At 47.4% G+C, this 72089-nt stretch overlaps 1 protein-coding gene across 1 annotated transcript; it reads left to right on the top strand.

The window, feature by feature from the left end:
• The first annotated feature begins 28504 nt into the window (after positions 1-28504).
• On the top strand, positions 28505-32485 carry LOC119406496 (uncharacterized). The gene has a single exon (XM_037673237.1). It carries the CDS (start codon positions 28505-28507, stop codon positions 32483-32485), a length of 3981 nt encoding a protein of 1326 aa, XP_037529165.1.
• The last annotated feature ends 39604 nt before the right edge of the window (positions 32486-72089 follow it).

Below are 72089 nucleotides of genomic sequence, written 5' to 3'. Positions count from 1 at the left end.
TGTACACGTCGCTAGTTATGGGAACGCTTCCTTAACTAGCGCAACAAACGTTCGCATTAGGGTTTCTTCGTCTGTTATTCTTAAATGTATTTGAAGAAACGAGCAATGCAACAAGTCTTTAATTTGTATATCGCGATACACCGTTTTATTTTCATTGCTTCTCTTCTAACTGCTAGCGCCATGCTTTCGGTAGCGTCTTCGAAAGAAAACACTAAAAGGAGATCGTTGGTGCCGTGTGTCTGCGCCGCAACGCCTCTTCGTTAAAAGTCTTTCAACACAGTAAAAGACCGCTTACGTAAAAGACTTTTTGCGCGCCCGTGTGACACGGGTATAATATGCGACGCTCTTCTGGCTATCACACCTCGTTCTCTGATTACGTTTTCACCGTTAACTACTACAGCTACCACAAGGGTTTGTTTAACCATTTAACATGAACGTTGGTCGTCGAGATGGAGATGTACCACCAATCATCAAAGTGGGTGCATACACGTCAAACGGTGCCATTAGCTGCCAGACGTCAATATACATTGTGCAAACCCTCTTATATCAATGTACAGTAAACATTCAGTTACTTCTTTAAGGGCACGCTTTACTTTCGTGTTATTCCGATTCCTATGATGTTTCTACTTCATTTAGGAAGATGGAATAATAATAATAGCTGAGGTCTTAAGTACCAAAACCACGATATATGATCATGAGGGACGCCGTAGAGCAGTGCTCCGAAAGTTTCGAGCATTGGTATTCTTTAACGTGCACCTAAATCTAAGTACACCGTCCTCTAGCATTTCGCCTCTATCGAAATGCGACCGCAGCGGCCGGGATTCCATCTCGCGACCTTCGGGTCAGCCGTCGAGCACCATAAGCAATAGACCACCGTGGCGGCTATTTATGACGAAGTGTTATGCCCTCTAGTAAACCTCTATTAGTAGCACCTCAAATATTACTTTGTTGCAAACATAGAAACGACATTTAAATCAAGGCGACGACAATAGGTTTTGAACTACAGAGCGAACCTATTAGCCTCTTAGTAAAGAAAAGCTCACAAAGAAAGTTATAGCCAGTGGCGAGTTCAGAAACTTTTGTTTACGCAGATACCAGGCTTCATTTAAGTGAAATTTTTTGAAAAAGAAAACACAGAAGTACATTTTAGCTTTCAAGGAGCAAGTGATTAAAGGCTGTCTAATGACATAGCTTAATCCCCCCAACTTATCTCCGCCGGGGTCAAGGTCCTTACGTATTAATAAAACACGAGATGATTGAAAAGAAGGGAATGCCCGAGGGCGCGTAATTAACCGAGGGCTCGAGTTCGGGATACATGGTGCTTTGACCTCGGTATCCCGTGAAGCCATACACGAAGCAGCGTGTCCATTGTGGCGAAGGTAGATGGACGAGGAGTTTGTAATCTGGGATTTTACATCAGGTCGAGCCAGGAGAAAAGAAATTCGTGTAATCATTACACGTGCATCACTAAAATTTATAACGATGTTTGGCATAAAAAAGCTCTTGGATTAGAAGGGACAGTGGAAGAAAGGAAGGAAGGAAGACAGAAGACAAAAATATGTCATGCAAGTAGGATGTCACGTCCATATTATACTAAGTATGCCTTCCTAGATGTTTCTTTCTTGTTGTAAATCTAAGCTTAAAGAAAAAAAGAGATTAGCGGTTCACGGGTCGTAAAAGCACGTTCATGCAATAATGCCACTCGCGCATATTCCTTTATTTTAGATGGGATCGGGTTTCGCCCGCAAGAACTGTGACAAGCGCTCGTCGCAGGCCGCGCCACAGTGTTTAGAAAATTCGCGATTGTCTCATACCTATTTTGGGATTACGCGAAGGGTTCATTTAAACGACTCGATCAGGCATGCATAAATGCCCACGCACTTCACAGACGAGCGGATTACCGACGGCCGACGATAGTAATCGTAGCTATCCGTGTACAGCGTGCATTGCTTGTACTTTTGACTTTTCGTTTCCTGGGCACAAGTCCACCCAATAAAGAGTTTTCGTCTTTAAAACCCCCACTGCCGCCTTATTCACCGTCACGACCACGTGACAATATGTCAAAAGGGGGTCAGATTTTCTCATTTCACCAATTTGGTTCATAGCAGTCGGAATGGTTTCATCAGCATTGGGCGCATATACCGGTTCTATTAAAATGATATTGCTCTACACGTAGATCTACACGTGGATGATCAAATTAATTTTCTAAAGTTGTGTGGCTCTCACGCCCAGTGTGCCTTTGTATTCTCCCGTTTTATTTGTCTCGCTGGTGCTCCGGAAATGAAAAACTTGTTAGCCTTCGCGCTTTGCCATTTTTCCTGTCATACTTCAAAGCTCGAAGGTCACGGGTTCGACTCCCGGCCGGGGTGACCGCATTTAGAGTGGGGCGAAATGCAAACAACAGCCGTGTGCATAGATGTAGGTGCACGTTAAGGAACTCCAGGCGGTCAAAATTAATGGGTAACCTTCCAATACCACGTGCCTCACAATTACATTGTAACTTTGGCCGTTAGTAGAACAGCAATTATTATTACTATTTCTAAACCAGTCTTTCTCATCCGTAGTGCTTTTTAGCGCAAACAACGGCACCACAAAAAAGAAGACAGAACACAGCGCTGAGTTCTGCCTTCTTTCTTGTGGTGCCGTTTTTTGCTCTAAAAAAGCACTATGGATTCTCACCAACTAGCCCGCCAACGCATTCTGTTGAACTGTCTTTCTCATCCGGTCGAAAGGACGACCTTTCGTAACCGTAAATTAGCCATATCACTACTAGTCGCGTTTATTCACAACCGCGAAAGTGTGAACATGGCTTTTCACTGTCGTAGTTTCCCGCTCGACACCTTCAGGTCCACTCATACTACAATAAAGAAATGTGCCCCCCCTAATAAAGATCGAGTTCAGTTTGTTTTTCAGCGTACCAGCCTATAATTTATAACGTTAAACACTATGGCATGCATGTTCCTTTCGTATACACAGGCTGGTCTTTAATATTAAAGCACAGCCTGAAGTAGGCCTTGGTGTGGGCTCACCTTTGTGGCAAGCAACGCTAAGCAGGAGGTTAGCGAAAGGTCACTGGGTCCATTTGCCTAACAGTAAGAAGGACAAGGGTGAAAGTCTATGTTGATGCACTATTAATTCATCTGAACTGCTCTTGATTCACTTGAGGTACATAGGCTCACTTTTTATTCGCTTTGTTTTTCATTATTCACACCTGCATCACTTGATTATTGATTAACATTCATGTGACCTGATTCATTTTTGGTTCACGTGCTATCAAATTGATTCACTGCTGTGATTCACTTTGTTCACATTAATGTATGCTGATTCACTGTTAATTCACCTTCATTTACTTTGATTCACCTGAAAATCACCGTGAATTCAGTTTAGTTTATATTCCTAGTCATCTGGAGTCATTACATACGTTTATGACGTCACGAGACTTTTTATGCTATTCGTGCTTACGACGTCACCGGACGTCAGATTTTTCGACCGATTTGCCTTATCAGGCCCTGATAACTTCGTGTACAATGGTGCCTGCTACTCTGCCACAGACATGATAAAGTTTCGTGGAACCCACTTTCTGAACTAAAGATCATTTTCAATAGCAAGAAGAAATGCAGCAGGAAGAAAGAAGGAAAATCGGGCCACAATCACTCACCCGTGGAGCCGCCAGAATAGCACATTCTTTATAAGAAAAGAAAATAACATTGTTAAAAGTAGTTCATTCTGGTCGAACTGCGCGAAGGACGGGACACGAAGAAAAGCAAGACAAACGAGCGCAGACTAACAACTGAGTTTATTGAATGATGAAACCAGCCTTTTTAACAGCCTCAGACCATATGACGCGTCCCCCTAGGGGCTAACACAGGAACCGCTAAAAGCCATGAAAATAGCACGTTAAGGAATTATCAATGAAACGGCTGTAAAGCTATCAATAAGACACGTGACAGGCTATAAAACCATGACAAACAACACGAAAAAGCATGAAAAGCGCAGTGCAAGAGAATGATTGTGCGCAATTGGAAACAACCAACGTAGACTGAGATGATTACGTGCACGTGGAGCAGTTCGACCAGAATGAACTCGTACCAACTAGCCCAACTCTCCACGCTGCTTAAAAGTAGTGTATCCTTGAAGTCCTTGTTCTTAATAGATGGACAAATGAAAGGGCACGTAGCGACAATCACCATCCATTAAAAGGTATTACAGGTACGATACTACCCAATGCGAAATGTGAGCGCATACATGCGCTCGCAGTTCCCATTGGGGAGTATCGTAACTGTTATACCTTTTTACTAGATGGTAATTCTCGCTACAATTATTTTTCATTTTCTTTATCCTTCATATCATTTTATTTCTGCCTAGCGTAAGGACAAAAAGACTAGATGTGCTTATTTCCAAATGCGTAATGTACGGATGAAACACGGCAACACTCATTTATCTATTTGTCAAAGTAAGCTCCAGCGCAAGCATTGGCACCAGCACCAACGTCTTTACTACTGCATTTCACCGCCAGTATTAACTCTATAATTGCAATTTCTTGCTCTCAGCAAGACAAAGACTCTCGAATGGATCTGTGTGCTCGCCCAGGTTTAGCAAAGCTCTCACTTGTTTCGTAATGACTCAATTACTTAGAACAGCTCCCAAAGCTTCTCGCATTCTGAATCGTCAGTGCTGTGCACAGTGCCGTTCTGTGCGCGCGTGTAAGAACCCCTCTCAATGAAAAACATACGTGAGCTCCGGAGGATAATGCATCGAAGTTGAAAAGAACATTCAACGAAAGAATGAAAACCTGCGAGGGCTGTTTGAAAAAGAAGCTTCAATAATTCCCCTTGTAGTATATCACTACTACTTCGAGTTTGGTTACGTTCCGGTTGTGTTTACCACCAACGAATCTATGGAGAAGAATGACCTCTTCGGGAGGAGAAGGGCAGTAGCACGCTGGTTTCTAATCTAACACGAGATAGTCAGGGTACACGAGTCAAGAGGCTCGAGATCATTGCCTGTGCGCATTCAGGGAATCATGTTGTCTCCGCAGGAGATGCTGCCTCGCCGTTACGTTTTGTTTTTGTTTGTTTTTTAAGGAGAACCACCTAATTCCCTGTATTCATGTTCCTTGCGTTCTGGGAGGCGGTGTAATCGAAGGGTGCTAGCTAACAGTAATCATACACTTACTTACACTACGTTGAGCCTTATACGGCATCGCAAAGTCACAATTCTCACGATAACTGTCCCAGTGATAGTTTGTGTATTGTAGTTTTACAGGTAATAACTATGAATGTTTTCGTCCGCAAGATGAACGAGCTTCCAGAAAGGAAGCAATAATACACCGCGTTCTATTTCATAAAAGAACGGAAATCATTGTGCACTGAACGTCATCGCTAAACCATAACATGCGTGCATGCAGAAATCCAAGTAAAACACATGCGCGAAGCTTCGATAATAATAAAGTAGAAGTGCCCGAAGACACGTAATCAATGATGCCCCCGAGGATTAGAAGATTGGACTTTGGCGTCTAACTACTGGGAAAACATTTGCGATGTGGTGACGCAGTGCAGTGTTGCAGAATAAAAAACAACAGCAAAAAAAAAAACGAGGTCGAATCGGTTTTCTTTTTGCGTTAAATGTGCTTAGGGGAAACTAAGAAAAACAAACTAGCGCGAATACGCGAAATGAAGAGTACGAATTATCTTCTGATGTTGAAACATATTAAGTTTGACGAGAGCAGGAAACGTGACGTAAGCACGGTCTCAAATCATACTCCGAACTTTGTCTGCCTACCCTCAGGTTACAAGTGATTAATCGAGGTTCCATGTACTCTGAGGCAGCACATGTTTGCGTACGCACTGTCATCTCTGCTTCGAGAGAAGTGTCGTATGGATGCATTATCAAAGCTGACACGAAGAACCATGGAAGCGAACCACCAGCATATTTTTCTGTTTGCAATGAACTGAACTCAGTTTTCTATCTCAGAACAGTTGCCGCGGTAGAGAAGAGAGAGAGAGAGAACAACTTTATTGGTTCGATCCGGCAAAACAGGGGAGGGGATAGGGATGGAGACTCTTGCGTGCCCGCTTGCGCCACGGAGGCGGGGGCCGTACTACAAGCCCGAAGGCGAGCACTGGCCGCCTCGCGCTCCAAGGGGAACGTGGCTCGTGCTGGATCTTGTTTCTGTGGGTAATCTTGCCTTCGTTGTGATGCTCCGTATCTTCGTCCTAGACCTTGCGTCCACCCTTATCCGTTGCCCCGCGAGCGAGACGACGTTTCGGGTTTCTGCCGGTCTAGGAGCTCGAGGACATGCTGGACGACGGCCCGTTGAGTCTCGAGGTCTGTGCTGGTAATCTTATTGCCGATCTTGTCTGGCATCTCGATGTCTTGGGTGTTGGGTGCGGGAGGCGAGCATTCCCAGAGTATATGGCTCTGGGTGGCCCGTGCCTTCTTACACCGTTGGCACGTGTCCGTGTGATATATTTCTGGACAGACGTGTTTCGCCCATACCGGAGTTCAAATTGCTCTTGCTTGTAACTGTCGGAAGGTGGTCGCTTCCTTGCGTGTTAGGTCCCGATGAGGTGGTGGATACTTGTTACGGCTTGCCCTGTACCACTGCAGGACTTCTCCGTACTTGGTGATGGCAAATTCTTCGCTGTTCGCGTTCTCGGCCTTGGCTTCTGCCGGGTCTGCTTCGCGCATATCGGGGAGCGATGACGGGAGCCCGCGTCTTGTTAGCGCGTGCGCCTCCCTGTCTGCTTCCTCGTTGCGGTTTGGACCAACCGACTCGTCCAGCTTGCCAGCGTGTGCCCGGAACCACTTGATGGTGACGTTGGTTGCCAGTCTTCCATTCTGTGCTGTTGAAGTTACCGCTCTTGCCGTGGTGGGGTATACGCTGTTTTGCGAAATGTTGGTGACCGCCGTTTTTGAATCGCTTATTATCGTGCGACAGTCTGTTGTGTGCATTGCCAGTGCAATGGCGCATTCTTCCGCCTGCGCTGGTGTTCTGCACCGTATGCTTCCTGCGGAGACGAGTTCCCTGGTGCTTGCTCTGAGGATCGCCGCCGTATAGGCGTTCTTCACGTTGTGGTATTTGGCCACGTCCACGTAGTAGGCGTGTGGATCGTCGCGATGACTCTTTGTTAGTGCCACCGCTCTTGCCGTTCTTCGTTCTTGGTCATTATACGGGTGCATGTGTCTTGGTACAGGTGGTATCCGGATCTTGCACATCTCGTCTTGGGGTAACGCGACCGCTTCCCTCGGTGAGGTATGTGGTATTTCCATGCCTATCCTGTTCAGGATGGCTCTCCCCGTTCTGGTTTGAGCTAGGCGATGGTACTGCGCTGTTCGTTGAGCCTCCATGATCTCTTCGAGCGTATTGTGTACGCCCAAAGCGAGCATGTGCTCCGTGCTTGTGTGATGGTATAGCCCTATGGCGCTCTTGTATGCCTTGCGGATGGCAGCGTCAATTGTCTTCTTTTCGTCCACCCGCCAGTTGTGATAGGACGCCACGTACGCAACGTGGCTAATCACAAAGGACTGTGTTAACCGCAGCAGGCTGTCTTCTTTCATACAGAATGTCATACACCATACACCATACACCATACAGAACGTCAAATACACCATATATGCGGATGATATTACGATCTGGAAAACGCAAGGCAGCGACGGACAACTCGAGGCGGCGTTGCAAGAAGCGGTGTCAGCAGTCGAAGATTACCTACAACAAACGGGACTGAAATGCTCACCGGCAAACTCGGAATTGATGTTCATCACCCCACGAGGCAAGCGCTTCAAGGAGCAACCCGTAAACATCACAATCAGGACGGGCGATGGAGGAGAAATCCCCAAAGTTAAAGCACTTAAAGTTCTGGGCCTCCGGCTCAGTGACAAGGGCAGCAACGAAAAGACCCTAGTGAATGAATTACAAACGAAGATAGTACGAGCCGTCCGGCTCATCAACAAGGTTGCCGCGGTAGAGAAGAAACACTTGCATTGGGGCGCCTCGACAGCGAAACGTTAACCACGAAGCTCATTTATATCAGTGCTTTTCATAGTCAATTTTCATTAGGAACGAAGGAAGAGGATAGAGAGTAAAGGCAGGGATGTCAACCGGTCTAGAAAAACCAGCATGTTACCCTATCCTTCTCATAACGTTTTAGAGCGCAGCTCTTAGACGCCCGTGCCTGCGTTGAGCGGTGTCGCCGTCGCCCTTGCCGTTGCCACCGGTGACGTAACTGATAGACATGACAAAGTAACCGGTAGACATGATACAGTAAAACGAGGAAAATACCCAGGATTCAATGGGATTTCAGAACCCGAGCCCTCTGCCTGCAAGTAGAGTAATCCACCACAGAGCCACGCCGGTGCTCGAAACTTATTTGCAAAAATACTCTATACAGGCGTCATGTCGGGAAGGAATCGCGTTAACCTATGTAATATAGCGGGGCAGAAGAGTAATGTAACAACCAGTCATCACACAATACTAATTGCGCAACGAGTATGTGGTTTAATGCTTCCCACACACTGCAATGTGCTCAGCCTTAATTCTTCATCGTCATCAGCCACACAGCATCAACAAAGTGCACACAATACCTCACAGATGTGTAGCGGGTATCTCGCTTATCCGCAGAAAGACAATAAATGGAGTATTGGTTGCTGTTCCACTTCACAAAAATTATGATTTATGGCGCAGTCGATATCTCTTCGGAAAGGCAAAACTTCAAGCACATTTGGCCTCGCCTCCCTCACTTTGGTACGAAATTTACAAACGAGCCCATCTGTGTGACGGCGCATGTTCTAATGAGTGTTCGTGTACACAAAGTGCCTCCAGGTCCAGAACTTATTATCCCCTTTCAGAATGGCTCGCGTAAAAGGCCAAGCGTCAGTCAATGGTTCGGAACCAACACTTCCTTTACCTATGAACGTCATCGCACAGCATTTTTTTTTGTTGTATTAAGACATTCTCACGATTGAATATCCATAACCCTCTGCACCGGGGAAGAGGTGTACATCCCTCGGTTTTCTATTTCGCTGCTGCATATTTTTGAACGTTTTGCTACACTTCGAGATAAGTAAATAATTACACAAATGAACTTCGAATGCTACAGATGACAAGCCAAACATAATGGGTGCTGTTCGTGCTTCGTTGAACGTTACCCTTCAAGAATTCTGCTGGCTCTCATTCAAGAAAGCCAGCCGACTGTGCAACCTCAAAAGTGCAGCCTCCGTGAAAGGCGCATCGTAGTGCCATATAAATTAATGCAATGAGAGTAACTGGAAATGCGCTTATCATACTTCCGGATCAAGGCAATATGCCCAGAATGTGTCAATAAAGTGCGTTTGAGAAAAAAATACAGGAATATTCATTAATCAACTTTCAGCCCAAGCCACACCTCTGCATTCCTTGTAGTACTTATCAATATAACAAGGAAAATCAACAGACGTTCCCATTTCAAACGGAAGCAACAAGCAAAGTAAAGGACCCGTATTCTGTGAAACGATGTCGTTCTTCTTGTAAGATTAGAAAAGTATGTTGGTACAAGAACAAGTGCTGCATTAACATAGCTCTGTGTCTTCCCCCGAAGAGTCATTAATTAGGGTTGGAAAAGGTGCTTTCAAGCGTGCGTTGATAGTTTATATGTATCAATAGACGCTACAAAGTCGAAGGAAGGAAAACGGGAGAGAGGAAAGCGCTACAAAGTCGAGATTACAAAAAAGCGAGTGTGCTTCTTTCCACTCATGCTTGGCCGCATTTTCTTTTCGTGCTATTTATTGCGAACTTAACGTCTCAAAAACGAAGAAAATATCTACATGTCGCTCTCATGCAGCCTGGTTTGCTGTTTCTTTCATTTCTGTGGTCATGCATGCGACCGACACAGCATTCGTTTGTGTTCTGCTGAATGGCATCAAGATAAAAACTACCGTAAAATTCCGAGCAAGCCCCACCCCCTGTCCCCCTACCACCCCTTTCCCTACGGTTAAAGGTTCTCGGACAAGATTTGCAGGGGGGGGGGGGACATGCTCTTGCTCGGTCATAGATAAAAGTTCAATATGGCGGCGGAAGAGCCACGCGTGCTTCCAATGAAATGCGGTTTTGAATTGGCATGTATTCACTGTAGTTATTAGCCCTAGTCAAGCGAATAAAAACAGTGAATGAAGCAGTGAAAACGGCGGGAGGGCAAGGGGGGGAGGGGCGCTTGCTCGGTCATCGGCGGATATTTCAAATCTCCAGAAAAAGGGAAGGGGCCGCTTGCTCAGCATTTTACGGCAAATAGTCTTGCTATACGGGCGACACCGATTTGCAACGCCCATAGAATATCACGCCACCCAGCGGATGTCAAAAGGAGGGTTTGTCACCTGCTAACCCTCCCTGGAGGAGGGTTAGTAGGTGACAAACCTGGAGGAGGGTTAGCAGATGACAAATTGGCAGCCACTCCCTTGTTCGGCTGCGCTAGCCTGATTGTTAACGCATTGGCAGGAAAGGAACGCTACGACTTTGCATGTTTGCCGCGTTAGTGAACACACCTGGCCCTCCGTGACACGATAAATCGGATTCGTTTTAGCGAGACACGAAGTTTTCGTCAAAATACGTGGCCAGTCACGCTTCGAATGATAGCCCACAGCGTACACATTTCAGCGTTGCGAGGTTCTCTTTAGCCAGGTAGGTTAGTTAAATGGCACCGTCCGACCTTTTCAGTTGAAACTGACGCTGTTTCACTTGTACATAGCTCCCGTCGGTGTTTTTGTTGCGCATGTATTCTATAACATTCTACGCGGGCAGTCGCGCCAGTTCACGATGCCGTCTTTTATAAGTGACCAATCTCAAATAGGCGATACTTTAAAGTAGGGCGCTTCATGGTTTGTCAGTAAAGCGCTAATATGAATCGTGCGAGCAACCATTCAGTCGTTCGAGGCTGCGTTCGCTCCATGGCTATCGTCGAGCGACGCTCTCAACGTCGTCCTTGACCTCTTTGTTGCTTTCATAGCGAAAGCTGCGCTGCTTGTTTTGGCAGCACACTGCAAGCGATTTTCTTGTTGGCAGTTTTGAGAGCAAAATATTCTTCGAGTCCAGACGTTTCTCTAATCGTAAACATGGTTGCGCGGAGAGGTCGAAGGCTCTCGGTGTGGGATTTCCTTCAGATGGCTTTTAACAGGGATGTTGAAAGAAACCATCTCATATCGCGCAGGTAGCGGGATTGAATCCCGGCCGCGGCGGCCGCATTTTCGATGGAGGCGAAAACGCTCAAGGCCCGTGTGCTTAGATTTAGGCGCACGTTAAATAACCCCAGGTGGTCGAAATTTCCGCAGTCCTTCACTACGGCGTCTCTCATAATCATATCGTGGTTTTGGGACGTTAAACCCCAACAATTATTAATATTATTTTACCTTTACGATGACAACATATTGTAACAGTGAGTTGTAATGAAACGGTTTTATTTACAGGAGATGGACGATGGTGGTTTAGTCTTGATCCGGCCTTCCAAGGTTTGTCGTTTTTCTTCTCTTCTTCCTCTCTGCCTTTCGTGTGTCCGTAACAATACCATCTCAGAGAAAATGAGTAGTAGTCGACACACATAGGTGCTCACCTCTCCCTAAATACGTTTATAACAGAAAACATGACGTGCACATAGCGCTCGTATTTCTGTGGGGGAATGAAAATCCCGGAAGGAATTCACATCTCCTCTTCCAAAGAAAATAGTTGAGTCAAATGTTCCCTATATTTGTGATGTTCATTAAAACAAAAATTGCTCAAGAAACTTGTCTATATATGCGCTGGAGTGACTTCTGGCCTTGAAGAATGAAGGTAGTTCACTGGAATACGGTATGTATCAATAGCATGTAATTTATCTTGTTTGTAAGGGGATTGCATACTTACATGGCGAAGCTTTTATAGACACTCTTTTTACCTAAAGACAGACCCCTGAGAAATTTTAATACAAATTTATCATGGAGAATGAAATTTAAATTTCATGGAAACGTTTTTACGCAAGTTGTTGAAAAGCATCACTTCTGTTTGCTTTGAAGTAAGCATCCAGCTCAGTGACTTCACATCTGTTCTACACAAATGTCATATATATAATAAATCTCTTTTTTATTGCGATAGCAATTACATGGACAGTCCCGGCTAAATTTTGCCGTCGCCGTCATGCACCGTATATATATATATATATATATATATATATATATATATATATATCAACGTCCCACAGAAAAATAATTCATAAAAATGCTTCCGAAGCGCGGAATCGAACCAGCGACCTCTCGTTCCGCAGGGCGTGGCGCTCACCACTACGCCAGAAAGCGTAGATCCTTAAGGCAGCTAACAGCGAGCGTTATATACACACCCTTTACCCATGGCAGGACTCAGACAGGCAGGCAGGCAAAGAACTTTATTATTATACGGAGGCGGCACTCGACCCCCTTTAGGGGGTGACACCGGTGGGCCACTCCCACGACGGGACGGGGAGGTTAAACTCCACGGCCATGTCGCGGGCCGTCTGGATGGCCCTAAGCTGGTCTCCTTTGTCTTGGCTAGTGAGCAGATAGTTGCAGTCCGCCTCCGTAGAGGGAGACTCGCTGCTCTCGCGCAACGCAGGGCATTGCCACAGCATGTGTTGTAAGGTGCATTTGGCGTGGCCACAGCGCGGGCACCCCGGCTCTATGCCATCCATGTACTTGGAACATTTTAAAGCGATGCATACGCCTCCGTCTATAACAAGCGTAGAGTGATTGATTGAGCCCTGTTTAAGTGTGGGTGCGGGAGTGGGTACCTCCGCCGCTCCAACAGGTAATTTTTGCAGATTTCATTAAATGTTAAGAACCGATCTCGGAAGTACCAAGTAACGTCCTCAGCCTCCGATTCGGCGGCGCTTATAAGCGTTTCTTCATTACCAGCGAGATGGCGCGAGGAGCGCGTCGGCGAGCTCGCTCGCTTCTTATATTTGCGCAGGGAGAACCTTGCCCTTCCGCTGTCTGCTCGCGCGGTTTTCTCGGGGTGAGGGGAAGATGGATGTTTCGAGCTTTCACCGTGATGTCCGCGCTCATGTTACGGAGCGTACGAAAGTCACTCGAGCTCAAGGGACGCCGCTAAACGAACAAACAGAAGATGAGCGCGAACTATCAAGTGTCACGGCTCGACACTTGAAGCACGCTAGTATCCTTCGCTGCTTCGGCCGCCTTTGCAACAGGAGCGCTGTTCAAACTGAGAGTATCCATTGGCGAGCCTCACTTCGTATAGCATTAGTTTCTTGCTATCGCATTCATTGCTTCGCCCTTGCGGCGGAACTCTGACTTTTTTTAGAAGTACGATGTTGTCCCTATTTTGAAAGGATTAAAAATATTCTTTATATAGTGCTCTCACTAGAAGTGTGTATTGGAAATCCCTCATAACAGCTGAGCATAACGGGACTGCAGAATTGCTTGTTAAGCAGTATAAATTCAAAAAACGGCAGGAAGGGGAAGATGGAGGCTTGCGATGAAAAAAATCCGTAAACAGGGGCTGGGTGCTCGAGCCGACGTTTCGACAAGTGGACTTGTCCTCTTCAAGGCTCAGTTCCAGCCTTGAAGAAGGCAAGTCCACTTTTCGAAACGTCGACTCGAGCACCCAGCCCCTGTTTACGGATTTTTTCATTGTTAAGCAGTATCTTACACATAGAATGCGGTATAAGACATCAGGGCCCACAGGACATCGCGTGTGCAATTATATTTTTAGGCGCATGTATTATCCGTCTAGGAATATTCAGATGTTCTTTAAAAACAGCGGTGCATTTTAATCTTGCAATTTTCAAGTGGGTGCTTATCAAACCCAGGCGGTTATACAAAGCAAATAATTTCTTTTTGTTTCTTTTGCATCACGAACGTCGTCATGGAAGATCATGCGTATATTTTAATGGAAGAGCATATCACATCGGCGGTTTGTCATATTTTCCTAATGTTTTTATACTTCGCACGTCGCTGTCTACTGAATTTTCTGGCTATTATACAAAGAAACGCTCACTAACACCCTATAGTACCAGCGTGCAGAGATTCTTTTTCTATGCGTAAGAAAATACTTGACTCCACACAACCCGAGCATGTAATGTGTCCTCTTATTGGAAGGCAAATAGCGTTATTTACGCAGTGCTGTGGGTTCAAATGCTGCGAACCATTCAGCCAATATAGTTGTGTGTGTCATGCTTTCCGATAGACAGACCTCGCACCTAGATGCTTCCTTCAAAAAACATTATGCCTCAGAGAGACATTACCTGGACACGGCGCCGCTGTGACATGACGCAGCATACATCCACCTTGTTTGCTTTTATTGCGTGCAGTATAGGCTATGCATCGCCTTTACTAGGAAAATACTCAAACCATAGAAGTATATTAGACGTCATAATGTACGCAGCTTACGAAGTATGAATTGGTTATCCATTTGGTGGCATATATATATATATATATATATATATATATATATATATATATATATATATATATATATATATTCTAAAGAGAAAAAAAGAGACAACGCCCGTTCTTGGGCTGGCTGGTCTTATTCTGCCCTTCGTCTTTCTCCTCGTCGCCCTAGCCGAGCATGCGCCTATGCCCGAGCGCCACTGTCTTCTTTACACTCGGCCACGCTGCGAGCACGGTGTCCTGCTAAAAAATGACCCTTGACTGGCGGCGGTTACTGGTGAAACCATTTAGAGGTCCGGGGCCCTGAACAATCATAGAGACGCCGGCTTATCGAGACACCGATGCTTCTGGCTAGCGGCATTGCCTGCCTCGCAGAGGCCGCTCACGGCCACGCTGCGACACTGCATGGAGAGAAACTGACTCTGGCGTGCGGCTTTGACTGTGCCGCGAAGGTCGGTCTTGTGTAAGCCGCGACTTCTCTTGCCAAAATACCGCACATTCTGCGGGGCGACACTCGCTGTGTCCGGGTAGTCGTTGAAGGCCTTGGTCGTGCTGCGGCCTAACGTGGTGAGTGGCAGAAGACGACGCTAGCAGCTGGCACTTTTTCTGCAACCTGGGGACAAGCTTTCGCACTGCCGCGTCAACAATGCCAACTACTTTTGCGCTATACACATGTGGATGCTGGGTCTGCCACACAACTTCACGTTCTTTGGTCGTAAGATAGGGACACTTCGATCGAGGCGGCATGTCACCGATGGCTGCAGCCGTGTTGGGCTCTCCGGCCTCCATCAGAGAGACATCGTTGAATGAGGCGGGAACGTCTCTGCAAGCGCTTTCCGGTGCGCGCTTCCGATATACTGGATGCGTCGACTGCGGCGGCATGGATGTGGCGGCATCATTGCGGGAGCCACCAGTCAAGCCATCGGCGCACATGGGCTGTACTGGAAGGTCGCTTGTACCAGCCGCTTGGTTCTTGCTACGCGCAAGGAGACCATCTGAGCATTTGGCCAATGACCGCACTGATCTTCGCGTGTGTAGCTCTGGCGGGTCAGAGAGCACATTAACAATGATTGCTGGCATGGACTCGCTCGGCTTCTGAACCGTGTTGACAGTTAGAGGAGCCGGCGTTACCACGTGCCAAGGTAGTGATGAGTTTCCGGTCTGCGTCATCGACTTCTGCGGCATGGAAACGATCTTGGTCTCGGGCAAGGAAGGTCGTGAAGTGGGTCGCGACGCGGAGTTTGAGTCCTCGGCCGCAAAGCCCACCTTGTGGTCTTTGTCAGTGTCTGTCGCTGGGTGTTCCGTGAAGCTTGCTGTGAAGGAGCTGCAGGACACAGATTCATCATCACGGTGTTGCCCCTCAGGAACTCAATATCTGAGAGAGGGCTCGTTAGTGCAGGGCACAACTGCACCGCCAAGACGGCGCCCTTCACGATCTAGGTCATAGAGGGAGGGCAAGCTGGTGAATGCCCGAGCTGCACCATCGAGGTGGTGTACTTCGCGACTTCCATGTGTGGTAGTGACTCGGTCGGCAAGGAGGGGGTCACCGTCATGAAAAAGCGGGCGAAATAGACTTTTCAACATAGCACACCATTCATGCCAAGTTTTTGCCTGATGCCTTCGCAGGCATGCTATGCCTTGGCGGCATCGCGAAGGTGGTCGATGGCTACTAGCCATTTCTGCTGGTCCGTCCAGGCATGGTGGTCGCCGAACGAGTTGATGGTCTCGATCCACAGGAAAAGGTCATCCTGGAAGCCACGAAACACTGGCACTGCCGAAACAGCCGACGAATGTGAAGCGGCAGGCGAGAACCCGGAGTTCAAGAACGACATGCGGTGGAGCTGACGACATAGTTCCTCCAGGACACGCAAAAGTTCCGCAGCGTTGTTGGTTGAGGCGCCCGAAGAGCCATGGGCGGTGTTCGCGAAGTGCGCGGCGCTCTCGGCGCTCACGGCGGCTGGATCCATGGCCAAGGACGCGTGGACGGCGTCCCTTGTCGTGAACAGGTATGACGGCGTCGGTGAAGTGGTGTGGAGCCGTCGAGGAGGCCTAGGCGCCGTCCCCGAGCGGTGATTGCAGCGGTGGCAGGTTAGTAGGTGCTGAGGAGGCCTCGACGCCGTCCTCAACTCGCGCTTACTGCGGCTGCACGCTGGCGGGTGCCATGAACGAGGTTCGCGCTTACGGTTCGATGGTCGTAGAGTGCGCCATTGTAAAGAGAAAACAAGAGACAACGCCCGTTCTTGGGCCGGTTGGTTGGTTGGTTGATTGGCTCCTTAGGGGAATAGCTCAACGCACTACGGGGGATCGGCCACGAAGCGTGCGGCAAGAGACTTTGTGAAAAAACAAAATAAAAGGAATATGCGAAAAAGATAATTTATAGTAAAGAAAAAATGTTGTGGAATTCTGATTTTTTCTTTTTTTCAATAAAATGTTAATTAAACGCTTGTTAAATAATATAAATAAATAAATAAGCAATTACAAAAACTTAAGTATGGGAATGAAATGATATATTTCTACTTATAATATTAACATTGCAGTCTCTTTGTTTCTTTAATATAAGTGAATATGGTATCATGAATGCCCCTGTTGCATTGCCCTAGTGCAGACGCCCCTAGGGAGAGTAATGCCTATGTGGAATGCCGGCTGTTCTTATTCTGCCCTTCGTCTTTCTCCTCGTCGCCCAGCCGAGCATGCGCCTATGCGCAATATATATATATATATATATATATATATATATATATATATATATATATATATATATATATATATATATATATACATATGCACATTCTTCGCTGCCCTTCGATTTCGCATAAGTTCTGCCTGCTTACTTGTATTATGCCAGTGTGCTGTATTCGAAGCAGAAGCCGCCATCTGGCTGTGCAGCCGTTTACTTTTGTTTCGGTCCTGTATATGTACAGAGATAACTCTATACAAATCAACCAATCAAAGCTATATAATAGGTGTTCCGGACATCACGTAGAAGAACGCAGAATGTACAAAGCACTCAGAGGACTGGATTCTCATCCACAAAGACGCTCTCTTTGCGCCAATCAGTTGCCTGCAAACCAGTAAAGTTCCGCCATTCAGTGCTCTCTGGAAGCGTCGATTTGTGAGAGTAGCCCTGGTGCTATAGTGTTGTATACGCGCAGGGGAACGCTTACTGTTGTTTTAACACGGAAGTGTTGTATGCGGGGGTCCACGAAGACTTTAGTTATGTATTTCCGTCTCGGATATGATGTTGATAAAATGAACGCTAACGGATGAGAAAGAAAAAGACCGTAATGCGGGCGAAGGTCCATCGCAGCGCCCACGCTCCCTATTAAGTCAATATATGGGACAGACTTTGCCCCACCCCCTCTTAGATGACTAGGGGGAGTGGCCACCTCTTGGAATCCAGTCAGTTACCCTTAATGACCACCGGTTGTCCTGCCGACGTACTACGTGTCCGGCCCATATCCATTTCTTCTTCTTGATTTCAACTATGATATTGCCACGCCCACTTCTTGTCTTGTTTTGATGTATTCAGGTTTGACCGGCAGGGACGGTTATCAACGCTCGACGCTGTCCGCGAAGTAGTGTTCTAGAAGCGTCGCGATTGTAGTAGATCGGTTTGTTAAGATTGCGCCCCGCACGCGAATGTTCCAGCTTTGTCTAGAGATTACGCCGCCACCAGCGATATTGCTGGAAAGTTCGATAGCGCCTGTATTAAAGCCGACGCGCTTGATCGCTTGTCAGTTGATCGACGGTCGACGCTCTGCTCGTCGCTATCAGTGCATACCGTGTGTATTGCTGTAAATCAACTTTCCGTTTCCCGGCCACAAGTTCGGCCAAATAAACAGCTTCCTCTTGAAAACGCTGACTGCTGTCTTCGTCGACGTCACGACCACGTGACATCTGGTGGAGGTGCTGTTCCTTCATGATCCGGACGCCCCCGTCAAGCCGTGAGCCGAGCCCACACCGTCAAGAAGACACCGACCAGCGGGCCAGCCGCAGGCAGCAAGGTCTCCCACCGGAGTACGGGCCTCTACCCGACAAGACCAGGAAGACACCGACCATGCCCACCACATCAGCGACGGCGACAGCACCCATGGTGCCTGCACCTGTGCTGCTACATCAGCCGAGGGAGCCACCTACCTTCCGTGGGTCACCGCTCGAAGACCCGGAAAGTTGGCTTGAAAGGTACGACCGCGTCGCCCTTTACAACAACTGGACTGATAACGACAAGCTACGGAAAGTGTACTTCGCCTTGGAAGACACCGCTCGTACCTGGTTCGAGAACCAAGAGCGAACCCTGACAACGTGGGACATATTTCGCGCCAGGTTCCTCGCCACGTTCACGAGCGTCGTTCGCAAAGAGAGGGCTGAGGCTCTGCTCGAGACCCGCGTGCAGATGCCGAGCGAAAACGTGGCGCTCTTCGCGGAAGAAATGACCCGGCTGTTCCGCCACGCTGACCCCAATATGCCTGAAGATAAGAAGGTTCGTTTCCTCATGCGAGGAGTAAAGGAACAGCTCTTCGCTGGACTTATGAGGAATCCACCGAATACCATCCAGGAATTCGTCTCAGAAGCCACGACCATTGAGAAGACGCTAGAAATGCGCACCCACCAATATAATCGCCGATCAATCCAAGACAGCCCCGCTGTTCATGCGCTCGGCTCCAACGACCTGCGCGAAACAATCCGAGCGATCGTGCGAGAGGAACTGCGCATGCTGTTGCCCTCACCCCAGCCTCAAGTGGACTCCATCGCAGATGTCGTTCGAGAAGAAATCCAGCAATCGCTGGGCACCCTTGAACCGCCACAGCCTCAGCCGCAAGCCTTGAGCTACGCTGCTGCAGCCCGACGCTACGCTCCCCCGCCGCGCCCGCGTCAAGACACCGCATCGACGCAGTTCCGTCGCCAGACACCGCCGCAATCATCGACGCCCTACCGCCCACCTGGCGGCCAGCACTACACCCCGAGGAAGACCGACGTTTGGCGCGCCCCTGACAACCGCCCGCTCTGCTACCACTGCGGGGAGGCCGGCCACACGTACCGGCGCTGCCAGTACCGACAGATGGGACTACGAGGATTCGCCATCAACGGGCCGCGACCGCAGCCAGGCGAACGGCCTCGCGACATCGACGACTACCTAACCGGAACGCAGTGGCAAGAACGACGTCCTTCACGCTCGCCGTCGCCCGGCCGCTACATGTCACCGCACCGCCGGCCGTACACTGGCCCAAACCGGGGCCGGTCGCCTAGCCCGTATCCGGAAAACTAAGGGCAGCAACCGATGGAGGTGCGGTTGCTGTACGACGAACTACGGAAGATCCTCCGCCGCCGACGACGACGTCGCGACGAAACCTTCAGAACACGACGCAAACCAGACAGACCCCTGACGACGAGATCTTGCGGACCGAAGAAGACCTGACGACGCAACATGGAAGCAGCAGAACAAACCGACGCAGCCGTGACCCGACGCCGAGACCCAACCGCAACGCAAGACGACGAACTAGCGACCTCGACGTTCTCATCGACGGCCACAACGTCACCGCTCTCGTCGATACTGGAGCCGACTATTGCGTCATCAGTGGGCCCTTCGCCACGAAGTTGAAGAAAGTTAAGACCGCTTGGGAAGGCCCCGAAATCCGCACCGCTGGAGGCCATCTGATAACGCCGATTGGTGTCTGCACGGCGAGAGTCACCATCAATGACCGGACTTATCCTGCGAGCTTTGTAATCCTACAAAACTGCTCCAGGGATGCAATAATTGGAATGGACTTCCTAAGTGAACACGGCGCCGTCATCGACCTGAGGTCCGAGTCGATAACACTAACCTCAGATAAAGCGCTCCCGCCGCGCGCGACGCTAGAGAACCATGCATTGAATGTGATAGAAGAGCAGGTGACCATTCCGCCGCGTTCCAGCGTCATTATTTCCGTCGGCACCGAAAAAGCTGAAGACATCGAAGGTGTCATCAGAAGCGATCAGCGTTTGCTGCTAGACCGTGACATTTGCGTCGCAAGGGGCATTGCTCGGTTGCATGAAGGAAAAGGAAGCGTGATGCTAACGAACTTCAGCCAGGAATACAGACACCTGAGCAGGGGCACGACGATTGCATACATCGAAGAAATCTTGGCCGTCAGCGATGCGTTTGCCTTTTCAGATTCTGACGAAGCTACGACGACGATCCCTGAGCCACCTTTCGACGTAAACCCAAGTCTTCCCGCTCGCCAACAGCAACAGCTTCGACGCCTTCTGCAGAAATACAGGGACTGTTTCTCGTCGTCATCGCGGGTCCGACAAACGCCCCTTGCTAAGCACCGCATCATAACAGAAGAAAATGCTCGACCACTCCGTCAGAGTCCCTACCGGGTTTCGACGCGGGAACGGGAGGCCGTTAAGAAACAAGTCGATGAAATGCTACGCGACGACATAATCCAGCCGTCCAACAGCCCGTGGGCGTCTCCGGTGGTGTTAGTGAAGAAGAAGGATGGGACCCTACGTTTCTGCGTCGATTATCGTCGCCTGAACAAATCACAAAGAAGTACGTGTACCCTCTCCCACAGATAGACGACACCCTGGATCGACTCCACAACGCGAATTACTTTTCGCCGATGAACCTCAAGACCGGCTACTGGCAAATTTAAGTCGACGAGAGAGACAGAGAAAAGACCGCCTTTATAACACCGGACGGCCTGTTCGAGTTCAAGGTCATGCCTTTCGGTCTTTGCTCGGCACCTGCGACTTTCCAACGAGTCATGGATACTGTATTTGCTGGCTTGAAGTGGCAGACTTGCCTTGTTTAATTGGACGACGTAGTTGCGTATTCCTCGAACTTCGACGAACACCTCCAGCGACTTGAATCCGTACTTCAAGCAATCAAGAACTCCGGGCTCACCCTGAAGCCAGAAAAGTGCCGCTTCGCGTACGAGGAGCTCTTGTTTTTGGGTCACGTGATCAGCAAGACCGGAGTGCTCCCAGACCCGCAGAAAACAGCTGCCATCGCCGCTTTCCCGCCACCAACCGACAAGAAGGCCGTGCGCCGATTTCTCGGCTTGTGCGCCTATTACAGACGCTTTGTTAAAGACTTTTCACGGATCGCCGAGCCACTAACGCAGCTCACGAAGACCGACGTCGAATTCAGGTGGCAAACAGCGCAAGTAGAAGCATTTCATGAACTGAAACGACGCCTGCAGACACCTCCGGTACTTACGCATTTCGACGAATACGCCGATACGGAGATTCACACCGATGCAAGCAGCATAGGACTCGGCGCCGTCCTTGTGCAGCGGACGGGCGGACTGGAAAGGGTTATCAGTTATGCTAGCCGGTCGCTGTCTAAAGCAGAGGTCAACTATTCCACAACAGAAAAGGAGTGCCTCGCCATCATCTGGGCTACGTCAAAGTTTCGCCCCTACCTCTACGGCAGGCCTTTCAAAGTTGTGAGCGACCATCACGCCTTGTGTTGGCTAGCTAACTTGAAGGACCCTTCAGGTCGCCTCGCACTGTGGAGCCTAAGACTTCAAGAATTTGGCATTACTGTCGTGTACAAGTCCGGAAGGAAACACTCCGACGCCGACTGCTTGTCTCGTGCCCCCGTCGACCCACCAACGCCCGACGACCAGGATGATGACAGCTTCTTGGGAACCATAAGTACCGAAGACTTCGCCGAACGACAGCGAGCCGGCCCGGAACTGAAGGGTCTAGTGGAATACCTGGAGGGCAGGACCATCGTTGTCCCAAAAGTATTCAGGCGAGGATTGGCATCATTTTTCTTGAAAAACAACGTCCTCGTAAAGAAGAACTTCACTCCGGCCCGAGCCAGCTACCTTATCGTTATACCTTCGGGACTGCGACCAGAAATTTTGCATGCCCTGCACGACGACCCAACGGCTGGACACCTCGGACTTTCCCGAACGCTCGCACGAGTACAAGAAAAGTACTACTGGCCGCGCCTTGCCGCCGACGTCACTCGCTACGTAAGGACGTGCCGAGACTGTCAGCGACGGAAGACACCGCCCACAAGACCAGCAGGCTTCCTTCAGCCGATCGAGCCTCCTCGGCGACCATTCCAGCAGATCGGGATGGACCTCCTGGGGCCGTTCCCAACGTCGACTTGCGGAAATAAATGGATCGTCGTGGCTACCGACTACCTCACCCGCTACGCCGAAACAAAAGCCCTGCCCAAACGCAGTGCCGCTGATGTAGCCAAGTTCTTCGTTGAGAACATCGTCCTTCGACACGGCGCCCCAGAGGTTCTCATCACCGACAGAGGCACGGCGTTCACGGCTGACCTGACTCAGGCGATCTTGGAATACAGCCACACAAGCCACCGCCGCACCACCGCGTACCACCCACAGACCAACGGCCTCACCGAGCGTCTAAATAAGACCATCGCCGACATGCTGGTCATGTACGTCGATGTCGAACACAAGACGTGGAACGCCATCCTTCCGTACGTGACCTTCGCGTACAACACGACCGTACAGGAAACGACGCAGATGACGCCATACAAGTTGGTCTACGGACGGAGCCCGGCAACGACGCTCGACGCCATGCTACCAAACGTGACCGACGAGGAAAACATCGACGTGACCGCCTACCTACAGCGCGCCGAAGAAGCACGACAGCTCGCCCGCCTACGGATCAAGAACCAGCAGACGACTGACAGCCGCCGCTACAACCTTCGACGACGCCACATGGACTACCAACCCGGTGACCGTGTATGGGTATGGACGCCAATACGCCGACGAGGATTTAGTGAGAAGCTTCTTCGACGATACTTCGGACCGTACAGGGTACTTCAACGCCTCAGCGCACTCGACTATGAGGTTGTCCCTGACGGCATTACGAACTCTCAGCAGCGCCGTGCGCGACCTGAAGTCGTCCATGTCGTGCGCCTTAAGCCGTTTTTGGCGCGTTAGCGAGCCTGGGGACTCTATTTTTCCCCTTTGTTATTGTAATTTATTTGTGTATGCACTTGTTTTTTTTTCTCTTCTATGTTCTTTCACAAGCATCGGGACGATGCTTTTTCAGAGGGGGGCAATGCCACGCCCACTTCTTGTCTTGTTTTGATGTATTCAGGTTTGACCGGCAGGGACGGTTATCAACGCTCGACGCTGTCCGCGAAGTAGTGTTCTAGAAGCGTCGCGATTGTAGTAGATCGGTTTGTTAAGATTGCGCCCCGCACGCGAATGTTCCAGCTTTGTCTAGAGATTACGCCGCCACCAGCGATATTGGTGGAAAGTTCGATAGCGCCTGTATTAAAGCCGACGCGCGTGACCACTTGTCAGTTGATCGACGGTCGACGCTCTGCTCGTCGCTATCAGTGCATACCGTGTGTAACAAACTGCATATTAGCTAAACAGAGCCAAGGCAAAGATGCAAGCAAGAGTCAAGCATAAATACTCTTTCTCTTACATGTGGATGTTTTCCGTGATCAGAATATTGGCAGTAGACTTACTCGTCGGCCAGAAACAGAACGAAGACATTGCTGGTGGCAATGACGCTGTGATAGTATTTAGAAGCATGAAAACACAAGAAACACAGGAAAGCTTTAGTTTGAAGTGAACGCTTATCCTGCGTGGTTCTCCTTTTCCGTATTTCTTGCGCTTTTGAGCTTCTAAATATCACCATGGATCATTCGAAGCACACCTAACTATCCGTTCTACTAAACTTAATAGAGCCGATTGTAGTAGAGCCAAAAATTAGCCGATATTCGGCACAACCATCATATTGTAATTTTTCCTATGGTCCATTAGCATAAACCACCATCCGAAGGGAATGTCTCCCATCGTAATTGTGTATATGGAAGTGCACATGGTGGCTGCATGGTGGTTGTTGTGTCCTCCACCGAGAAAGCGAGATACCTTTGCATCTGTGTCCAGTTGACTACCCTGAAGTGGGACTGAAAGACGACCGCTGATCACATGAACAGGTGCACACGGTAGTCGTCTCCTCCGGCGCTGAGAAGGCTTACCGAGTCCAGTTGTTGCTTGAAACTACTGCTTCCTTTCGATACCCGTTTCAGGGTAGTCAACTGCACGCAGACGCGTAGGTTTCTCGCTTGCTTAGGGGGATGGGTAGACCGCCTAATCCTGAATAATTGTGCATTCCGCGAGGCACACAAGGACCTCCTTGTCCGAACCATGCGTACTACGATTTCCACTATTATGCTGGGACATGGTCCGCCGCAATGGTGAATTATGATAATGGATGCTGGAGAAATCTTCAATAGGGTAGCCAAAATTTACCCTCCATTAGTCAACGCGATCCATGATTTAGCTGCAAGGCCAGCAGTGGAAGATTCAGGCAACATTAGCCCGAACTGGCCGACTTCAGCCTGGGCTAATGAGTATTTTACTGCACGAGCAAATACAATAGTACAAGTGAAGTTAATGCACTACCTGCAGGATCGGTCCATACATTTCTTTCGAACTCTGAAATCGCCATACACCGTGAGTTAATGTTTTGGGAAAACAGGCATGAAGGCATGGTCTCGTACATACCATTCATATGCAGACAGCAACTACGATGTACCGTATTTATTATCTTGTAATTGGCTATCATGATATTGCCAAATGAGCTTCGGAGCACGAAAACGAATATTGGAATATGATATTGTCACGTGGTCGTGACGTCGACGAAGGTAGCAGTCGGAACGTTCAAGATGAAACTCTATTTCGCCGAACTTGGGAAAAGGAACGTCAATCTACCGCAATCGACTGCGAACGGAGCGTCGGCCGTCGATCATGGCTGGGGCGCGCCGTCTTTTATTGATCACGCATCGAACTTTCAAGCCTTATCACTGGTGGTCGCGCAAGCTCTGGAATAATCTTGACTGTTCGCGTCCTGCGCACAATGTAAAAAATGATCTACTACAATCGCGAAGCTTCTCGAACACTGCGCCGCGGTCAGCGTTGAGCGTGGCTAACCGTACTTGCGGGTCAAATCCGAATAGATCAAAATACAACAAGAGGCCGTGGCAATATCTTGCCTCACCTTGCAGCAGCTCGCTTGTCTGATGAGCCTGTGATCTCGAGCACCTAATTATCTTTCTCACTGCGCTTTGAAATGCTTTAAACATTGTTCTCGCTGGCTTCTGCCATAATTCAGCTTGCGGCGCTTGCATAAAAAATTAGACTGATCCCACGCAATGTGGGAATCGGTTTCATGCAAAGCAGTCAGCGATTACTTCTTTGCTGTACTTTATGGCTTTGAGCCAAGCTTACGAGGTGGATTGGCGTGTTCTTGTAAGTTTAGTAGCTGTGTGCACCAGGCACGTCAGCAACACTGGCGTTTAAAGGGTAACTTATGGTGCGACGTTACGTTAGCCCTCACGTTGGAGTACATACGTCAGTATTATGAAAACTAAGTACACTTTATGGTGCAATCATGTGAATATCACACGTAACTTTCGTTAATGTATTCCACCGGGGTCGAGCAATGCTTCAATATAGCTTGCTGAATCATAGCAACACAAATGTATTGTTTATTAGACTGCTATAAAAGCGGAGCCAACACTGGAACCACAGACGTTGATCTGATATGACGCATGTATCGCAGGAGTACATATGTAGTGTTTATTGCTTTCTTGTAAAATTAAATAGGGCCAGCACCACAAACACAACTGACGTTGCACCGACGTTACACCTTCATAGGCTGTTTTTCCAAACCAGTTTATAGACCTCGCGTGGCTCTGTGGTAGAATACCTGATTGCCACGCAGAATGCTTGGGTTCGATTCCTGCTGGAATCCTAATTATCATTCTTTCCATTCGTCGGGTCAACGTTGCCGATGTCGGTTGTTCTTAACGCTTTCTCATTTAAATTGTCAGTGTCTATTCTCGCCCTTCCTGGGTAGATATAAACTGTCAATCACCTGTGGCGCATACCCGTACACAGCGGCCCGTGGTAAACGGGTATGTGCCACACGTGTCCGGAGGAAATGGTTTGACGACGTACGTGACAGGATTTTCACGTTATTCATGTCATGACCCGACAGTCATATTCGTCAAATGCTCTTACCCTTCCATGCCGATTTTTGTCTACACCAAGTTAAGGGGGCGATCATAAGAGCACCCAGACGTAGGCGGCTAGATAGATAGACAGATAGATACGTAGATATAAACGCTCAAAGTGCCAAAGGTTCGCTAAGAAATGCTTCGCATTCAAAACGAACTTCTCCATCGCTCCCGTTTATTTGTTTGCTTTGTGTTGCTTGTATACTTACTTATAGACCTAATAGATCGTATGTTTGTATGGTGCCTGGCTTTGGCGAAATTGTGGGAGAGGGCGTAGTAATCATTTTCGCTCAATAAAAATAATTGCGCCGTAGTCACCTTTCCGCCTCATGCTTCGCATAACATCGATTCCCAAGGTACGTGGGATCTGCCGATATTTTTTGGGTAAAATTTACATGCTTGCATAGGTATAGAGAAGGTGGTCCCAGAGCCGTTGGCTAAAGCGGGATCTCCTGTGAGAAAATGTGTCTTATATCTACTAGTAGAGTACAACCATGTCAACAACGTGGAAGAAGTTATAGATAGAACATATAGTACAAACTGCAAATAGTAGAAATTAAGCAATCATAGGTTCAACAAGAACATACATTATGGGATGATATCAGCATGACAGAATATCTTGTTTGTTCGCTTCCTTTCGTGTCTGTATATTCTGTGCGCGCTGAAAGCATCCAATAAAAAGTTCCTACCAACTAGCCCAGTTTACATTACTTTTACAAGAACGCTGCTTAGAACATTTTGCAAACAGAGCAAACCAAACACGTTGACTAAATGAATAATGGACGATCAAAGAAAGAAAAAAATGACCAGGTGCGGAAGTAGTAAGAACAGTACAAGAAATGAGAGTGTGCTGCTCATCCGCTGCCCTAGGTTCTGAAAACGAAACTGTGCCCTTCGCCGTCATCTGGCCCAACACGGATCATCGTCTCAGAACACTGGGCAGCTACGTCACGAGGCGAGGGTGTGGCAAGATCTGGAGTTGAGCGGAGCTGAGTGCAGCGGCTGGTCGCACGCCACTGCCTTTTACGGCTAGAACTATGTAATCGAACTATATCACCAAAATATGTAACTGAAGAAAAAGTGTAATCCGTTTATTGTAACTGTTTTACTAAATTAATTAAAAGTTTTGATAGCAAGTTCTGTCGTTATCTGCCAGGAACGAGGGTGTGCTTAGACTTCGCCGAGCGCTGCCTTCCAGGCCTGAATAGTAAAAGGCACGGCTTCTACGCTTCGGACGCCAACGCACAAAAGGCAAGACTTCTACGCTCCGAATGCCATTGCAAGCTTGTGGACGTCAGCAGAGCCTGTCGGACGCCTACGCAACGCACGCCAGCTGAGGGATACGTCACAACGGCAAGGTATTTCGCTACTTGTCCACGACAATCGCCGTCAGCAAGCACGGTGCACGCAACAGACGTCCGAGCTCCCGACGCACAAGCAACGCAAGGTGGGCTCACATTACGATCCCCGGGTGAAAACGCGCTTTCGAGCACGCGCGCTGAGCGGGAAGAAGAGCACGCTGTATAAACAGTCGACGCCAGCATGAACACGAAACCAACGCTCGAGGCAGCAGGCGCCGGTGATGTTGTAAACACGGAGACCGGCGCTCGACCGCGGCGAGCTGCTCCTCTTTCTTTAAGGGCCAAAGAGAACTACGAGGCCAACCGTGAGAAATACTGCACAGAACTAGACGCAGCATGGAAGAGAGTGGAGCACGGTATGCGGGAGCTTTCGGCCACGAATAAGAAAGATGTTCAGACGGCCAAGAATACACTGCGCGATTGTTTCGAGCAGTACAAGGACGTGTTCGCCAGATACGAAGCCTTCTTGGTCAAGACGAACTGCCCCGAAAGTCGACAAGAGCTGGATCAATGAAGACAAATTGAGGAGGAGAGTCGCGTTCTCGTCACGGGGAGCCTAGGGGAGAAGAGTGAAGATTTAGGCGTCAGAGACGAGCCACCATCGAGACGTTCATTCTCGGTCCACTCCACACGCTCTTCGTCATCACGGCTCACCTGCAGTTCGTCAACTATCAGCCTGGCTGCCGTACAAGCTCGTGCGCAAGCCGAGGCCGCCAAAACGAGGGCTCACTTCGGTCGCAAGGAGGCAGCTATGAAGCTAGAGAGGGCCAAGGTCGACGCCGAGCTCGAAATCCTTCGTCATGAAAAGGAGGCAGCTGCGGCAGAGGCGCATGCTGGTGCTCTCGAAGCAGCCGTGGTCCAGGATGGCGGGGAGAGCTTGCACGCACTGCCGCTGCTGCATCCCGATCAGCGCACTGCGGATTACGTACAGAGCCAAGAGGCCGCGCACGCGCCAACGCATCGACATTCTGAGCTTCATACAGAAGACAACGCTCCCCGTGATGACCTCAACAGCAGGCGGAACGACGGTGCACATGTTCATCACCACCAGACTGTCCAGCAGGGTAACCAGCTGTCCGTGAACTCTACGGCCTCAAGTGACGCAAGTTCCGATCTGACCGGAATACTGAAGTTCCTCAGCCGAAGAGACCTTCTCTCTACGAGCCTCACTAAATTTGATGACTGTCCGGCCAACTTTCGAGCATGGAAATTGTCATTTAGAGCAACTACGCGTGGCCTTGAACTTTCTGCTCAGGAAGAGCTTGACTTACTCATTGCTTGGTTGGGCCCGGAGTCATCAATGCAAGCTAATAGGCTAAAGTCAGTTTACATACATGACTTCGAAGCAGGGCTGAAGGCTGTCTGGAAAAGATTGAACGACACCTTCGGAAGCCCTGAAGTCGTGGAGGATGCGCTGATGAAACGCTTAGAAGCTTTCCCACGGTCATCGGGAAAAGACAATGTGAAGCTTCGAGAACTCGGAGACTTGCTACTTGAATTGGAGGCAGCGAAAGCGGACCCGTACTTGGCAGGACTGAAGTACTTTGACACTGCGCGAGGCGTGAACAGCATCGTCTTAAAGCTCCCACCGGGCCTCCAGGAGAAATGGATGACCGCAGGCTCAAGGCACAAGAAAGAGAACGAAACGGCGTTCCCACCATTTTCTTTCTTCTCGAAGTTCGTGAGAAACGAGGCTGAGGTGAGGAACGACCCTAGTTCCTTTATACGTACAAACGATGCCTTGTCGGATCACCATCCGAAAAAAGGAAAACAAGTTCCGAGAAACTCCTGCGGTGGAGCAGTGTCAGCGAGGAAAACCGAAGCAGACGTCATTCCAGAAAAGAATGATACGGGGCCGTTGAGCGTCAACAGTGCTAAGGAATCAGGGAGCTTAAACAAGTGGTGTCCATTCCACAAGAAACCCCACTCTATCGAAAGTTGTCGTGCGTTCGCCAAGAAAAGCGTCGATGAGAGGAAGGATTTCCTCAAGAAGCAAGGAATTTGCTTCCGTTGTTGCAAGTCGACGAGCCACATTTCAAGGCAATGTCACATCCCTCTGAAGTGCTGGATATGTAATTCGGCTAAGCATCACACAGCGCTTCATCCCTCAGACACGAGCACCTGTGAACCATCTGGAGCCGCGGAAGACGAGGCCAACGCTCAAAAACCTTCAGGGGACGTCACCACCACACGTACTGAAGTATGCAAAAGTGGTGATGAGAGCAAATCGTGCGCAGAGATCTGCCTTGTGAAGGTAACTTACAAGTCTCAGCCACTGAGAACGGTCAATGTCTATGCCATTTTGGACGACCAAAGTAATCGGTCACTGGTCAGATCTGAGCTCCTGGACGTCTTCCGTGTAGAGGGGTTTCCGACCAACTACACCTTGACAACGTGCTCAGGAACTACCGAAGTCACCGCAAGACAGGCCGAGGGATTCTCAGTGCGGGGCGTTACAGAAGAAATCAGCCTTGAGCTTCCGCCATTGCTGGAGTGCAACGACATTCCTAACAACAGAAGTGAAATACCAACTCCTCAAGCTGCCAAATGTTACCCACACCTGAGTCCCATAGCAGACTGCATTCCACCTGTGGATCCTCGAGCACAGATATGGCTTCTTCTCGGTCGGGACGTTATTGCAGCACACAAGGTGCGCGAGACACGCAACGGGCCACGGAATGCTCCGTTCGCTCAGAAACACGACCTCGGCTGGGTGATCGTTGGGAACATTTGCATCGGCCGTGCACGGAGGCCAAGCACTGCAAGTGTTCTAAAGACTCATGTGTTGTGTGGTGGTCGACCATCTATCCTAGAGCCTTGTGAATCTCACTTTACTGTAAAGAAGAGCAGAGTTCTTCAGCCTAAAGGTGGGCCATGGTCTGGGTCGAGTGCCTTATCGGTAGCGGAAGTCAGAGACAGGTTTGCCGAAACGCTGTTCGAAACAACCAAAGAAGACACCGAACTTGCACTGTCCATAGAAGATAGAAAGTTTCTTGAGATCATGGATAAAGAGTTCGTTAGAGATCGTTCGAATAGCTGGGTAGGTCCTCTTCCATTCCGCACGCCAAGGTGCCGCCTCCCGAACAATAGGCAGCAAGCTTGGTCTCGCCTCCTGGGTCTGCGTCGCACATTGTGCAAGAACCCCGAAATGAGGGAACATTTCGTAGCTTTCATGAAGGACTTGTTCTCGAATGACTACGCTGAGGTAGTTTCACCGCTCGCTGACTTGAGGGAATGCTGGTATTTGCCCATCTTCGGTGTCTACCACCCGCAGAAGCCTGGGAAGATCAGGGTTGTGTTTGACTCCAGCGCGGAGTACAAGGGAGTTTCGTTGAACAATGTCCTTCTAACGGGACCGGACTTCACCAACAGCCTCATCGGAGTGCTAATACGCTTCAGAAAGGAGCAGGTAGCGGTGATGGCGGACATACAGCAAATGTACTACAACTTCCTTGTCCGAGAAGATCATCGCGATTTCCTCAGGTTCTTGTGGTTCAAGAACAATGACATATCGGAAGATATTGTGGAATGCCGAATGAAAGTGCATGTCTTTGGAAATAGCCCATCCCCAGCCGTAGCAATGTATGGGCTTCGACGAACAGCCCGAGAGGGCTCACGTGTGTTCGGAGAGAGGGCAGCGAAGTTTGTGGAGAACGATTTCTATGTCGACGACGCACTGAAGTCCGTTCCCACGGAGGAAGAGGCGGTCGAGCTACTGCAGAAGGCGCAGAAATTGCTGGAAACGGCCAACATACGGCTACATAAAATTGTCTCAAATAATGAGAAGGTACTTGAGGCTTTTCCCGTTCGCGACCGCGCGGCAGACCTCCGGGAAATTGACTTCACCAAAGACACATTGCCTGCGCAACGTAGCCTAGGGCTACTGTGGAACGTGCACGACGACACGTTCCTTTTTCGCACTCCACCTGAAGACAAACCATGCACACGTCGTGGTGTTCTCGCAACGGTCAACGGCTTGTATGACCCATTGGGGTTCGTGGCTCCGGTGACTGCACGAGCCAAGCACTTTCGACGCGAGATAACAGCCGACGGATATGACTGGGACAAACCGTTACCACTTCACAGAGAGCAAGAATGGGAAGACTGGAAAAGTTCTATTGAAACGCTGGAGAGTCTTCAAATCAGAAGACCGTATGCACCGATGTCGGTTTCAGAAGCTGAGCGCAAGGAGATCCACATTTTCTGCGATGCATCAACACAAGCTGTCGCAGCCGTGGCGTACCTAAAGGTCACCGACAATACAGGAAGACACCACGTCGGATTCCTAATGGGGAAAGTCAAGTTGGCCCCCCTAGCTGAGCTTACCATTCCGAGACTGGAACTGTGTGGGGCGGTACTCGCAGTCGAATTGGCTGAACTTATCCAGCGGGAACTGGATCTGCAACCAGACATGCTGAAGTTCTACATCGAGAGCAAGGCCGTATTAGGCTACATACACAATGAAAAAAGGAGATTCTACGTCTATGTGGCAAATAGGGTGCATCGCATTCGCAAAACGACGACGCCAGAGCAGTGGAACTACATTCACACTAATCAGAATCCTGCAGACCATGGCACAAGAATGGTCTCGGCGACGAAACTCGGACACACATCGTGGTTGAATGTTCCGGACTTTCTTCGACAGGGTGAAGAAACTGTGTTGCAGCCATCGCGTTCTGCTTGGTGTCTCCAGATGAAGATAAAGATGTGCGCCCAGAAGTTAACAGCTTGACAACATCGGTTGTGACAAAACAGGGGCTTGGGGCTGAGCGATTCAGCAGGTTTTCGAGCTGGGAGAAACTCGTCCACGCTTTAGCATTTCTTTTGCGAATTGTTCATCGTGTTAAGGGTGACGTTGAGTGGACGAATGCGGTCGAGGATCTTTCTACAGCAAGAGAAGACTGTGTTTCGCGCCGTTCAGCAAGATTCCTTTTCTGAAGAGATAAGCGCTCTTGAAGACAAACGACCTGTTTCCAGAAGTCCACTTCGCTGGATCCATTTCTTGATGAGAAGGGCCTTCTACGCGTTGGTGGCCGCTTGCGCAGAAGTGATCTGCCGGAAGACGAAAAGCATCCTTTCATCATTCCAGGCCGGCACCACGTTACCACACTTCTCATACGTCACTACCATGAACAAGTACAACATCAGGGCAGACATTTCACGGAAGGAGCAGTAAGGTCAACCGGGTTGTGGATTATCGCTGGCAAGGGACGCATCACATCCATAATAGGAAAATGCATCTTGTGCAAGAAACTTAGAGGTCGACAACAGGAACAGAAGATGGCTGATCTGCCAAAGGACCGACTGACCACCGATCCCCCATTCACCAATGTTGCAGTCGACGTTTTTGGTCCATGGATGGTCGCTGCCCGCCGCACAAGAGGCGGAGTGTCTAACAACAAGCGTTGGGCAGTGTTATTCACATGTCTGAGCATTCGTGCAGAGCACATCGAAGTCATTGAAAGCTTGGAGACATCCAGTTTCATAAACGCATTGCGGCGTTTTCTCGCGATACGAGGGCCTATCAAGCAAATTCGCTCCGACCGCGGCACAAACTTTGTGGGAGCTTGCAGGGAGCTAAACATGAGCCCACAAAACATGGATCGTTCGCTGCTGGCGAAGTTCCTATCTGAAAGGGGCTGTACTTGGGTCTTCAACCCACCACACAGCTCTCACATGGGCGGAGTATGGGAAAGAATGATAGGAATCGCACGTCGGATCCTCGACTCGATGCTGCTGCAATACCACACTCATCGACTGACCCAGGATATCCTGACAACGTTCATGGCCGAGGTTTCCGCAATCATAAATGCTAGGCCCCTCATTCCCGTGTCTTCTGATCCGGAAACGCCCGTAATTTTGACCCCAGCGGCAATCCTGACACAGAAGTTGGGATGCACGACGTCAGGTTTGGAGGATGTTGCAATTGGCGACCTCTACAAAAGCGAATGGCGTAAGGTTCTGGAAGAGATGGCGCACCGCCTATTTGACCACACTTCAACAACGAAGAAAGTGGCAAATCAACCGACCAAACCTCAAAGTCGGCGACTTGGTGTTGCTCAAAGATAAGCAAGTCGTTCGTTTTGAGTGGCCAGTCGGCGTGATCGTGCAATGCCTACCTAGCGCAGACGGCAACGTCCGGAAGGCGGAAGTGAAGACGGCAAAGAATGGATCTGTTAAGTCGTTTGTTCGTCCCATATCAGACCTTGTGCATCTGATGACTCCATAAAATGATGGTGGCGCCCACAATGTGAATCGCCAGACGGGGAGTGTGCTGCTCATCCGCTGCCCTAGGTTCTGAAAACGAAACTGTGCCCTTCGCCGTCATCTGGCCCTACACGGATCATCGTCTCAGAACACTGGGCAGCTACGTCACGAGGCGAGGGTGTGGCAAGATCTGGAGTTGAGCGGAGCTGAGTGCAGCGGCTGGTCGCACGCCACTGCCTTTTACGGCTAGAACTATGTAATCGAACTATATCACCAAAATATGTAACTGAAGAAAAAGTGTAATCCGTTTATTGTAACTGTTTTACTAAATTAATTAAAAGTTTTGATAGCAAGTTCTGTCGTTATCTGCCAGGAACGAGGGTGTGCTTAGACTTCGTCGAGCGCTGCCTTCCAGGCCTGAATAGAGAGTAAGTGAAGTTTTCCACATTTCAGTACTCTAAGTTGCCTAGAAGAAATGCGAATAATGCTTTTTTTAAAGATCTAAGGATGAAGACTGCTAAACATTTAGAGGGAGGTTGTACCAAATCGACAATCGTGCGTTATAAAAAGAGTGTTTTCCGTAATTAGTATGAACTAGTGACAATAATAAAGTGTTGCTAGCTGCGAATCTTGTGTGATTGAAGTTATGTGGTCAATCAATCAATCAATCAATCAATCAATCAATCAATCAACCAACCAACCAACCAACCAATGAACGATGTAGAAACAGGAAAGAATAAACTTACACTTACTGCTTTCTAACGAAGCTCTAAAACACATCACCTAAAATAACCTGGGCAGCTTGACACACCATGTTGGGATGTGCACTGAGCTACACGTCACAAACGCACAATAACAACACTAATTTACCCCAATGGCAAGGGAGAGTTTGAAAATAGTAGCAGGTCATGTTTTCTTTTCAACTCGGCCGTCCGTTCCTTGCGCTTGTTTTAATCATGCATTCTTTCTGCCTTGCCCGGCTTTCCACTTTAACGAGAAAAAGTAGAGAATCGTTGCTTTGTCTGCGACCTTTTCTAAGGGTTTTCTCTATAAGGTAGTTGTCCTATTAAATTTAATTTCTTTGTATTCGAATACTTTACAGTGTCTACAAAGAACTCCACAGAGAGTATCAGTCTCCTGGCATAGCCCACGAGAGATGCAAATGAATATCCAAAACGAAAACGGATAAAATTCAAAAATAAAATCCCGTTGAAATAGCGACTTGCCCATCCGAATGAGCAGAAGATTCAGATAGAATAATATCCGAGTTACGTAGGGCAACGGGTCCTTTCAATTTGTCGCCCAAAAGAACGCGAAGGGCTTCTTGAAACTGCGTTCATGTATGTTTATTTGCTGAAACTAAAGCTTCCAGCATTATAAGCCAGTACGGGAACGTGCATTACAGAGACCTGCCACCAAATTACGATCGTATAACAACACTGGCTAAAACGTCCTGCCGAAACGAACGACAACAATTAATTTAATTGGTGAAGTTTAACGTATCAAACCGCGATATGATTATGAGGGACGCCGTAGTGGAGGGCTCCGGAAATTTTGACCACCTGGGGTTCTCTAACGCGTACCTACATCTGAGTACACGGACCTCAAATATTTTAGCCTCCATCGAAAATGCGGCCGCAGCTGCCCGGATTCGATCCCGGGACGTCCGGGTGACCACTAGAGCACCATAACCACTACACCTTTGATGAATTTCCAGATTGGGCCACATCCGCTGCAAAACTACTTTGGTTAAAATGTATTTTTATAAGGCAGTATTCTTTTCATTACCATGTTCATATGGCCAATGTCACCCGTATTCCACAATTCCACAATGTACTTCGTTGATACCACGTGGGCCAAGAAACATGGGACATGTCGAGCTTAATTAACAGGCTTATGCACTCACATCCAGTGATGATAACCATTAAGTTGAAAGCTTCTATGAGGACGTGAAATCAGCAATGAGTAAGGTAAAAACACAGTATACTCTACTGATGGGCGACTTTAATGCGAAGGTAGGCAAGAAGCAGGCTGGAGCCCTGGCAATGCGGGAATATGGCATCAGTCCTGAAAATGCTAGAGGAGATTTATTAGTAGACTTTCGTAAAATGCAACAATTTACGGATCTTGAATACCTTCTACCGAAAACTGGCGGCCACAATTGGATGTGGAGGAGCCGTCATGGCGAAACTAAGAATGAAATAAGCTTCATACTGTGCGCCCAACTTGCTATCGTGCAGGCTGTGTAAGTCGTTGGCAGGACACGATGCAGTGACCATATGATGTAAAGTCTCGAACTCCCCTATACTTGAAGGAAATAAAGGAAGGGCAGCAACTGATACGCAAGAAACCAATTAATGGCAGTGAGAGGGAAAGTACAGGAATTCAGGATCCCGCTCCAGAACACATAAGTAGCCGCGGGGACGACCGCCACCGCAGCTCAAGCGGTAAGAGCATCGGGCGTGTAATCCGAAGGTTGCAGGTACGGTCTATATGGTAATTATCTATATGGTAATAATCTATATGGCAATTACTACAGTACACTTAAAACAGTACATTTAACGTCCTCTATACCTTCTTTGGCTTCATTATCTGTGGGTTTTCATTCAGGTGGACAGAATACGTAAGAAAAACTGGCCACCCTGTATACGAAGTGTCTCTTGGCGGTGAGGGTGCCAGAATCAAGAAAGAATGCTAGCATCATCGTAATCCATAAGAAGGGGACGTCAAGGACTTTTAACATTACAAGCCGTTCAGCTTACTCGCTGATGTTTACAAGCTATTTACATAGATAATAGCTAATAGAAGTAAGACCACCTTAGAATTCAATCAACCACAGGTCCAAACAGCATTTCTTTGAGGATACTCGACAATAGGCCATATTCATACTGTCAATCACGTGATAGTGAAGTGCGCGGATTGTAACCATCCCCTATATATAGCCTTCATAGACTACGAGAAGGCATTTTATTCGGTCGAAATATCAGCAGTCATGCAGGCATTGCGGAATGAGAACGTCGATGAACCATATACAATATTGTGAGGTGGGTGCTGACGTCGACGAAAACAGCAGTCGGCGTGTTCAAGATGAAACTCTCTATTTGGCCGAACTTGTGGCCGGGAAATGAAAACTCAAGCCACAGCAATACGCGCTGTACACTGATAGCGGCGAACAGGGCGTCGGCCGTCGAAAAACGCCAGGCCTGCGCTGAAACCGCAGCACAGTCACAGCGAAAGCTGGAAGAGCGGCGTTTCTAGACCCCGTTAAGCTCTCTTGGGGCTACAATACAAGTACACTAGAAAGATACCCACTACGCCACAAATCAAAATTTTTGTGAAGTTGGGAAGCACCCACAAAGCCATTATTCGTCATTCTATGGAGAAGCGAGGCACCAGCTGCACGTCTGTAAGGCATTATGTGCACTTTGTTGACGTGACGACTGATGACGATGAAGAATTATGGCTTAGCCCTTTGTAATGGGTTGGAATCTTTAAACGGCCCACCAGTTATGTAATTTGCATTGGGTGACGCCCGGTCGCTATTTCCCTCTCCCGTCATGCTGTATACGTTGACGTGGAAGAGAGACGGGGGGGGGGGGGCGAAGAACTTTATTGAGACCCCGAGGTAATGGATCATGCGCTTATGAGCTTCCTTGGCAACCAATACAAGTGCACTTGCGAGGAACCCACTACGCTATAAATCATTGTAATCTTACTGAGATCCCGAGGAAGTGGATCATGCGCTTATGGGCTTCCTTGGCAACCAATACAAGTGCACTTGCGAGGAACCCACTATGCTATAAATAATTGTAATTTTTTAGAAATAGGGCAGCAGGCACTGTGCCATTTTTCGTCATTCTACAGAGAGCGTTGGTACCTGCTAAACGCATGTAAGGGATTATGCGCACTTTGTTGATTCTGCGCCTGATGACGACGAAGAATTATGGCAGAGCCCTTTTGTAATGGGTTGGAAGCATTCAACAACATACTCGTTGCGCAATTCGCATTGTGTGACGCCTGGTTACAGAATTCGCGTTGTGCGACGCTTCGTGCTTATTTTACTCTTGAACCACGCTATATTGCGTATGCTAATGAGGTTCCTTCCCGACATGAAGCCTGTATAGGACCTTTTTGCAATGCAGTTTCAAGCACCGGCATGGCTCAGAGGTTGAATACTGGGCTCCCACGCAGGGGACCCAGGTTCGAACCTCGTTCCATCCTGGAATTTTTTTCTTATTTACTTTTTTTTCTTATTTCGAGCGATACTGGTTACGGACACCGGCGGCGGCGGCGGCGGCGGCGGACAACTACGGCGCCAAAAACGGCCGGAGAAATGATCTCATAACAGCTTTCGCTGTAAAACTGCTAATGGCAGGGACACGCCGTCTTTTATACATCACGTATCGAAATTTCCAGTCTTATCACTGGTGGTCGCGCAAGCTCTGGAATAATCTAGACTATTCGCGTCCTGCGCGCAATGTTAACAAAATCATCTACTACAATCGCGAAGCTTCTCGAACACTGCGGCGCGGTCAGCGTCAGCCGGGGCTAACCGTCCTTGTTGGTCAAATCCGAATACATCAAAATAAAACAAGAAGGAGGCGTGGCAATATTCTTGGAAGAAATCTGCAGCGGCTCTGCAGCCACCACATTCCCCCATCGGGAAAACGACAGAATTCCAACAACAAAAGGGTGTAAGTCAAGGAGAGACGATCTCCCCAATGCTATTCACCGCGTGCTTACAGGAGCTCTCAGGGCACTAGATTTGGAAAAGTTAGAGGTAGGTGTTAATGGAGAGCACCCTAGTAACCTGCGATTCACTGATGACATCGCATTGATGAGTAACAAGGGGATCAATTGCAACTCATGATTACTGAATTGAACAAGGAAAGCAGAATAGTATATAGTTCCGCTCTTATGTAACAAAATGGTCGATAGTTCCACTCTTAGTAGTTCCGCTCTTATGTAACAGAGTGGTCGCGTTTCCTGCGCGTCGGGTGTGATCAGATTCGATATCGAAATTAAAATTAGACGACGAATATCTCGAATTAAGTGGACCTTTTGCATTTCTAAAGGCTTGGTACGCTGCAAGTAGTGACAGCCTACAACTTTCTCATATAAACAACTGCCCTCGCGCCATGTAACTGAAATTAATTAACGATTATTTTTCATTACTCAATTAAAGGGAAACTAAAGGCAAATAACAATTTATGTCAGAGTGAAAGCTCAATGTATGAGAACTTCTAAAACGGCAATATTATCAACAGCAGTGCCCCACTTACCGAGAAATTAAGCTAAATGTATCACATGATGAGCGCCACGAGTGGGACATTTTCGAAGTGATCCCGATGACGTATGAGAGTCGGCCTACAATAAATCCCTAGTAATCAAACTAGCAGCAATAAAAAAAAAACTTCCGTACATCAAAAGATGTAATAAAATGCTGTTTGTTCGTTTCCGTTTGATTCATGGAAAAAAGAACCTCTGTGGCGTTAACATTTGGAACGGCGCGCGCGGTTCAAAGGTTCCGTTTTCGCCGAACTGCGCTTCGCCCGGCGCCCTGCTTCGCTCACGCGGTCGCGTCTCATTTGTAGCTTCGGGATCGCGTACTGCCGCGTGTGTTTTGTGCGCTCGTGGAAGTCGCTCTGACAGAGAGTTCGACAAAATACCGTATGCATGTGATATTGCCGGATGCCCGAATGGTGCACAACGCCAGTGCTGCAGCAAGGAAACCGATGTGTCTTTTCACTGGGTGCCGCGGAATGAACCCGCTCGCTGAATTTGAGCCCAGTGTCGCGACCCAATGTCTCGTTGTCAAGTTCTTCGTCCACATCCATTGCGGCGATTGCGGCAAGCTTCGATGGCTTCGATGGCCGTTGTTGCTGCTGTGGGTCTCGCTACTTTCGCTCTGCTGCTACTAGTGTCGGCGGCCGCGCAGTAAAGGCGGGCAACGTTGGGCACGGCAGCAGTGACGTATGAAAGTCTGATTTCAGGTGGGTGATTTGAAGTGTGCTAACGCGATGCGGACCACTAAAACGTGATTTTATTTCAAAATAAGCACTTCCTTGGCATAAAAGTAGCACTACGAGGTTTCTGGACCGCCATTTCAACAATCAACGTCGACTTAATATTTGCCTTTAGTGTCCCTTTAAGGTTCTCCTCAGCTGCGGCTTTGTATTTCAGCCTTGATGTAAAGTTGGTCCATGCGCTGGTATTACAGGAGCTTGACGGTCATAGGATTCTTTTATTAAAGATCTGGATCGTATTAATGAAAAATAAACAGGCTGCATAACCGCGGCGCTGCCCGCATCCGATGTCTTTGAGAAGGAAAGAACAAAAAAAAAACAGCGCTTATAATACGAGGAACTCACATCTGCGGCAGTTCCTATCTTCAGAGCTGTGCAGATGAGACGGGAGTACGCCATACGCCTGAGCAAGCCATCGCGTTGTTGCATGGTAAAAATATTTACTCTCCGGAAGTGACCCGAGTTCGGTTCAATCAATAGGATAGTGCCTTTGCTTCTTCTTTTTTTTTGGTTATGATCGTCTCTTCTCCCTAGTGCGTACATTTTTATGACTGACTATCACTTTTCCTTGTCAGGTTCGAGTGAAAGTGGTTAGCGCTGGTAAACACGAGGCCACAAGGCCGCTTTCTTGTGGACATAAGTGTGTCTTGTCTTGTGTTGCCGTGTTCACGAGCCGTCTTTACAAGTGCTAACCACCGCCAGTCATGATGAAGCGATATGTCCTTATCTCCACTTCGTCGACTGGCACAATAAAGCCCGGTTGGAACTTTGTCTTTGTCTGTCACTGTCTGCCGTCTTTCGCGCAGAGCTGTAGCTCTCGCCAGTAGACATGGAATACTAGTTAGGTCAATCTACCAAGCTTCTAAGCTACGCACACATTGATGCTTATCGGGATGTTGGATAGTACGGAGCCCTCACAACAGAAAAGACAGAGAAAACAGGGGACCCATTAGTAAGACTGCAAACACGGACAAGTAGACACAGGACTAGCGCTGTCTTTATTTCCACGCACTATTTCTACGCGTCTTAAATAAGCGAACGTACTTGTTGTGTGCGAGATGTTAGAAGGTATTCATCGATAAATATTGTGCGGCGCCTAAGCTATCTGCACTTCTTGACAGAGACAGCAGACAATCCAATTATTATCATCTTGAAAGGCTTTCGAGTGTCTGGCTAAGCCGTTTTAAGTTTGAAGTGAGTACAAGTAAAGTTTCGTTTTTTTTATCCAGCTGAGCGAGGCTGAACCTTGCTATAGAAGGTCACGTCCTCGTTTGTAATTCCGTGGACAGCTTCAGAACTGTCCTCCTGGCGTTGAGTGTTTGCAGTGGGAAATATAACGTTGTGCCCCTAGGGTGCTTGTTGTGAGCCTATGCGTTCCTTATTTCCTACGCGTCATTGCATCACTGGGCATAATAATAATAATAATAATAATAATAATAATAATAATAATAATAATAATAATAATAATAATAATAATAATAATCATGGCGCTTGCCGCGCTATAAATTTTATGGAATGTCCTGACGTCTTTTTGTTTTTGCACAACGCCATGAATGAGCCGCGCCCAAGGCGAATCGTCAATGACAACTGCTGTTGCGACATATCCAACGAAAAATTGTATCAACCCCTTTTGACAATCACTTAACGGTATTCAGACCTTCAACACAATGCGCACATTGCGCACAATGCGCACAATGCGAGAAGTGCCACCCTAAGGGGTGGCACTTCTCCGGATCTTTAAATAAAGTTCTCCGTACCGTACCGTCGAACATGCAGAGACCATCGTCCTTCATCAGGTCCATGCTGTGTAATGGACTGCATTAAACTTGTCGCAAGACACAAAAAGAAGGACAGATGATTATCTTTTTTGTTGTTGTTTCGAGCATTTGTCTGTTCTTAGCATACTCGATAAATAAATTTTCTGCAGGGGCCGAAGCCGTTAGCCCTACTTCAATGTTCCGTCTGAACTTACGCCGAACAAAGCGAACACCGCTGATGAAAGGTTCGGTAGCCTCCTTTGTATAGCTCACGTAGCCGTGCCTTGAAGCGGCCACTTCGGAGTGGTCATCGACAAGCTTCGTGCACTCACTGCCATCGTACTAAATGGCAGAGGACACTATAGAAACTTCTTATTGCTTCACGAAAAACCCGCGGCATTTCTTTTGCAAGATGTTGAATAACTACAATTAAGATATTCTGCGAAGGCCAAGCAGCTACCACGAAATAAATATTTTCGTAAAGCCTGTTAGAAGATTCCCAAAATGTTTCATGGTAACGTGATTTTGGTATAATGAACCTCTTTCACGCCCTCATTTGTGTGGTGGCTTCTTCGATGCCTTCGTACGAAGGTCGCGCCGGAATATGGGGACTACCTTCTTTTAAGGACATATATGCCCCCTTGGTCCGCAGCGCTCTGAAGTTATAGGGAGCACGAAATCACAGTTTTCCAACGGTCCGGCTGAAAGCATGCACTGGCCGATCGCCCATTCAAGTTGACCACAACTCAGAAGAGCTTGACTCTCGAACTATTAAGTGCGGAGCACTTTAGGGGCCCGGGCTGTCCGGTGATGTCGTATGCTGTCATCGCTAGGCGTAACGCAGGCAAGGCCACGTATAGCACAGCCACCTGTAGCAAACTGCGCGCGGGATCGCGCGAAGGAGAAGTATTCTTCCTCTTGTTCTTCGAGCGTCTTGACGATGATATTAAATGCGGAACACTTTAGGGGCCATGCTGTCGTATGCTGTCGTTTGCTGTCGTCGCTTGGCGTAACGCAGGCAAAACCCCGTATAAAAATATAAAAAAGAACGAGGAAGCATCCGAGAAATAGAAATAGAGAGAAAGATAGGAAAAAATACCAAGAAGAACAGCAATAAATAGAAATAAAGCAAGAAACAAAAACAGAAAAAATGGACAATAGAAAAAGAAAGAAAAAGAAGGAAAGAATGAGAAAAACCGTAGAGAAATAAAGAAGGCTGCCCAGCTCCGCACTTTCTTCAGGCTTGGCACCCCTTGTGCGAAACTGCCCTACTTTTGTGTCCAGAATTTCACAACCTGCACTGCGCATCAATGCAGCGCAGCGAACTTCAATTGGTAAAGCGACGCACGCACAACGTGTGATGTGGCACAGCTCTACATCGGTGGCAAGCAGTTTTCTTCTTGTCATGCACCTCTTTAATTTCCGTCTATCTTTAACCGTCATCCCTTCCTTGCCTTCATTTGTTTTTATTTATTTATTTATTCAAGAACCCTAAGGGCCCACTAGGTTCATTACATAGGGGGGGGGGGGCATAAAACGGAACAATTTCTACAGTGAAACTATCATTGCGGGTTAATACAGTGCTATTGGCACAGTAATTTGTAAAACATAGTAGCAAGGCAAACACTATAACAATATATAGCAATATATAACAACAATGATTGAGGTATTTCACTTAGCAATTTACAGAGCCGCATTCAAGGCGTACTTCTGAGTATATCAAACAAGCAACAGGGCACATAAACCAGATTCAGATTGACAGGGGGGGGGGGGACAGAAATACAAACAAGACGATAAGACAATACAGTGATACAACATTTGATAACAATAATATCCGAGGTTTCACATGACAAAACCATGATGTGATTGTGAGGTATGCCGTAGTGGAGGACTCCGGAAATTTGGATCATCTGATGCTCTTTAACGTCTACTCACACCGCGCAGTACACGGGACTCCAGCACTTCGCCTCCATCGAAATGCGACCGCCGTGATCGGGATCGAAGCCGCGACATTCGGTTCAGCAGCCGAGCAGCGTAGCTACTCTGGCCCTGAGGTGGACGATAAAACAATTCATATAATATGAAGAAATGCACAGAAAGACAAAACGTTACAGACGTAATAAGTAGTTTGATTGCAGTGACAGCAAAAACGTATATGTAAACAGTTATAAGTTATGCGCAGTGATGTCAACGCGAATGGCATCCAAGGGAAGCCGAAAATCTTTATCGTAATAGCGCGGAAACACAACAAAAGACAAGAGGAGACGACGTATCTTGTTGTGTTTTCACGCTTTTACTCGAGAGATCATGCAGCACCAACTAGCCTGAGCCCCTACCCTTTGCTGCTAAAAAGTAGTCGTGAGGCATGGAAACAAAAGTATCGAAAAATTGTATTTGCCTGTGCAATTGTAAACGCGAAGGATCATGGTAGGAATGCAGTTTTATGTCAGTAAATATTGTTGCTGACGATGGTAATGATGACCTGAGCAGTACTATTATATTTTGTGGTGGTGGTGGAAAAACTTTATTGATTGTTCAGGGGAATGGGTAGAATGGGAAAGAGCAGTAGGTGGGTCCTTATTCTAGGACTCCAGTGATCCTGGCTACACGTTTCGCCTGGTCCAAGAGGCATCTTTGGACCTCCAGCCCTGGGCGAGCGAGGAGGATCTCCCACGGCTCCCTAGAGTACATACGTAACATAGGCGAGTTTGCCTTTTGTGTCTTGCTGCGCATTCCCACGTCACATGTGGCAGTGACGGCCGTGCACCACACCATGGACAAGCGCCGCCGTGTAATGTGTGATTTATGTGATGAGCCCTTTCCAAGTGGTTGCTGACAATTCGCATCAGGGTTGCCAGATTTGGGTACCTTGCGCCAATTTGGCTACTTCTTGAGGTCGACGGCGGCAAAAAAAAAACATGGCTGATCCCTCTGTCATAGGAATCGGTATAACACGAAAGTGAAACGTGTCTTCACAGACGTAGTTGAGCGTTTTTTGCGCATTCTTTCGCCCCAAGGGCGAAGGAATGAATGCTACAGAAACAAATTGTAATGTCACGCGAAAGACGGCAAGCAGCTCGAAACTTGCAACGTGCTGCTCAAGCAAAAGGACGCACGGAACGAACATACACAGGATGAGAGCGAACTAACTGTCACATTTGTAACTTATTTCTGCGTGAGCACCGCGCTCCTTTCGCAAGAGCGGCCGCTGCAGTGGGCCAAGTGAACCTTCGTGCTCTCAACGCGAGACGTACAAACCACCGCGACCACGACATAAGCGCACGCACAAGCGACCACACCCTGTAGACGCGGTCGCTCGTCGCAGCGACGACGACCTTTCAAGAGCATTCTTCTACGCTCTTCGAGCCCGTCGCACCTCTTGCTAGTGATAACGAAACCACACTGTAACACAGATCTCTGAGTACAGGCGCCCACGCCCTGTAGACGCGGGAGCTCGCCGCAACGGCGACGACCTTTCAAGCGCGCTCTTCTACGCTCTTCGAGCCCGTCGCGCCATCTCGCTAGTGATAACGAAAACAAACTGTAACACAGATCTCTGAGTGCAGCCACCCGCAAATTGTGCATATAAATAGCTCGCCGTTAGCATTGCGAAGAACGTGCCGTCCGTGGCCGAACCGTTTCGCGCTGCGCGCTGCGGAGCGAGCGGTCGTGAGTTCGATTCGCTGTGACGGAACTTTTTCTTCTGTTTTTTTTCTTTGCCCACTGTTAGTCTTTATATTTTACACCGTCATATCCGTGATGGAAATACGTCAGTGGAGCCGTGGAGAACCCCGGCATAAAACACTTTCGTGTTAAAATGTCTTGGCTATTTTGATAATTTTTGACTACTTTGCGCTCTCTCGATTTTTTCCCAAACTATACCTATCTGGTAACAGACAGTCATAGTTTAGTGGGCTTAGCAGAATAGCGGGATCGAAATGCGCATGTGTAGTATGCTAACTGACGCGTAGCTTTTACCGTACGCACGCATTTGTTTCAAATTTAGCGTTACCGTGTTTGCGTTGTTAACATAGTGTACAAAACGTGGAGGCAGTTTTGGACGCCCGCTTTGAACGGAATTTATGGTATATGTGGAGGTATTCACTTCTTTCGTAGCAGAAGGCTGTAAGATGGCTTCCCATACCTTGAGGTAGCTTCGACGACCGAGTACTACGGACAACTTAGCGCTTCTGATTTCGAACGTCCCTAGGCGTAACTAGAAGATCGTTGTAAACAAATCTGCAACATAAAAATTTTCGCTTTTGATCCGTGGTGCATATTTATTTACGTTTGTTGTTACTAAAAAAAAAGTAGTGACATTGCTACGTGCCGGGATACAGGCGAGCATTCTCAGTTTTATTTTAGGGGCGAAGCTCCTCTTAGTCTAACCTTGTCACGTCTCCGTTGTTCGGCGTAACCACCTTTGCAAGCTGCCCACTACTTCGTCTTTGCAAACATCCCACTACGACCCATCACCGATCCATCACTTCACCGACCATAAAGCCGTTATAATGAAGGGGGAACGGAAGCCACGTTTAGCTACCACTTACGATTAACAAAATTTCTTGTATAAGTATATACAATGTTTGTCACGTCTTTGATGATGTACTGGGCTATCGCTTTGATTACTGCTGGGCGAAACCACTGAAGATTTCACGGTGTAACCATGATTGCTTCAGGAGCTTCGCCCAAGCTCTTCATCATTCCCCCGTGGATACGCTGTGAATTTTTTTTTCTTTTCAGTTTTTTAGGGGGCGTCCACCGTCCGCTAGGTGATGCCGCTGTCACAACTTGCGCACGTAAACTCTATCTCGCTATACTAAAACGCGCTGTCCGCGACGAACGCTTGCTGCACGGTAACGCTATTCCGTTAACGCGCGCTACTAAAATCGTCTAATGTCACAGTAACTTGCGTTCGAGTATGCAGTGCTAAAACATGGTGCTCATTGCGTATTTCTGGCTTCCAATGGCAAATTTTACTCTTGAGGTACAGCAAAAACTTGGAGGACGCTCGAGCTTCGCCTTCAAAGAGTGGAACGCGATAGCGTAATGAGGCCCCGTTTGCATCGCCTTCTCAGTCACTAGCCTGACTTCGCTCCTCGGTGGACATATCAACAGTGCCGCTAGGAAAGGAACGTCTGTGCGCATAAAACTGGCTGTTTCAAATTATATTAGAATTCGTACTGAAAGTACAGCTGTGAAGTGCCCACTACGCCATAATTCTTCCTTGTTGAAATTTGGCGAAGGAACCACTACGCGTCCTAAGGCGAACACGCGCACCTGCACACTTTGTTGGTGTTGTTGGTGCTGATGATGATAAGTTATGCCTGAGCGCTGTGTAATGGGTGGGACCCATTACGCAGGCGTTCCTTTCGTAGCGGAATGGTTGAAGTGTCCGCCGAGAAGCGAAGCCAGGATAGCGATTGGGAATGCGATCGAACGGGGCCCGATTGCGCTATCGCGTTCCAGCTGTTTGAAGACGACGCTTCCCAGATATCTACATTTTGGGGAAAAAAACACCAGGCCTGCCGGAAAGCGCAGCATAGTCACATCGAAAGGTGGAACAGCGGCATTTCTAGAGCATGTTATAAACTCTCTCGGGGCTACTAATACAAGTACCCTAGCAAGGTACCCACTAGGCCATAAATCATAATTTTTGTGAAGCTGGGAGGCACCCACTAAGAAGTGCGAACACTTGGTGTTCCATTCAGGATACTCAGTGTTTCTCAGGATCGCGCTTGCGCAGTGTGTGCAAGCGGTGACTCGTTCGGCGAAAGTTCATGAGAAAGCAAGCCTATTTCTGAACTGTGCGCGTTTCGATCACGCTATAGAGCAGCTGCACGTTACGTGCATTGGAACAATTGTTTCGTGACTTTGGGTAGGAAGAGCGGGCTTTGGTGTAGGCAGATGATCGCAAAAGTACTACAAAACAAAAGTTAAGCAATGAAATAGAAATACAATGCCACCAGCTCATCTGTTCAACCAGTCTTCGCGACATTAAGTCGGTTAAGTTACTTGATTTTTTTTCGTCGTCGCCAAAAGGCTGCTACTCCTGGTACTATGAAGGAAAGTCGTGCGAGCCGCGCGAAGCGCAAGACGCCTTCACTCCGCACGATATGATTGAAAAAAATCAACAGTTTAGGCTTAAACCGGGCAGTTTTGATAATAAAGTATTCGAATACTGTAATTTTTGGCATTTTCGCCAGAACCATGTTAAATTTAGCCGTTTCAATGAAAACGTCACAGTTATTTTTCTAGAATCTTCGCTATTTCCGGCTTCTAGGTCTTAATGTTCTCGTCTCAATTTGGCAACCTTTTGGTTAGTTCTCCGGATTTTTTGGCCACATTTTATCGGTTCGACCTAATAACATTGATTCTGGTTATACGCGCCGTGTTAGCAGGTATGGTCTCACACTGTTAAGATCCAGGACTCGGGTTGGATTCCCTGTCATGGCGGCCGCATTTCGATGGTGGCGAAATATAATAACAACCGGGTAGCGAGACTGAGGTACACATTTAATAAACCCCAGGTGGTCAAAATGAATCCGCATTTCACTTCTATTGCGTGCTTCATAATCATATCGCGGTTCTGGCCCGTAAAACATCTAACTAGATAACCACGTTCGTCGTTGATATACATCTGCTGGCTTTTCATGACCGTCTCTAGCCATTCTCATCATCACCATCGTTGCCCCCTAAGGAGTCTTAACAAGGCCTCACATTAGGGGGCGGAGGGTTAGCAGTATTGATTGCGTATAATGGAGCGATTGCTTATAACAATGAACCAACTACGTTACAACAAGTAGAGAGCACACAAGAGAAAAAAACCCGCATTTCTCCGAAGGGGAGTATGAGGAAGTGCGAAGCACGGGGTGATGCTATGAGGGGGCGCGCGCGACTAAACTGCAGAGCCGAGCGAAGGAGACGGCAGCGAGAGAGCACGCGCCAGCCGACCCACGGAGGTCACTTTTACTGATGATGATGATCTGTCTTCCGAACTCGTTCCAAAGAACCTGCTGGCGGCGTTGCGCACGCCCGAGATGGGGCTCAGGTTGTTGTCGAACCACAGTCGATCGCACACCGCGCAGCTGTGACCGAAGCTGCGGTCCAGGAAGTCTCGCTTGAAGCGCGCGTCCGGCCGATCGAATTCGAGGGCCCGCGCTCGCTTACGCATCGCGCGTCCCCGAGCCAGATCGGCTTCGGGGTGCTCGGCTCGCTTCGCACGCTTTCGTTCGGCGTCTCGCCGCCGGCCTTCATCAGCACAGGCAATGCGCGGGGCGCGCGCAGCCACGGAGCGGAGGGCGGAGCGCGCGCAGTCACATGGGGCGAGGGGAGGAGGAGGAGGAGGGGAGAGGAGGAGGAGCGCGGTTGACGGCGGATTCAGGGTCGCGTATAAAGTGCATTCGCACTTAAAGGGGCCCTGCAACACCTTTCTTAGTTATATTGGAATAGTCTCATTATTGACGTATGACTCTTCACGAGTCATATGCCGCAAAAATTTTTCGAATCCGTCGAGTCTAAGTGGTGTTACCAAATTATGGAGATCACGTTCCGCAGCTTTCTCCCTCAACTCAACGCCGCGAGCGCGCGGAGAGCTAGGCAGCGACTCGAGGGAGGGAGCGCAGACGAGCGAGGCTCCGCCCAAGAGCGCCGGCGGAAATTTTTTCTTCATTTTTTTCTCTCTGACGTCTGGGCGCAACCACGTGGTCTGTGCCGCCACTTCCGGTCGGCTTGCGTCGTTCTCGTCGAGCGGAGCCGATGTGTATCGCGCGTGCTTGAAAACTGCGCGTCGGTTTGGTAATGTTGGGTGTGCACCTCGAACGCCGTAGTGTTTTTATCGCTCTGCCAACCATGGAAGCAAACCTGCGCGCTCGTTCTGAACGAATGACAGCTGAGATCGGTTTCGGCCCATACTCCGATACACCGCCTCGTAAGACGGCACTGGCAGACGACCCCGAAGCGCCGCCATTACCGGACGCCAGCATTGTTATCGGAGACATGCTGCACGGCTGCCTCGGTCGGTCGTGAGAACGTGCCGACGATGCAGTTCCCAGCTGACGAGGCAACACTCGAACGGCTGCCACTCTCAACGGCAACCGGCGATGGTCAAAAGCACAGAAATATTCACGTTTTCGGCACTGCGCATGGCGAAGAAAACGGAACCACGCAACTACGAGCAGACGAGCTGTCGGTGAGACCGGAAGTGCTAATATTAATGTTTGTTCGGTGTTTTTAACGCGATAACAGAATATAAACATACATATTATCTACTTATTGAACTCAAAATTAACAACGAAAGTAATAATGAGGGTGTTATCGTGATTATAACATCAGCCAATGGGGGAACTGCCGACAATCGCGTCATATTTTGCGGACTAATACATCATTTGTCGAGAGAAGAGGGAGCGATTTTCAGCTGACTTTGAGAATTTATTGTAAATTCCAGGCCGCGCGCATCGCTAGAATATTTGGCTCGCGTGTTCTCGGGAGCCTCGACTACCGATCGGCAGCGCTTTTTGAGCATGCTCGAAAAGTGCTGCAGGGCCCCTTTAAAACAACATTTCAGTACCTATGTTCGCTAAATAAAATGAGGGTAGAACACAAGTATGGGACGGTGCAAATAATAAACAAATAGATAAGACACGTATAGAAGCTTTTGTATAGTAAGAGATTGACACTACACGGGACATTGAAACACAATTCAGAGTGGCGTACGGATCATAATTAATAAACAATATTTTCTACTTTACAACGCCAATATAATAGTAAAAGTGACGAGAAAAGTAAAAGTGCGTAGTATTTCGATTTATTTACCAGAAGCGCGCCGTTGAATATTGCCGGAATATTTTCTGGATTTCTTAAGCGCTATTTTTCCGGAAGGCAATAGTATCCGAAGTGACAGAAGCTGAGCCTCATGGTTTTCGATCTTCTCGGTTGAGCCTGCTGGGTATTTCAATAAAATGCGAAATATTACACTCACGCACGTTTTAAGCAAATGAAATGTTATGAAAGAGGACCCCCAGAAAAGATAATTCTGGAATCGAGCGCTTCAAGAATTCTTCCCGGCTCTTACGTCATTGTGAAATAGCAGATACCGTTGCCATGGCGACTAATCAGCGACCACGTGCCGGCTAAGTACCATGGCGTAAGGCCAACGCTCTACTACGTACTTCAATTAACGTAGAATGATTGCGTGATTCCTATTTACGCGCAGCTTCGCTGCGCGAGTTGTACCGTGAAAACCTCCATGTTAATCCTCCCGCCCACGCACACGCTACGAAAAGTTGCAGGGGCACTGGCCTCAACAAAGGGATTCGATTCGTATTCTTGGAATTCTGCGCGCTGTTTTTCGCAGATGAAAATCAGAAATTTCGAAACGATGGAAATATTCACTACGCGTGTGAGCAAGCTGCAGTGATTATGTTTCTCTATGTAAAGCAAAGGGGAAGGGACCGTTCTCTTCGGTTGATGGAGGTTGCAGTATTCTTTCCATATTCGCGAAAGAGGCAGCATTGCCGTTCCACGCTCCCTTATTCCACGCTCCCAATAATAATTGTTTAATAAGTATTAGGGTTTAACGTGCCAAAACGACTATATGATTATGACGGACACCGTTGCACGGGGTTGGAAATTCGGGACATCTGGGGTTCTTTAACATGTACCTAAATCTGAGTGCACGGGTTTCGAGCATTTTCGCCTCCGTCGAAAATGCGGCTGCCGCGAACGGGATCCTACCTCCCGACCTTAGGGTCAGCAGTCGAGCACCATAACCACTAGACCACTGTGCCGGGTCTGTACAATATATATATATATATATATATATATATATATATATATATATAGTGGGTGTTCATTCGACACATCGCCTGTCTTCATGCATGTTCATCGCCATGTGTGTTCTCCTTCGTGACCAGCTGTGGGATCTCGGCTGGACTGCGATCTTTTCCTCGGGTGTGTTCACTTCGCAGTGTCTTCGGTGCGTAATAAAGGCCGCGTTAACTGCTGCATCACAATATATATATATATATATATATATATATATATATATATATATATATATATATATAACACGTTCTCTTGCAAGAGTACTATTACGAAATGCAAAATATCAAAGCGAATTTCATGAGCGTTTTATACAACTCCATGGTTACATGGTTACCTGGTAACAAGGAAAATGCGGCTTTCACTTCCGAGCCTGTTGTTCAGTGCTGCCTTCCGGGTGTTTTATTTCTACGCTTAGGTGGAGTCGATTACCTGAACGACACGCGTTCCGCCGCCGCACGCAGTCAACCCACTATTCCATGACCACCATCCAGGAATCTAGAGAGTTACACAAAGAGTTCGTCGCGTTGCCAAGTATAGAAGCAGTGAGAGATGGATACCTTCAAAGCCAAGGTTACAGTGTTCTGGAGGTCCTCATTATCGCCTTTGGAAAAATACACCTGCGCCGCTCCGGAGCCCGAACTTACATCTCTATACATATATTCTGGTTCAAGCCGGCCTCCTTGCCAAAAAAGAAAGAAAAGCCTCGTAACGCCGAACATGTCATAGAAGTCTTGAGAAACAACATTTGACCCGCCGGTCACAGAAGAAGGGCCCATGCATTAGTTTTGGGAGGAAGGCTTGGAGGAAGGCTTGGGGGTTTTGGGGGGCTTGGGGCGCATATGCTGCATAATATGCAGCATATGCGCCGTCATTTATTTATTATAGTCTGATTGTTTATCATTTTTATGAGCGGTGCAGTGCTTGACCCCGCTTTCACCAACAACCTGGACTTGGCCCATGTCATATTCACAATTGGGCATTCGCCACGACCGGAATGGGGTATGGTTTTTGCACATACAGACTGAGTTAGATTTTACATGTTACCTTTATATGATTTTATATATTTACACCGATCATTAGATTGTATTTATTATTAGGAAAGCAATGCATGAAGCCTGCCTCACCTTTGGTGCGGTTAGAACTTGTGTGGCACTATTGTAGAGATAGGACTGTATTTTGAAGCGAGCAGGACATCGCTATTAAAAACGTCTGATATTTAGAGGCTACATCGGTGTAAAGCTTTAGGCGGCATGTTTTGTTGACCAAGTACATGTTAGATGCCATCCATTTTAAGCGTTAGAGATAAGAATTCATCCGGGCAGTTCCCGCCTCACTAATTGCCCTCCTTTCCTGAAAACAGGAGTGCTTACTACTGTTTACATACAGATTTATGCTTATTTTCAGGCAACAATGGTTGAATACTTCGAAATTAATGCCATTCGTCATCCCAAGTATATTATGGGGCCTGGTGTTGATTTTAGTTGCGGAAAAATGAAGAACACATGCACCGCAGGGAAGAAACAGGCGTATTCTTCCATTGCTTTTTTATTTAGAAGTATGCTACGCAAGCATTTACGATAACGTAGGGGGAAACAGCGCGAGGACGAGGACAAAAATAGGCACACAAATAACCTGACGTGTGCTTATATGTGTGCCTATCTTTGTCCTCGTCCTCGCGCTGTTTCCCCCTACGATATGTTCAACTAACTAGCCGACAAATTCACCCTTCAAGGTTTACGATAAGCATATCTGTGCAGATCTTTGTCAAACGATGCAGTTATTATTTCAACAGCGAACCAAACATAAGAGGAAGTGTGCGGGCGTGCATGTGAGCTCTCCTGTGAATATTGAAGCATTATCACTAATTCTCCCTCGCGACACTGCACCGTTGTTTATTTACTTTTAAGTTGATTAACCTAGTTATTTCACCGCCGTTTATGAAAAAAAATAATTGTTGTGTAACGTAGTATGTTCGCTTAGCCGTTGCCGAGCATCCGTCGTCCAGCGTTCGGAAAAGCAGGTTATTTCGAACGGCAGCGTTTACTTGCAGTATGGAAAATTCTTGTTTTCTGGCTCGGTATCACTGTGGCCCGCTTGTCCGTTGCGCCTCAATTTCTTCTTTTTCTTCTTCTTTGTTTGCCACATTGTCACAGCAGCGGTCCTCACACATTCAATGTAAAAATCTAACCCACATAATGCGCCCATAGTACGAGAAGCGTCCCGCCTAGCTGGTTTAGAGTTTACGGTGCTCGACTGCTGACCCGAAGGTCACTAGGTCAAATTTAGTTTGCGGCGGCCGCATTTCGATGGAGGCAAAATGCTAGAGGGCAATGTGTTTAGATTTAGAGGCACGTTAAGGAAACCCAGGTGGTCCAAATTTGTGGAGCCGCCCAGTACGGCGTCTTTCATAATCATATTGTGGTTTTGGAGCGAGAAACTCCAACAGTTATATAGTTACACGAGAAGCGCACAATTCGCGCTGAACCTTTGCAGTTGCCTGGACAAGGGGGGTATTGTTTCACTAAAATTTCCACACTCCTAATCTCCCCATTTCCAAAAGCTGAAGAGTCATACATTTTATATGAAACGGCTTTCCTTCTTAGCAATAAATGTTTACAACGGACGGTCATGTCGGCCTTGTTGCGAAAGACTGTCGTATTGCTCATATGCCTCGATATTTGGAAGTATAATTTATTTCAAACGTATGAATTGCGAATTTCCTTCAGCTTACATAAAACAGCGTGGCCCTTCATACACGTATTTAGGCGACAAAACTAGAAAAATCCGCCTTCCTCACAATGCTGCGGCACATTCCCTCGTCCGCTAAAGGAAATGTCGCGAAACGCCCCTGAATGTCGGAGGCTTTTCTTCTGACGATACCGGCTTTCCAGGCTCCCTACTGAAACCCTACCATAACGCCAGAGGTCAGCACAGGAAAATGGAAAAGGCGGATTGCGAAGACTGCGCGTACGAGGAAATTGAAGCCAGCCCGTGAGTAATTGTTCGCACAGAAAATGATCCTACTGCTGGGATTTAAATCCCTGCGCTACGTGGAGACCTGAAATACCAGAAGTATTAGACATGTCACACTTTTCGTAGGCCTCCATGCTGAAAGCTGGAGTTGTAAGCTTTCCAGGAATAGTAGCAAAGCACCCAAAACTTTCCGTTCAGTGGAATCACTCCATGCCACTTGGTAATATTTTTCATCTTAGCGGCTGCTCAAAGTTTCTTGGGAATAGGGTTTGGGAACCAGCGCATACCGCAGAAATTAATTAAATCGCGAGTAAAAACATTACGTCGTTTGTGTCCATGTTTCATTATGGAGAGATCAAGTCATAAATAAAAAAGGAAAGTCGAGGAACGTTGCGAGATATGGAGGAAAAAAATCTAATAAAGGAACAATAGAGTGGATAAATGAAATTATCAGAGGACGTACGAAAAAAACAATGAACAAGGCAGTGTAAAAATGGTGGTTTAATTCTCTTAGAAAGTAGTAAATAGCGCTATTCTAAGAAAGCATAATGTGAACTGGCTGATACAAGCAGAAGACAGGACGAATTGGTAGTTTCGAAATCGGAACTTCTGTGTTTCGCACGGAGCGGGGCATTGCACATTGCGCTCCTATTGCGTTGGACTATTATCGGACCATATTGACGTGCGAAATGAAGAAGCAGCAGTTTATTTAGCTGTTGTGCACAATGTTGCATGACCAGTGCCGCTCATGCATCCCCTAGTAGACAGATTTAGGTGCGCGTCCGCAGCAGCTATGCGGGCGCAGGCTGCCATTGGAAATAGCTGGCAGCCTGCGTCCGCAGAGCTGCTGTGGGCACACAACTAACACTGTCTGTTAAATAAAATGATTCTGCGCGGGTCCGCTATGGATGGTCACTGCAGCTGCTGTTGATTCAATACAATAATAGCACCTGCGAGCGCGTGAAATGCGAAGCATTTTTTCGCGAAGCAAAGGCACTTGGCGGTTCCACGATGGGACAATAGGTAACCTTGATACCGTCCGTCCACCCGTCCGCGTGATAACGAAGTCATCTTTTTCAAACAAAAATTACTGTGAGTTACGGATTTTGGTGGCGGCGCTGTCGTACCCGAAAAACCCGGCGCCGGCTTCGCAACGAATCGATTCTTCGAGCGCAACTAAATGCGGCCTTCGACCGTGCGTCAGCGACATGAGTACTTGTCTGCGCCATTTTCCAATAAGTGATGCTCTCTCGATCGTGGGTTTATCAACAATCAGCAGCTACCGATAAGCTAATGTGACCTTCAGCGGCGGTAACTTGTCATTACACGTTGCCACATTTCATTGGTGCCTATGAACGCATGACCTCACGTTCCGGTGCCGGCGCCAGAACATCAGTGATTAGGCACAATGCTAACTGCGTAGGCGCGGCCTCAGGCCACGTACGCAACCAATAGGAGCCGTTTCGCTTCCTCTAGTGAGGGAAAAGACTGTTGAAAAAGAAAGGAACAAAGAAAGAAAGAAAGAAAGAAAGAAAGAAAGAAAGAAAGAAAGGAAGAAAGAAAGAAAGAAAGAAAGAAAGAAAGAAAGAGAGAAAGAAAGAAAGAAAGAAAGAAAGAAAGAAAGAAAGAAAGAAAGAAAGAAAGAAAGAAAGAAAGAAAGAAAGAAAGAAAGAAAGAAAGAAAGAAAGGTAGTAGGTCAGGCAGGCACACGCCAAACTTCGCTTGTCCCCATTTTCCCGATAGGGGAAGAGCTCCTGAATCTTTTTTTTTTTCATAAGCAGTTTTTCAGATCCAGTTTTTCATATTCAGTAGGGAGCTTTTTGGCCGTTAGCTGTAAGTAAAGGTACGCAGCGTCCAGCCTGGACTGTCTGAGCAGTCTTGAGCAAGCGTAAGTGCTGAATGCAGGTGCTCGGTTGGTTGGTCCAGCTCTGGTTGTGTCGGTGAACTCACTAGATGGATGTGGCTAGGAATCAGCCGTCAGAAAACGTCGGGAGGGGGAAGGGCAAGAAATAACAAAGTTTTCTAAACAAACTGAAGATGTTAGCGGGGTAAAGTTACTTTATTACGAAAAATGTGAGTTATAATAAACAGGGACAACACTACCAGATTTTCTTTTTTATCGAGTGTCTTTTCCAGCTTCATTTTGAGCAGCCGCACGGCATTGCCGCTGATTGATCGCCCTTAGTCATGTATTCATCGCTTGGCTAAGCTTAGGCAGTCGAGGTCACACATTTACGAACTACATCGTCACCATATTTTCCCAACGCCGCACTCTATTACACAAATGCGGAAGTTCTGGGCTGCGGCACCAGCCCCCAGCATATGCTCGAGCAGGCTTTCCTGTTTGCAACGCTCGTCGATATTCCCGTTAGTTTTCTGCAGAAGCTTTTACGTAGCATGCTGCTGCATTGTGAACGTCGCCGTGATGCTCTTACAGCGTGTCCTCTTGTGGCAAGTACGCAATTATCCCGCAGCGGAATGCGAAATGTGTAAATACAAAGCCTTAGAGATTTAAACTCGGGTGCTCTCATTTGGTGCCCAAAACAGACGAAGCAGGATAGAAAGTTGGGCTAGTTGGTACGTATGCATTATAGAAGCAGCGCAAAAAGACGTAGACGAAGAATAAACAAGCACACTGGACGAGCGCTGACTCGCAACTGAAAAATTTATTTGGAAAGAACATCGAAGAAAAACAAGAGAAAACAACGAAAACACGTGTGCAAAACAGCGTGTCAAACAGCAGAAAACGCTAATCTAGTTACCAACATAGGCATCACCTTACAGTACATGTGCCAAGTAGATAATCAAACTCTTTTTCTGTCAGTGACAATGATGGCTGACTGACGCATGCGTCTCCCATTCTTTTGATGTGGAATGCCTCTATCACCTCTCGAGTAATCTTGCATTTGTGTGATGACAAGACCTTTGTGTCTGAAAACACTGGTAAACAGCCACACGTGCAACAGTGCGATGCGAGATGTGAAACATTCGATTTGTTCAGTGACTGGTTGTGTTCCTTTAAGCGCACGTTAAGGCGTCTGCTGGTTTGCCCAACGTACGAATTCCCACAAGTGAGGGGTATCTGGTAGACGACCCCACACTTGCACGGCACATATGTAGGCTTTACATGGTTTGTTCCACAACCTTCATTATTAGCATCATTCTGCTCTATTTTTTTCCTAACGAGAGGACAAATTGCAGAAAATCTGTTAGGAGCAGAAAACACAGTTCTAACCCCGTACCTATTGCCGACATTACTCAAGCCATGGGTAAGTTTGTGTACATAAGGCAACACTGTTACTTTATCGTATCTCTGCTTATCATCGCATTTCTTGGAACGATTCTGGCCCTTCACCCATCTCAATAGCCTTTCGCTGCAACTTGATAGCACACAGTTCGGATAACCCGATGCAAGTAGACGCAACAATTGTCGATGCAAGTAGACGCAACAGCTATACCGTGTGTACTCATGCAGAATGCACAGCAACTGGCATTCTTACAAGCGAAGTGTTATTAAGGGCATACAAGCAAACCTTTTATAGACCGGTTCTTTGTAATGCGAAATTGTCGTGCCCTACCTAAATGTAGAAAAACGATCTAAATGTAGAAAAACGATAAGTTGTCTAGTGTGAATTGTCGGCATCATATAACTGTAAATTCTTCGCTTCGCGCTACATATATTGTCAGCACAGATTACCAAGACGGACTAGTCTGACAAAATCTCGTATGTTAAGAAGGAACCATAGACGAAACCAAGAACAGCCACCGACCACGGTGAACTATTTGTTTCCTTTATAAACTGGCGTTCCGATTCCAAACTGAAGATTTGTTTCATTGTGAACAAGGCTGCCGGATGATCGCCGAACCATACGTTCTTAAAGAAAAAAAAACACTTCAGCTTGGTTTGGTCGTTTCGTCAAACCAAGCTGAAATGTTCATTTTTTTCTTTAAAAACGTATGTCGTACGTCGCATGTGCCCGCGATCGGGCCGTCAAGCTTGGCTTGGCGGGTGGCGCGGGGTCGCCCCTGCGTCTTCTCTGGAACAAGATAAAGTTTACTTCTAATTATCGTCATCATCATTTCAGCTCGGTCGAACTATGTTTCTGCGTTGGTCATGGAATGTTGCTAAAGATTTACATGTCACCCTCACCACAGTGAAGAATCCATTCTGCAGTTTCAAAACCGCGGACTTACTGTGTGATGTTGTTAAAACACCCACTAACACGTGCGTAAACAAACACAGCGAATGTCTGGATTTAGAGACACTGCAATGTCGCAGGAAATGCTGCAGCAGACGCCGCTGTAGGATTACGATTACAAATTTATACTCTGTCTCAGACGCTCTGAAATGCACGACATTGCTGATGCAGATTTACTTTCGACTCAAAAAAACACCTCGTTCGATAAAAAAATAATATAGCGCTTAGAATTTGTGCGTATTGTCCCCAGCATTAAACGGGCCATTTTTTAAGCTTGGGTGACAGAAAGTTTCTAAATGCGGGGGGCCGCTGCTTTGCGCAGCCCCAGCCTCGGCGACCAACTTTGGGCTGTCCAGCAGGCCCGCGAAGCGGCGTTGAGGCAAGGCCTCGACGTCCCCACGTGGGAGACCTAAAGCCCGGTCGGCCAAAGCTCTGCAGGGCCATCAATATAGTTGTTACGAACCAACCATCAGGAACATGACAACTACGTGTCACTGTTAGAAGCTCACTCCTTATGCTCGGGGCTTGCCCATCGCCGTAGCCGCTAGTTCCTCATTGTAATACAGGTAAAGTATAACCATCTTAGCGCACGCTTGCGCGAAAGAGAAGTCTTCTTCCTCTTGTTCTTCGAGCGCCTTGATGATACTATTAAAGTAGGCAAAAGCGCATATAGCACAGCCAACTGTAGCATGCGCACGCCCGCGCGAAAGAGAAGTCTTCTTCCTCTTGTTCTTCGAGTTCCTTCATGAGAAACTAACGCAAGCAAAACCACATATAGCATAGCCAACTGTAGCATGCGGCGCTCGCTCCACTCCGCCGCGTGCTCTGGTTTGATAGGGGACCGCTAGAAGGTCACAACTGCGCACTTCCTCTCTCTTTCGACAGTCGTCAGTCAGTGCGCTTCGATACTAATAACATGAACGAAGAAGACAAGGTGGTGTAGCGGAGGGCGGAGCGGAGGGCAAGGCAGCCCTCCGCTCCGCCAAGACCCTGCGATGAGAGCTCGCGAGGCCGCAGGAGACGTCAGTGTCGTGCGAACCCCAAGGCACAATCCCGCGAAGCCGAAGCAGCGCGGAAGCAGCGGCAACAGAACCTCGAAGAGATACCGGCGCGGAATGCAGCGGCCAAGCGCCGAAAGCGGTCGCTACCTGAAGTTGGTGGCGCCGACGAGCGCTTCAAGCGCGATTTCCTCGACCACACGTTGGGCCACGGCTGCAAGGGCTGCGAGCGCTTGTGGTTCGACAACAACCTGACCACAATCGCTACTATAACAACGTGTCACGTCTTTATATGACAGTAGAGCACTTGTACGGTGCATTCACGGTTTACCCGATTTTCTCCGAGCAAGCGCCTCTGACATTGTGAATATCGTGGGGATTTTTTTTTGTCTGTTACTTGGCCCGCATAGTAATTGCGGTGCTGACTAATGTATGAAGTACCTTCGTCAATGCATATGTCCCCATACTGCATTAGGTGTGTATATAATACAGAAAACGAGCCCCACGGACAACTCTACTTCTTTCATACTGCATTATACTTTGTTGAGAAATGAAATATAATTTTACGTTTTTGGATAATACACCATATATACTCCTAAAAAAGCAATTGGCCCAAGAGGCACCCGAAAATGCAGTTTGCTTGTACACGTCGCGCCACCTAGCAGCAGCGTTGGGAACCCACGAGTCGGCCCTTCGCGCCATTTCACCGTTGTGCGCACTGCGAACAGCCCCGCAGCGCGCGATTTTTCAGTGGATTCACCGCAGCCTATTGACAGCTCCTTTGTGAGAGCTGGGAAAAAAATCAAGCGCAGATACTGCTGCGTTAAGGATTGTCACAAACAACAGAGAAGCGGATGTCGGCGTCATGATGTATCGATTCCCACCACGACCGTGGGAAGCAACTCGTTGGCAGATGTGGATCGCCTCTGTTCGGCGCGTCAAGTAAGTGTCGCCCTTGCGAATGTTTGTTAACCAGAGTAAGAACCACGGGAAGCATTTGTGAAACGCACGGTAACGTTACAGCTGCTCAAAAGGGTATGTGCAACGCGTCTCGCTCCATAATACGGACAGTGGTTGTCACTTGCGAAATCTGTAACTTCATAAACGCTCCGCACTGACGCTTTGGACGCGCGGCGTATTTTTCCACGCATTAATTAGTCAACGTGGCGTGCCTCTCTTTTGTGCGCCAGGAGGATGACTCGACTGCTCAAACGGGCTCATTAATGCCGATGCTTTCTCGCGCTTAGTACAACAGAAATAAAGCTGGAGTGCACCGCATAACACGTCGTGCATCCGCAAATTAGCGTTTCGCTCGCGCACGCTAGCACGCACTTGTTCTGTCTTCGCGTTGTTGTCAGCTGATTGCTCCAGCACACATCCAGTATTCGCAAACTAGCGTTTCTCTCGCGCGCACTAGCACACACTTGTTCTGCCTTCGCGACGTTTTCAGGTGAGTGCTCCCGCACACGTCCAGTATACGCAAATTAGCGTTTCTCTAGCGCGCACTAGCACGCACTTGTTCTGTCTTCGCGTTGTTGTCAGCTGATTGCTCCAGCAAACGTCCAGTATTCGCAGAATAGCGTATCTCTCGCGCGCACAAGCACACACTTGTTCTGTCTTCGCGTTGTTGTCAGCTGATTGCTCTACGACACATGCAGTATTCGCGAATTAGCGTTTCTCTCGCGCGCACTAGCACGCACTTGTTCTGTCTTCGTGTTGTTGTCAGCTGATTGCTCCAGCAAACGTCCAGTATTCGCACAATAGCGTATCTCTCGCGCGCACAAGCACACCTGTTCTGTCTTCGCGTTGTTGTCAGCTGATTGCTCCAGCACACATCCAGTATTCGCAAATTAGCGTTTCTCTCGCACGCACTAGCACACACTTGTTCTGTCTTCGCGTTCTTGTCAGCTGATTGCTCCACCACACTATTCGCAAATTAGCGTTTCTCTCGCGCGCACTAGCACACACTTGTTCTGTCTTTGCGTTGTTGTCAGCTGATTGGTCCACCACACGTGCAGTATTCGCAAATTAGCGTTTCTCTCGCGCGCACTAGCACGCACTTGTTCTGTCTTCGCGTTGTTGTCAGCTGATTGCTCCAGCAAACGTCCAGTATTCGCACAATAGCGTAAGTCTCGCGCGCACAAGCACACACTTGTTCTGTCTTTGCGTTGTTGTCAGCTGATTGCTCCAGCAAACGTCCAGTATTCGCACAATAGCGTATCTCTCGCGCGCACAAGCACACACTTGTTCTGTCTTCGCGTTGTTGTCAGCTGATTGCTCCAGCACACATCCAGTATTCGCAAATTAGCGTTTCTCTCGCACGCACTAGCAAGCACTTGTTCTGTCTTCGCGTTGTTGTCAGCTGATTGCTCCACCACACGTACAGTATTCGCAAATTAGCGTTTCTCTCGCACGCACTAGCACACACTTGTTCTGTCTTCGCGTTGTTGTCAGCTGATTGCTCCACCACACGTTCAGTATTCGCAAATTAGCGTTTCTCTCGCACGCACTAGCAAGCACTTGTTCTGTCTTCGCGTTGTTGTCAGCTGATTGCTCCAGCACACGTACAGTATTCGCAAATTAGCGTTTCTCTCGCACGCACTAGCAAGCACTTGTTCTGTCTTCGCGTTGTTGTCAGCTGATTGCTCCACCACACGTACAGTATTCGCAAATTAGCGTTTCTCTCGCACGCACTAGCAAGCACTTGTTCTGTCTTCGCGTTGTTGTCAGCTGATTGCTCCACCACACGTACAGTATTCGCAAATTAGCGTTTCTCTCGCACGCACTAGCACACACTTGTTCTGTCTTCGCGTTGTTGTCAGCTGATTGCTCCACCACACGTACAGTATTCGCAAATTAGCGTTTCTCTCGCACGCACTAGCACACACTTGTTCTGTCTTCGCGTTGTTGTCAGCTGATTGCTCCACCACACGTACAGTATTCGCAAATTAGCGTTTCTCTCGCACGCACTAGCAAGCACTTGTTCTGTCTTCGCGTTGTTGTCAGCTGATTGCTCCACCACACGTACAGTATTCGCAAATTAGCGTTTCTCTCGCACGCACTAGCAAGCACTTGTTCTGTCTTCGCGTTGTTGTCAGCTGATTGCTCCACCACACGTACAGTATTCGCAAATTAGCGTTTCTCTCGCACGCACTAGCACACACTTGTTCTGTCTTCGCGTTGTTGTCAGCTGATTGCTCCACCACACGTACAGTATTCGCAAATTAGCGTTTCTCTCGCACGCACTAGGACACACTTGTTCTGTCTTCGCGTTGTTGTCAGCTGATTGCTCCACCACACGTACAGTATTCGCAAATTAGCGTTTCTCTCGCACGCACTAGCAAGCACTTGTTCTGTCTTCGCGTTGTTGTCAGCTGATTGCTCCACCACACGTACAGTATTCGCAAATTAGCGTTTCTCTCGCACGCACTAGCAAGCACTTGTTCCGTCTTCGCGTTGTTGTCAGCTGATTGCTCCACCACACGTACAGTATTCGCAAATTAGCGTTTCTCTCGCACGCACTAGCACACACTTGTTCTGTCTTCGCGTTGTTGTCAGCTGATTGCTCCACCACACGTTCAGTATTCGCAAATTAGCGTTTCTCTCGCGCGCACTAGCACACACTTGTTCTGTCTTTGCGTTGTTGTCAGCTGATTGGCCCACCACACGTGCAGTATTCGCAAATTAGCGTTTCTCTCGCGCGCACTAGCACGCACTTGTTCTGTCTTCGCGTTGTTGTCAGCTGATTGCTCCAGCAAACGTCCAGTATTCGCACAATAGCGTATCTCTCGCGCGCACAAGCACACACTTGTTCTGTCTTCGCGTTGTTGTCAGCTGATTGCTCCAGCACACATCCAGTATTCGCAAATTAGCGTTTCTCTCGCACGCACTAGCAAGCACTTGTTCTGTCTTCGCGTTGTTGTCAGCTGATTGCTCCACCACACGTGCAGTATTCGCAAATTAGCGTTTCTCTCGCGCGCACTAGCACACACTTGTTCTGTCTTCGCGTTGTTAGCTGATTTCTTCTTCACACGTCGATCATTCGCAAATTAGCGCTTTGTTCGCGCACACTTGCACACGTTTTGTCTTCACATTGTTGAGCGTCAGCTGATTGCTCTCAATTAATTGTTTCAGCGCCGATGACCTCTCGTCTTGGGGACCGAAAGACAATACCGGAATTTGCTCGAGGCATTTCGTCAGCGGTGAAAAAAGCACCATCGAGCATCATCCGGGTTACCTGCTGACAATATTTCCTCCTGTCTACAAGAGGCGGTCGACAGCTACAAATTTCTACAACTGCGACGTGGAAGGCATGCTCTTAGTAAAAAAAGCTACAAGTGACGGATGAGAAACGTATACGGTCGTATTTGTGTGCTTACTATTTTATTTTTATTAAAATTAATTATTTTTCAACCCTCTTGTAGTTCGACGTCGTAAGCATGCTTGCTTTGTTGAGACAAGCACTTCGCTGCGATGTCGGTGTTGTTCACTTCTAACACCATACACATGATCGTTGTCGTAGAGTGCGCGTCTTTTCTCAAGCGTCGATGGTCGCAAATGTGCATCGATGTTTTTAACTGCCTTAAAACCGCAATACATAACCACCGAAATCCTTTAAAAGACCGCCACAAACTCACGCCATGCACTATAGAATGGTTACCAGCCACGGAATGTTGGAGCGTTGGCCGCCTCGACGTTTCGCGGAATCGACACGGGGGCGCTGACGACTGAGCCGATCGCTGCGCCACCTAACCATTGACGGTTGCCTATAAGGCCAACAAAAGGCGTACGGAAAATGACTCTTGCTGCTTTTAAACGCTAGGGAAACGTACAAAAAGCTTAGCGAAATAATATATAATCGTAGTTGTCAAATATTACAGTTTGTTGCCATTTGTTCACATGTACGCATTTGTTCGTACGGCAGCTTCCTCATTGAAGTTCTCCATTGCCGTCAATTGGGAAATTTTATTTACTTCCTTAAACAAAAATTGCAACTTGCAACGAGAAAACTTGCGATATGGTAAGTTTTATCATTACAATGCACACGTCAATCTAAAACAAATAAATAGTTATTCCTATATATATATATATATATATATATATATATATATATATATATATATATATATATATATATATATATATATAATAGAAATTGTTTTTGCTTTCTATTGAGGTATACCTCTTATTTTTAATTTGAGCACCATATGGTGTAAATTGCGCCTCGATGTGGATCAAAAGGACAGTATTCTCCAACTGGATATTTTTTCTCTTAATATTTCCAAACTTGCGTGGTCTCAAAATATTTTAGCGCTGAATATACCTATCATAGAGTAAGTATTAATCACTCAGATATTCATAATTTGCGCAATACCACAAGGAAAAAACGTAAAAATAAAAGAAAATTGGCAGTTTTGCTGGATGTGAATATGGCAAAATAATTACAGTAATATTACTAAGGTTCATACAACTTACACAAACGTCCTTGCTTAATATGTGAACAAAATTTGGCATTGAAGAAACAAACGCTACTCTCAGGATAAGTTTTCTGATAAAGATCACCCGGGCGACATTCTACGAAATTTGGAATGCTTCCTCATGACCAAAACAATTTTTAGAAGCGAAGCAGCTGTTGCGCTGGGCTGTGTCCGTAGTTCCATTGGCGACCGTGCCACCTAGCATAGCCATCTGAGCGCGCGCTCGCGCTAAGGAGAAGTCTTCTTCCTCTTGTTCTTCGACCGCCTTGATGATGATACGAGCACTTTAGGGGCCCGGCCTGCCGTATGCTGTCCTAGCTTGGCGTAACGCAGACAAAACCATGTGTGCTGGCACGCGCTAGCGCGTTCGGGCCTGTGTAAGGGGCTGGGTAAGAGGCTGTGGCCTCTCCCCCATACACTCTCTCAGCAATCACGTGTTCGCTTCGGGGGAACGAGATTCTGCAGACGCGCGATGAACCCGCGTGGCGTGCTCCAACAAGAGTTCGGGACGAGTAACAGCAACAGCAACTACAGTGAATTCATGGAGTGCTCCACTTGCAAGGACGCCTTAACATCGGGCAAGGTGCCCGTGATGAACGGAACACTGCTTCGCATACCCACATGGTTCCCTTTAGTGGGAGATGGTGTAATTTTTTTAAATGAGAAGAATTTCTTAGCGAACTTCTGTGACTTTGAGCGTATCTAATCTATCTATCTATCTATCTATCTATCTATCTATCTATCTATCTATCTATCTATCTATCTATCTATCTATCTATCTATCTATCTATCTATCTATCTATCTATCTATCTATCTATCTATCTATCTATCTATCTATCTATCTATCTATCTATCTATCTATCTATCTATCCGCCTGCGACTTTGAGCGTTCGAGGCAATTTCGTTAATGTAATGTATACGAAAATTGGTATGACATAACATGGCCATATTACGAACATAAATGATAGGTCACAACATGAAAATCATGACATGCATGTCATGAACAGCATGAGTTACATGCCACGGTCTTGGGGCTCTTGTGGCCGTTTCTTTAATTTGATATATACTAAGATTGGTATCGTGTGACAATAGTGTATGATGAATACAAGTGATAGATCCTAATCGGGAAATCACGAAACGCATGTCATGTACAGTATAATTTACATTACATGGTCTCGGGGCGCTCATGGCCGTTTAAATGGTTGGGTACATAGGAAATTGGTATGATGAGACATTTCTGCATGACGAACATAACTGACACATGGTAACATGGAAATCATGACATGCATGTCATGTACGACTTGATTTAAATACCACACTCATGGTGCCCTCGCGGCCAATTCGCTCGCTTGATATAGACTAAAATTGGTATTGCGTGACGAGGCTGTGTGATGAACGTAAATAAGAGGTGGTAACGTGAAAATCATGACATGCAAGTCATTTACGACATGATTTACATGCGACGCTCATGGTGCCCTCGCGGCCATTTTGCTCGCCTGATATACACCAAAATTGGTATTGCGCGAAGCGAGTGTATGATGAACGTAAAGGAGAGGTGGAAACTTGAAAATCATGATATGCCAGTCATGTACGATATGATATACATGCCACGCTCATTGCCCGATCGCTGCCGTTCCGCTCGCGTGGTATGCATCAAAATTGGTATTGCGCGACGCCACTGTGTGACGAACGTAAATGAGTGGTGCAAACTTGAAAATTATGTCATGCATGTCATGTGCGACAAGATTTACATGCTAGGCTCATGATGTACTCGCGGCCGTGTCGCTCGCTTGATATACACCAAAATTAGTATTGTGCGACGTGACTGTATGACAAACATAAATGACAGGTGGTAACTTGAAAATCATGATATGCATATATATTACGGCAAGATTTACATTCCACGCTCATTGTCCGATTGCTGCCGTTTCGCTCACTTGATATACACGAAAAGTGGTATGGCGGGACGCGATTGTATGACGAATATAAACGACAGATGGTGAAATGAAAACCATGACACACATGTCCTGTACCACATGATTTACATTACACGCTCATGGTGCACTCGCGGTCGTTTGGCTAGCTTGATATACACCAACATTAGTACTGCGTGACCCGACTGTATGGCGAACGTAAATGAGAGTTGGTAACATGAATATCATGACATGCATGTCAAATGCGACATGACTTACATGACAATGTCATGGTGGATATATACTGGATATACACCAAAATCGGTATGGCAATACACGTGATGAACATAAATGATAGGTCATCATGCATTGTATATTCCAGAGTATACGTTTCATTAGCATGGTACATATTATATTTTACATGCATGCATGCATGTGAAACACGAGGTCTATAGTGAATTGATGCCATGACATGAATGACTCCGCTTATCTCAAAGACAACCAAGGCGATGTCGCAGCTCTCTGCCGGCTTCTTCGCATTACATCGATTCCCACACTGTGTGGGATGTGCCGTATTTTTTTCTCGGCAAATGCACTGTTTTCAGTGCAATTATTTTCAAATACATTTGACATGGTCACCAAAATGGCTGGGACGTTTGGCATGAAACGACCCTCATGTGTTGATGCAGTTTGCAACGTGTATATATGTAGGTACATCCCCAGTTTCATGTGCCGGAATTTCAACATGCCTGCATATTATTCTGCTCGTTTGTACAGTCAAGTCATTTACAGAGCTGTCTGGGCCTGCTGGTAACAGCTTACTATAACTTAGCAAGTTCTATACTGAATTTCTTGTATTTGAATTGCGTAAGCATTTCAATTCTGGCTCATTGAGAAGACGGTACCTTTATCACGTAAGACAGATCGCAACAAAGAAATAAAAGCACCCAACAAACTAAATTTCCTTGGAGCTGCTGGGTTTCGAACCAACAGAGCTCCCAAGCTCTGAAGAGGAGTATCTTACGCACTGGGTTAACACCCAAGCCTGCAGCTTGCGGATACATCTGAACTACACGAACGTGTTGTACCGGCTTTAATAAACAAATGTAAAAGGAGCCCACTCTCTATGAAGGCCTCTTTGAAATACTTCGGAAGGGTTGAAGAAAAGCTCTCTCTAGAACAAGACGTGAAGCCGACATGGAAGACTGTAGAAAGAAAAGCTCTCGACTTTGCGAAAATTTAATGCTGAACACGCATTTCGGTGTTCGCGAGATGTTCCTTTCATTGGGTCATTCGAAAGGCCGATGAACACTGGAAAGATGAAAGACGCCGTGCCAATGCTGCTCGACAACGGTTTAGAGAAGGCCACAGTAATGTAGTTTCCTACATTAAGACTGCGCTTACGCGTCGCTTTACAGTCCCAAAGGAGAATCTGCGTTCTATTTTTCATGAATGTTTTTTTTTTTTTTTCGCTTGCGCAGAGTAGTAGCGTATAACAGTGTAAGTGCCAACATCAAGGAACAACTACATAGGTGAATACATCGTGTACGCCTCTTGCGACTTCAAAGAAATTTTACCACATTAACATAAGTTCAGGTTTCTCACTTTTGTGGAGCTAGCAAGAAAACGTATGCAATAGCTTGCGTAGTTATACATAGCGTAAGTAAAGCCAGCTCTATTTTATTTCTCATATCATAGAGGACAAAAAAAATACAAACTCTCTCTGCGTTGCGTCCTCGTATGTAGCGCCTCCGGGAATTGACATTGAAAAAAAAAAATACGCATGCGGTTTTCTGCATTCGTGAAACAACAAGGGGACAGAAAGAATTGCTTTTCTGTGCTTTCGGCGTTATTATTGTCCCACTCTTTTTCTCTTTTTTTAACCCGGCGCCTTGTAGTTTCACGAACTATGCACTAGCTTCCCCAACACGCGTATTGTTAAGTTTTTATGTACTTTTATGAGACACTTTTTGTTGATGTTTTGCGTCGAAAGTCCCTATAGGGTGACGCAATATACTCCCAAGTGGTTTCTCTACACCATGAAAACGCAACGCAACAGCGATCTAGTAGACGCTGGGTTCGAAAGATAATGGAAAATATGCGCAGGAGGCCAACGTTACTGCACTTCTGTGACGCTTGTAAAAAACGAAAACAGAAAAACCCACCTACTTATTCTTTTTTGAACACCAGGTGTTCTTGAGCGTCACTCCAATCCATGCGCACTCGTTAAAATATAAACGCTTGGCACCGTAACATACGGTCGAGGGTATTCAGACTGCATTTCGAGGCCGGTAAATAAAAAAAAAGGTGGCACATTTTTCTTATATTAGTGCGCGAGGTAGCCAACAATGCACCTTTGTGTAACGTCTCTCCTCTGCAATAGAAATGGAAGCGTCGAGGGGCTTGTCGCGGCTCACAACCTGCTTGCTTCCTCACACATGACAGCGGGAAACTAAAACTGTCAACCTGACAGCTTCCTGAAGTTCCTGTAGCGCTTCCCACATCCACGTGTTCATCTTTTCGTTGCATTGCTTTCCATAAGCCGGCGTGCATATTTCTCGACGAAGGAGTTGCTATTCAAGTCACGAAGGCGCATTCTATTTCAACACAGCGAGCGCTCCGGCACTGTGCAACTCAGCACGACTCGAAATAGGATTGTCACACAAGGTCTCTGTGCTAATGTCGACTGGCGTCCTTTTCGGTCGTCTTGGGTAACAATATTACTGCACCATTCCGATGCGATACAAACACCGCACTACAGCTCACACGCGTGTGCAGCGTACGAAAGCAGTCACTTCTCCAAGACTGGAATGTTCAATGCATTTAATGTGCAAATGCGCTGCATTCCCGAAGAAAGAAACACGGTTACCGTAAGTGAATGCTGAAAAACACCGGAAATAGAACTGTCAGCCCAGTAAAATTATGCGCAGGGTATAGGCGTTCATGAAGGCTGCCCAGCAACTGGCATTCTCAATTACAGCCGAATCTCGTTATAACGCAGGAGCATCGATACCGTTAGTGAGTTCGTTATATACGATATTCGTTGTAGAAGCAGAGGTAAAATCGGCTCTGACCAATAGGTTATCTAGCTGGCGAAAAGAGTATTATTATTATTATATCATTAGTAATAAAACTATGGACTTTTCGAGGCTTCGAACGCGCCATGATCGTTCTTCGCTTCTGTTCCTGCTGTTTTCCGCTCATACAATCTACAATATGATGCACCATCTGGCCCAGCCCACCCCTTATTGAGCCATAATCGAGGTAGTCCTTACACGACTGTCTCCTTGAGGCATTTCGGACTCCAGTTCATTCATACGGTGGTGCAACCAATGAAATGATCTTTCTTTTTTTTATTTGCGCTGGATGAGCAAATTTCGGCAACATTGTCAAACGATTATAAAATGTGGTTGTGAATTTGTCTGCAATTTCTTTTTTTGCTTCTTTATGCAGCCTTTCGAGTATTGAGCCGCGAGCTTTCCTGATATTTCTTCGTTACAGCCGCTGTCGTGTGGCTCTCGCGTGTGCGGTTTCGTTATAAGAGGAATAAATGCCACTGAAATTATTCATGACGAACCAAAGTTTGTATCTAGTTAGCTATAACCGATAATTCTCTATATCTGTGTCCGTTAGAACGAGGTTCAACTGCGCACTGTGCATTAACTCACCTGCATGCAAACTGACTATGCCGACATATTCTGCTCAAATCTGGGTTTACACACTGGATCTCAGTACAGAACAGATGCTTGCACACTGTGGTATGACGTCCGCTTTTAAATCCTAATTATTTATTATCCTGACCTCGATTTACGTTTCGTATTCCGCCGGTCTGGGAGCGCACAGATAACTGAATATTATTGCGATAGCAATTATATGGACAGTCTCGGCTGGAAAATGTCCGTCCCCGTCGCCGTCATTCACCGTATATGTATAAGTATGTACATATATATAGAAAAGCCACCAAGAAAAATAATACAGAAATTCTTTCCCACGCGCGGAATCGAACGGGCGACCTCTCGATTTCCAGCTCGCCGCGTTAGACGTTAGGCCACGAAAGCACCGTCTTTCAGCCTGCTAACGGCGAGCTATTTATATACACCATGTAATTCAGCATGCCTTCTTAGTGGCCACATAGATGGCGCAAAGTGCTCGCGTGTGGCGCACTTTAAAGATCGTCGCCCCGCTCTTGCGAACGCCGTTGCTCTTCGCTCTACAGGGCGTGGTCGCTTTCGTGCGCTTATCTCGAGGAAAGAAGGGGCGGCCGGTGGGGTGCTTCGCTTCGCTCGCTGCAGCGGCCGCGTTTGCGAAAGGAGCGCGCTGTTCAAACAGAAATAAGTAACAACTGTGACAATTAGTTCGCGCTCGTCTTGTGTGTACCTGTTCGTTCGTTTCGTGCGTCCTGCTTTATGTTTGAGCAGTGCGCTTCAAGTGTCGAGCTGTGACGCATTAGTTCGCGCTCGTCCTGTGTGCGTTCTTTTCGTGCGTCCTTTGGGCTCGAGCGACGCGCTGGCAATTTCGAGCTGCTTTCCGTTCTTCGCGTTACATTACAATTTATTGCTATCGCATTCAATGCTTCGCCGTTGCGGCGAAACTGTGACTTTTTTTAGGGATTGACAAGCCGCTAAACTACACTTGAAAGATCAGACTAAGATGTTTAAAGACAATCTTCTCTTATGAAACTTTCAAGGAACACACTAAAACCAGCACATAGAGCTACTTTGGGCAGAGCGCAGCATCACATAATCAGACAGTGTCACACTCCTCCAAATACCGCAGTAACCGCTGCTTCTAAACGCAACCGAAGTAATGTGTGAACTGTCTTATTTCCAGAAGCGTCTTTGTCATATTGTACGTTCAATGTGTTGTGGCATATAAAGTGTACATCGGAAATAACTCAATGTCCAACGTAAATACGCGTTCTTCTTTCATTGTAAGACGGATGCTCCTTCGTTGCACCACG

This window comes from Rhipicephalus sanguineus, chromosome 10 (assembly GCF_013339695.2).
Source record: "Rhipicephalus sanguineus isolate Rsan-2018 chromosome 10, BIME_Rsan_1.4, whole genome shotgun sequence".
In the NCBI taxonomy this organism is placed as follows: Eukaryota; Metazoa; Arthropoda; class Arachnida; order Ixodida; family Ixodidae; genus Rhipicephalus; species Rhipicephalus sanguineus.
The sequence above is the reverse complement of the archived record's forward strand: the minus strand, read 5'-3'. Positions and strand labels throughout refer to the sequence as shown.

What these genes read in the sequence shown, in the direction of transcription:
- LOC119406496 (XM_037673237.1), top strand. Translation starts at nt 28,505, where the DNA reads ATGAAGCTAGAGAGGGCCAAGGTCGACGCCGAGCTCGAAATCCTTCGT.